The following is a 71,754-nucleotide window of genomic DNA, read 5'->3' on the forward strand; positions in this document are numbered from 1 at the left end:
CTGCTAACCCTGATGTCCTTGCCGTGTCTGAATCCTGGCTCAGGAAGGCCACCAAAAATTCTGAGATTTCCATACCCAACTATAACATTTTCCGTCAAGATAGAACTGCCAAAGGGGGAGGAGTTGCAGTCTACTGCAGAGATAGCCTGCAAAGTAATGTCATACTTTCCAGGTCCATCCCCAAACAGTTCGAACTACTAATTTTAAAAATGACTCTCTCCAGAAATAAGTCTCTCACTGTTGCCGCCTGCTACCGACCCCCCTCAGCTCCCAGCTGTGCCCTGGACACCATTTGTGAATTGATCGCCCCCCATCTAGCTTCAGAGTTTGTTCTGTTAGGTGACCTAAACGGGGATATGCTTAACACCCCGGCAGTCCTACAATCTAAGCTAGATGCCCTCAATCTCACACAAATCATCAAGGAACCCACCAGGTACAACCCTAAATCTGTAAACAAGGGCACCCTCATAGACGTCATCCTGACCAACTGGCCCTCCAAATACACCTCTGCTGTCTTCAACCAGGATCTCAGCGATCACTGCCTCATTGCCTGTATCCGCTACGGAGCCGCAGTCAAACGACCACCCCTCATCACTGTCAAACGCTCCATAAAACACTTCTGTGAGCAGGCCTTTCTAATCGACCTGGCCCGGGTATCCTGGAAGGACATTGACCTCATCCCGTCAGTTGAGGATGCCTGGTCATTCTTTAAAAGTAACTTCCTCACCATTTTAGATAAGCATGCTCCGTTCAAAAAATGCAGAACTAAGAACAGATATAGCCCATGGTTCACTCCAGACCTGACTGCCCTCGACCAGCACAAAAACATCCTGTGGCGGACTGCAATAGCATCAAATAGTCCCAGCGATATGCAACTGTTCAGGGAAGTCAGGAACCAATAAACGCAGTCAGTCAGGAAAGCTAAGGCCAGCTTCTTCAGGCAGAAATTTGCATCCTGTAGCTCCAACTCCAAAAAGTTCTGGGACACTGTGAAGTCCATGGAGAACAAGAGCACCTCCTCCCAGCTGCCCACTGCACTGAGGCTAGGTAACACGGTCACCAACAAGCATTTCTCAACGGCTGTCCATGCCTTCCACCTGGCTACTCCAACCTCGGCCAACAGCTCCGCCCCCCCCCCCCCCCCCCCCCCCCCCCGCAGCTACTCGCCCAAGCCTCTCCGGGTTCTCCTTTACCCAAATCCAGATAGCAGATGTTCTGAAAGAGCTGCAAAACCTGGACCCGTACAAATCAGCTGGGCTTGACAATCTGGACCCTCTATTTCTGAAACTATCCGCCGCCATTGTCGCAACCCCTATTACCAGCCTGTTCAACCTCTCTTTCATATCTTCTGAGATCCCCAAGGATTGGAAAGCTGCCGCAGTCATCCCCCTCTTCAAAGGGGGAGACACCCTGGACCCAAACTGTTACAGACCTATATCCATCCTGCCCTGCCTATCTAAGGTCTTCGAAAGCCAAGTCAACAAACAGGTCACTGACCATCTCAAATCCCACCGTACCTTCTCCGCTGTGCAATCTGGTTTCCGAGCCGGTCACGGGTGCACCTCAGCCACGCTCAAGGTACTAAACAATATCATAACCTCCATCGATAAAAGACAGTACTGTGCAGCCGTCTTAAATTGACCTTGCCAAGGCTTTCGACTCTGTCAATCACCATATTCTTATCGGCAGACTCAGTAGCCTCGGTTTTTCTGATGACTGCCTTGCCTGGTTCACCAACTACTTTGCAGACAGAGTTCAGTGTGTCAAATCGGAGGGCATGCTGTCCGGTCCTCTGGCAGTCTCTATGGGGGTGCCACAGGGTTCAATTCTCGGGCCGACTCTTTTCTCTGTATATATCAATGATGTTGCTCTTGCTGCGGGCGATTCCCTGATCCACCTCTACGCAGACGACACCATTCTATATACTTCCGGCCCGTCCTTGGACACTGTTCTATCTAACCTCCAAACGAGCGTCAATGCCATACAACACTCCTTCCGTGGTCTCCAACTGCTCCTAAACACTAGTAAAACCAAATGCATGCTTTTCAACCGTTCGCTGCCTGCACCCGCACGCCTGACTAGCATCACCACCCTGGATGGTTCCGACCTTGAATATGTGGACATCTATAAGTACCTAGGTGTCTGGCTAGACTGTAAACTCTCCTTCCAGACTCATATCAAACATCTCCAATCGAAAATCAAATCTAGAGTCGGCTTTCTATTCCGCAACAAAGCCTCCTTCACTCACGCCGCCAAACTTACCCTAGTAAAACTGACTATCCTACCGATCCTCGACTTTGGCGATGTCATCTACAAAATTGCTTCCAACACTCTACTCAGCAAACTGGATGCAGTTTATCACAGTGCCATCCGTTTTGTCACTAAAGCACCTTATACCACCCACCACTGCGACCTGTATGCTCTAGTCGGCTGGCCCTCGCTACATATTCGTCGCCAGACCCACTGGCTCCAGGTCATCTACAAGTCCATGCTAGGTAAAGCTCCGCCTTATCTCAGTTCACTGGTCACGATGGCAACACCCACCCGTAACACGCGCTCCAGCAGGTGTATCTCACTGATCATCCCTAAAGCCAACACCTCATTTGGCCGCCTTTCGTTCCAGTTCTCTGCTGCCTGTGACTGGAACGAGTTGCAAAAATCGCTGAAGTTGGAGACTTTTATCTCCCTCACCAACTTCAAACATCTGCTATCTGAGCAGCTAACCGATCGCTGCAGCTGTACATAGTCTATCGGTAAATAGCCCACCCATTTTTACCGACCTCATCCCCATACTGTTTTTATTTATTTACTTTTCTGCTCTTTTGCACACCAATATCTCTACCTGTACATGACCATCTGATCATTTATCACTCCAGTGTTAATCTGCAAAATTGTATTTATTCGCCTACCTCCTCATGCCTTTTGCACACAATGTATATAGACTCTCTTTTTTTTCTACTGTGTTAATTGTTTACTCCATGTGTAACTCTGTGTTGTCTGTTCACACTGCTATGCCTTATCTTGGCCAGGTCGCAGTTGCAAATGAGAACTTGTTCTCAACTAGCCTACCTGGTTAAATAAAGGTGAAATAAATAAATAAAAAATAAAACACTTTTTTTTTTAATTAAAAAAACAATTCATTGTGGCTAAGTAGTAATGGTGTTTCATTGCAACTGCAAGGACGTCTGTGTATGACTGGGAGAAAAGACAAAGACAAAATACAGGTTGACTTATTGGCTACATACACAGTACACATTGAAAAAATAACATCAAAACAGATGTTTTTAATAGTGTCTGTACTGAAACACCTCATCCATTACGTAGTGTGGTAAATTAGTTTACACACATTTGCCGAATTTCTAATTCTGAACTGACTCTTTCTACCCCAGCAAAGATTCTGGTCATTGACTACAATTACTCTTATCATGCAGTACACATTTGATGTGCAAAATCAGGTGCAGTGCACTGTTGTTTATCTGGAACTGGGTATTGAACTAATAAGCCAAGCATCATTGATAACATACAAATACACTGAGTTTACAAAACATTAGCAACACCATCCTAATATTGAGTTGCAGCCTCAATTCGTCAGGGCATGGACTCTAGAAGGTGTCAAAAGCATTCCACAGGGATGCTAGCCCATATTGACTCATATGCTTCCCACAGTTGTGTCAAGTTGGCTGGATGTCCCTTGGGTGGTGGACCATTCTTGACATACACAGGAAACTGTTGAGCGTGAAAAAACCAGCAGCGTTGCAGTTCTTGACACAAATCGGTGCGCCTGGCACTTTCCACCATAAGGCTTAGAAATCCTTCTGTAACCTCTCTTCCTCCTCTTCATCTACACTGATTGAAGTGGATTTAATAAGTTATTTCAATGAGGGATCATAGCTTTCACCTGGACAGTCTCATGGAAAGAGCAGGTGCCCTTAATGTTTTGTATTACTTAGTGTACATGCATTTATTATTTCCAACCTCTGGGGAATTAGACACCTCAGCCCAAGCTCCAGTTAAAGGCCCAGGCCCATCTCCAGCTCTAGGTCCAGCACCACCCCCAGCTGCAAATATATATTCTAAAATGCTCCATCTTTTCCTAATCAGCGGACACATTGGCCCAGAAGAAAAAACAACAAGTGGTGGAGGGCCATATAAAGCAAAGTCCACCGTTGACCTTTTAGTGAGAGCAGTGGCCACAATGGGTATCTGTTTAAAGGGAATGCCCTGGATGTCTAAAGTAATGGGTCAAGTCACTGCCTGTACTGTACATGTCAACGTTGTTCATCTCAATGACGAAGACAAACATTCTGCATTGAAACATTGTAGAGAGCATCATCATCAAATCAAATGTCAGCCCCTGTATCAAGAACTCTGCCTGTGAGTTTTAGTGCTTACATTTCTTAAGCTTGCTGAAAAGCAGTCAGGACTGTTGTTTAATTGTTGAATCACAGATATACAGTACATTTTAAGTTATTTCAAATAAAACGATACATACTATACTTCGTGAATAAGGCTTGTACTCCTTGCACCCTAGCCTTGTCAAACTCTTAAACTTTGACTCTGAAGCTGCAGGTTTGCCTAGATGTAACAGTAAGAGGCGCAGTACTGTATGTGTGTGTGTGTTTAAAGGCATTATAGATGTATAGGATCTTCATTTGAGTCTGTTTTTCTACAACAGGAAAATAATCCTGCAGTAACAGGAAATGTGAATTGTTATGTGGATTATAATACATTGACATTTTTGTCAGGGGTCTAAACATTTTTCGCAAGGGAAAATCAAGTCTGAAATTTCAAAGGGGAATTTAAACTTCAGAAGCCTTTCCAAACCTCAATTTCCTGCATTGCAGAAAAGCTGTTCTGCAACATAGTGATCCAATTAAGATCATACATCTGTATACCTGAGGTTAAGTGTTACCAAAGTAATTTTAAAAATATGTGTACCAGAAATGTGTACAGAAAACTCGGTGATCAGGCCATCAAATTCCTTTCCCTTCCCAGATAAGGGGTCCTCTGGGTTGGGGACAAGGAATGCTGTGTCAACTCACATACCTTCCAACTCGATGACCTAACAAGTATGTACAAATTAGATGTAAAAAATACAATACCTAAAAATGCTTATAGGAAAAGAGTTGTCAAAGACTCAAATCCTTCCATAAGAAAAAATCCTGCTCTCTCTCTCTTACATCTGCATCTCAAATCTAACTCCAACTATCAAATAAAAAAAAGTAAATGTTTCAGAATTTCATGACTTACTATTGTGACCCTATATATATATTGCCACTATTGATTTCAACTAGCTTAAATAATCTGACTATTTAATGGCTTCAGGTTCCCCTTCAACTTCTGACGTGTCTGTAGCTTGTCTGCCTCCTCACTGTAATGGGCTTTTGTGGCAGGTGGTAATGCCTGCCATTTGCCATGTGTACCTGCCATAACTCCAGACATACAACAGAAAACGTGACAATGTCAGTCACATTGTTTTATCTGATCTATTCTATCAAGGCATTACAACAACAAAACGTTTACTGGTTGAAACAAAGTAGAAATGTGTGTCAGATGGAGTCAGTAGACTTTAGAATATGTCGTTGGACCCATACAGTTCTGAAGAGGAACCCCCTCTGATCATTCATCTCAAAATAATAATAATTAACCTACATCAAAGACACACCTATTGAGAAATGCATATAGTCCACAATACTTGAATGCCCGCCTTGTTCTTGTAATTGCAAATCGGTAATTAAAGCCAAACCTGCACAAACCTTTTGCTTTAAGGTGGCCCCTCATTAACAGGTAATTAAAGCCAAACCTGCGCAAACCTTTTGCTTTAAGGTGGCCCCTCATAAACAGGTAATTAAAGCCAAACCTTTTGCTTTAAAGTGGCCCCTCATAATCAGGTAATTAAAGCCAAACCTTTTGCTTTAAAGTGGCCCCTCATAATCAGGTAATTAAAGCCAAACCTTTTGCTTTAAGGTGGCCCCTCATAATCAGGTAATTAAAGCCAAACCTTTTGCTTTAAGGTGGCCCCTCATAATCAGGTAATTAAAGCCAAACCTTTTGCTTTAAGGTGGCCCCTCATAAACAGGTAATTAAAGCCAAACCTTTTGCTTTAAGGTGGCCCCTCATAAACAGGTAATTAAAGCCAAACCTTTTGCTTTAAAGTGGCCCCTCATAATCAGGTAATTAAAGCCAAACCTTTTGCTTTAAGGTGGCCCCTCATAAACAGGTAATTAAAGCCAAACCTTTTGCTTTAAGGTGGCCCCTCATAAACAGGTAATTAAAGCCAAACCTTTTGCTTTAAAGTGGCCCCTCATAAACAGGTAATTAAAGCCAAACCTTTTGCTTTAAAGTGGCCCCTCATAAACAGGTAATTAAAGCCAAACCTTTTGCTTCAAAGTGGCCCCTCATAATCAGGTAATTAAAGCCAAACCTTTTGCTTTAAGGTGGCCCCTCATAAACAGGTAATTAAAGCCAAACCTTTTGCTTTAAGGTGGCCCCTCATAAACAGGTAATTAAAGCCAAACCTTTTGCTTTAAGGTGGCCCCTCATAAACAGGTAATTAAAGCCAAACCTTTTGCTTTAAAGTGGCCCCTCATAATCAGGTAATTAAAGCCAAACCTTTTGCTTTAAGGTGGCCCCTCATAATCAGGTAATTAAAGCCAAACCTTTTGCTTTAAGGTGGCCCCTCATAAACAGGTAATTAAAGCCAAACCTTTTGCTTTAAAGTGGCCCCTCATAAACAGGTAATTAAAGCCAAACCTTTTGCTTTAAAGTGGCCCCTCATAAACAGGTTGTAAGCTGACGCATTACATTTGTAGAGCTTAGCTTTTTTTTTTTTTTTTTGATTGATTGAGTGACAGCTTGACTCTGGGTCAGTTTTTCTTTCATTCCCTAACCAATTCTAGAGGAAACAATAGGAAGACAACACAATAGTAAAAAGACTACAGAATCACATTTTCAAATCAGAGTAATTGCACATAAAAAAGGAGCCTTTATATACTATGAATGATCTGTATTGTGTCACAGCCAGAGGGGAAGTGAGGGGTGTTTTGAATCTGGGTTCTACCTATAGGCAAAAAACACACGGCTACTGGAAAAAGTTGAAATACCATAAGAATCAACATTATTATCACAACAGCAGAGGACGGGATCCAGGATTTGCATGTTACGTTTTTCAGGAATTTGATGGAGGGAATCCAATAGACAACAATTGATGAATGAATACTTAATTGTTCTGTTAGGTTCTAATTTGAAGAGTAAATGACTCCACGGACACTAGGAAAGCCTAACTAAGTTTAATTCTTCCCAAAGGGTGAATACAGCTGCGTTCAGACAACTTTTCTACCACCACAAATATATATACTCCAATGTAGACACTCCTTCTCTCCAATCCTTACATCTGTTATGGTCCGACAGGAAGACAAACCATTTTTTCTCCCTTAAGGGAAACTGACCTGACCTCAACTCCCTTGAGGCCTAAATCCAAAGATCTCCACCTGTCTCCCCCAACACATTCCAAAGCCATCTGGCTCCTACAGATAACCATTAACTTCTGATGTAAAAACCAGTCTCTTTCACTCCTTATTTACTATGCTTCTAAGTATAATAATGTTTCAAGTTTAACCCAGAATCTAACAGTTCCATAGCGGCATTTGTTTGGGAATAATGGCACACATCACAGGACATTCAAAACGTCACTTAAATACAACATATCACAGGACATACTTCACAAGACAAAGTCAGACAGACAAATAGATAGAGGTATACTGTAGGTGGTGGGTTACAGTTTAGTCTTCCTGTATTGCGGAACCTGATGCTGGTTGATATGAAGAACTTGTGTGCCCTGTTTGTTCAACAGAGTGGGGTTATGAACCTTCGACCTGACAGCAGCAGTTAGTACTGGTCACACATGGTGTGTCGTAGTAAAATTGTCTGGATTTATGCATGGTTCTTGATTTGTAGCGTGATAGGATGCTTTGAGACTGCCGAACCATACCACCCAAGGAAGTAGAAGGTTCCTTGGTGGTATGGTACGGGGGTCCTCTTCAAATATAATATTCAACCATGTTTGTGCACATTATACTTTGAGAATTTAACATTTCTATAAAATGATTAAGAACTAGGAATGACAAAAAAAACATTCCACCAGGGGGCACTGAATTTCAGTTTGGTTCATAAAAAAATCTAACTGGAATGGCTTCAAATATCAACTCCTCATCTTTACCACATGCTAACAACGTGCTTTAAAAAATAAATGTTTTTCTGAAACTCGTCAGTCTGTTCATGTTCTGAGAAATGAAGGCTATTCCATGCGAGAAATTGCCAAGAAACTGAAGATCTTGTACAACGCTGTGTACTACTCCCGTCACAGAACAGCACAAACGGACTCTAACCAGAATAGAAAGAGGAGTCGGAGGCCCCGGTGCACAACTGAGTAAGAGGACAAGTACATTAAAGTGTCTAGTTTGAGAAAGATGCCTCACAAGTCCTGTTGACATTGAGCCTCTCATCTCCTCATTGGTTTTTAGGAGCATATACCCTCATGGGTGATTGAAAGATTAACTGAGGTCCCCACTCCAGTCGGTTGTGGTAATGCACCTTAAAGTTGGTTGCCAACTGCCACATAAAGTCCAAAGAAGAAGAAGCCTGAAGGATGAGAGATTAATAGAAACAAACTCTGTTAACCGTTTATATCAACAGCAAGCTATCTAGCTAAATTGCCATAAATGTTGAATGCTTTGCGACCGGCCCCCAAATGTAATATAATTGGTTCAGAGTTCATTTTAATATTTCAACCTGCGTGTCCTGATCGCGTCTGGTGTGGGGTGACAAATCAACAAGAGCGCATGTGGATTTTGTATTCATTTGGGGATAAGTCGAAAAAGCATTCAACATTCATGGCAATTTAGCTAGCCAGCTTGCGGTTGCTATTTCATTTGTCCAGCGATATAAACATTGGGTTGTTATTTTACCTGAAATGCACTTGGTCCTCTACTCCGACAATTAATAAATCAAATAAAACGGTCAACCGGGTTAGTTTCTAGTCATCTCTCTCTCCTCCAGGCTTCTTCTTTGGAATTCGGCATAGACCACTGGGTCACTCGGGTGGCCCCTTTATCAGAAGTTTAAGAGGGAACATTTCAGAGATAAAAAGTTTCCTATGAATTATTCATAATATGTCCTTTTTTGGGTTGTCAGGCCAACAGTCCAGGATAGGGACACATGCCTCTGCAAAACCCACGCCAACAAACTACAGTGTCACAAGGTGAACAGCTGCAGCAACGTTGAGAACCTTATTGAGTCTTTGTGCTGTGAGAACCTGACATAAAAAGTGGTTGTACAGAGAGTGCTCCCTTTGCCAAGCAAAAGAGCGTAAAACATTGCGCTTTGATGCTGGTGAGCAGACATGGTTGAGTGGGAAAACAAAGCTGATGAAAGCGATAAGATAAACAAAAGTGAGAAACTTGGAGAAGTTCACGGTACATTTGACAGGAAAAAGGGAGTGTGTCACATTGCAGATTCTAGTGGACCTCTCCAAAGGATCGAAAGAGAAGTTGGGTAAACATCTGTACAACATTCAACACCAATACTCCAAACAGAGAATTAAAAGAGAATCTGGGGAAAAAGGAGGTAATCGCGCATATTGACTTAGCAGAGTAAAATACACCAGTGAAATCTAGGCAGTTCACTTTGTTGATTCTCACAAGCAGGTGACCCTCCACACTTGTGTTGGATATACCACTAATGATAAGGTTTCACTTTGCTCTTTGACCTCTTCTATGCGGCATGACCCCTCTGGTATCTGGCCCATCTCTCAAAAACACCAGCCTACTTCCTTGAGCTCTCTCCAAAGGCTACTGCTGTACACTTTGTGAGTGATGGGCCTTCAACCCAGTATAGGTCTAAAAAATAATTTCTCTCTCTCTCCACCCTTACCTTCCAGAAAGTCACATGGAATTTCCTAGTAGCCAGACACAGAAAAGGCCCAGCTGATGAGTAGGAGCAGCTGTGAAACAAAGAGCGGCTGGAACTGTGGCACAAGACAAGCACCTCCCAACTGGAATAACTGTATTTGAGGAATTGTCAAAAGATCAGTCAACTATCAAGCTCTTATATATGTCTCAGAGGAGACGGATACTCGGTTGCTTCTGTTACATCACTGCAGCGGTTTCAACCCACAGATTGTGACCCTGGTTGGAAAAAAACAGGCAGACCAAGATGGATTGATTGCAACGTGGTGTAGTGTAATCAGGATGTTTAACCTGGAATCATCCAGACGTGCGTGCAGTGGTGCTCGTGAAAGCCATGAGGGAGGGGGGGGGGGCGATGTGAGACAACATCATATGATACAGACCACAGCATGTGGTTGGACTATTCCCCGAGGCCCATCCAGTGACCAAAGTCACATGGGGCTGGATGCCTTGTTCAAGGAGGAACTTAGCTCTCTTTCTAAGCCTTAGATACTCACTATACAGTACATACAAAGCAGGACATAAAATCAAACATTAAATAGAACATGTGCATCTCTCAATGAACTCTTCCCTCAATATATAGGCGTGACATGAGGTCAGACCCAGCAGCAGAGAACCAGACGAGGAATCGGTGGTATAGGGTAAATACTTTACTAGAAAACGGTTAAAAAGAAGGTACAAATTAACACTGGGGGGGGGGGGAATAAACACCAGGACTTGAAAACGTACTCAGGAGACAAGCGCAAATGAATCAAGCTTCTGCAAAGGGTAACAGAAACACACCTCTTACAAGGGAATCATAATTAGTATTAGAAAACACCTTTGCGTCATCGTCTCTAGGGCTGTCTCTGACACCCTCTGGTGACAAGTGGAAGCATGACAATAGGTGCTAGACGTTCTAGTTGTTGCATCTAAGTGCAGTCAATGACAAAACATGGTTCTCATGTTGAAAAGATGCTAGTTCCAGTGGTTTGAAATCTTTGTCTTATATTAATTAAATGTGTAACATTTCCATCACAACCCATAGGTAAATGAGTATATGATGTATAAATTACATTGATTGATTTGTTTTAGATAGGGAAATCATATGGTTGTTATCATAATCTCACAAGTTTGGTTGGAAATAACATATTTATCATGATAAATATATGTTTTCAGCTGTCACCAATGCAAGTTTATACATTCAGGTGTTGTGCTGAATTATTAATATTAGGAAAACCTTCATCACTTAAAATAATATTTAAAAACGTTAAAGTACAAATGTATAAGAAATGTGTTCAATAAAATTATTTTAAACTAAAATGGATGTTTAATGACGTGATGGAAATGACATTTGTCTTTGGCTGTCCGGGAAAAAATACAAGAATATATACAATCCTGAATCACAGCTATTATCAGATATTGTTCTAGACAAATCAAATACAATTATAATACTGGTAAAATTGTATATCAATACGTTTTAACTTCTGAAAGTGCCCGAAGTTGTAGAATCACCTTTATGACATGAGTAACAATTTGGCGGAAATTAACAAAATAGTTAGTTGAAATTGTTAATGCAGTAATTTTCACTTTACATTTTCACCATCTGCAACTGTAAAATCAGGTCCCAGACAAAATGACTCATACAACATATTATTGACTGAGATTGGGTCATACTATGGTATGTTGGGGAAAGCTAGCCAACTGGATATTGTTGTCAGGGGTGGTACTTGTAGGTGTGGCTGAAATAGACTACTTATCTCTGTGCATCTTAGTTTTTCCATCTATGAATGAGACTGCTTTATTGAAAGAGTCACCATGACAATTCCACTTCTGATGTTTGGTACGTGACCATCCCTTTCAAACTCTGCACATTCGCTAGAATTTGGGTAGAACCTCTAGACTTCTTTTCTTTAACATTTGCTTTTTGATTTTGTACAGTTTTGCTGACTCTACCCTGCTACAATGCTCATGGTAAGTGGAAAGCACTATCTTCTCTTGCGTCTGCTTGTATGATGGAAATGGGGCCAGCTGTTGAGAGGTGTGGGCTACTACTCTGCCTCTCAGATTGATGTGTGTACAGTATACAGCAGAGATAGTATTGTAATGTGGGCTACTACTCTGCCTCTCAGATTGATGTGTGTACAGTATACAGCAGAGATAGTATTGTAATGTGGGCTACTACTCTGCCTCTCAGATTGATGTGTGTACAGTATACAGCAGAGATAGTATTGTAATGTGGGCTACTACTCTGCCTCTCAGATTGATGTGTGTACAGTATACAGCAGAGATAGTATTGTAATGTGGGCTACTACTCTGCCTCTCAGATTGATGTGTGTACAGTATACAGCAGAGATAGTATTGCAACGTGGGCTCCTCTTCGGTTACGATAAGCCACAGTGGAACTTGTGAATTATTGTTTATTGGGGGTGTTGGGCCTGAGAATTTATGCATCATCAGGGACGAATTCATTTCTTCCCGGTACGGGACCTTTTTATGGGCCTAATCATAGAATGACATATAGAATCCCAAGTATTTATGCGTCCGCTCATGGGCGGCGTGTTTCAAGTTTTTCAATGTTCAACGCAATATCAAGTATTCCAACCACCTTTGCGTTTGCAGACGTATGTAAGAGCCTACTACTCTCGATGTGATCAGTTTATATACCGTTGAAGTCGGAAGTTTACATACACTTAGGTTGGAGTCATTAAAAATCGTTTTTCAACCACTCTACAAATTTTGTGTTAACAAACTATAGTTTTGGGAATTTGGTTAGGACATCTACTTTGTGCATGACACAAGTAATATGTCCAACAATTGTTTACAGACACATTATTTCACTTATAATTACGTTTAAATGTATTTGGCTAAGGTGTATGTAAACTTACGACTTCAACTGTATGTATACAGTCTCCTACTGTTCTGTACTTAATTTCCCTGGCCAGGGATGTCTGCTTTTGGGTCTCCAGGAAAGGAGTCAGACAGTGGGTAGCTGTTTTTATTATGCTGTGTGACTTGTGCTTGGCCTCAGTGTCTGACTCTAGGAAGAGGCTGGTTGATTCTGGTTTGGGATTTGAGGAATGTGACTAATGTACAGTTCAACTCAGAAGTTTACATACACCTTAGCCACATACATTTAAACTCAGTTTTTCACAATTCCTGACATTTAATCCTAGTAAAAATTCCCTGTCTTAGGTCAGTTAGGATCACCACTCTATTTTAAGAATGTGAAATGTCAGAATAGTAGTAGAGAGAATGATTTATTTCAGCTTTGATTTCTTTCATCACATTCCCAGTGAGTCAGAGGTTTACATACACTCAATTAGAATTTGTTAGCATTGCCATTAAATTGTTTAACTTGGGTCAAGCATTTTGGGTAGCCTTCCAGAAGCTAACCGACTTGCCAAAACTATTGTTTATTAACAAGAACTTTGTGGAGTGGTTGAAAAACTAGTTTTAATGACACCAACCTAAGTGTATGTAAACGTCTTGACTTCAACTGTGTGTGTGTATGTATGTATATATATACAGTGCCTTGCGAAAGTATTCGGCCCCCTTGAACTTTGCGACCTTTTGCCACATTTCAGGCTTCAAACATAAAGATATAAAACTGTATTTTTTTGTGAAGAATCAACAACAAGTGGGACACAATCATGAAGTGGAACGACATTTATTGGATATTTCAAACTTTTTTAACAAATCAAAAACTGAAAAATTGGGCGTGCAAAATTATTCAGCCCCCTTAAGTTAATACTTTGTAGCGCCACCTTTTGCTGCGATTACAGCTGTAAGTCGCTTGGGGTATGTTTCTATCAGTTTTGCACATCGAGAGACTGACATTTTTTCCCATTCCTCCTTGCAAAACAGCTCGAGCTCAGTGAGGTTGGATGGAGAGCATTTGTGAACAGCAGTTTTCAGTTCTTTCCACAGATTCTCGATTGGATTCAGGTCTGGACTTTGACTTGGCCATTCTAACACCTGGATATGTTTATTTTTGAACCATTCCATTGTAGATTTTGCTTTATGTTTTGGATCATTGTCTTGTTGGAAGACAAATCTCCGTCCCAGGCTCAGGTCTTTTGCAGACTCCATACGGTTTTCTTCCAGAATGGTCCTGTATTTGGCTCCATCCATCTTCCCATCAATTTTAACCATCTTCCCTGTCCCTGCTGAAGAAAAGCAGGCCCAAACCATGATGCTGCCACCACCATGTTTGAGTGGGGATGGTGTGTACAGCTGTGTTGCTTTTACGCCAAACATAACGTTTTGCATTGTTGCCAAAAAGTTCAATTTTGGTTTCATCTGACCAGAGCACCTTCTTCCACATGTTTGGTGTGTCTCCCAGGTGGCTTGTGGCAAACTTTAAACGACACTTTTTATGGATATCTTTAAGAAATGGCTTTCTTCTTGCCACTCTTCCATAAAGGCCAGATTTGTGCAATATACGACTGATTGTTGTCCTATGGACAGAGTCTCCCACCTCAGCTGTAGATCTCTGCAGTTCATCCAGAGTGATCATGGGCCTCTTGGCTGCATCTCTGATCAGTCTTCTCCTTGTATGAGCTGAAAGTTTAGAGGGACGGCCAGGTCTTGGTAGATTTGCAGTGGTCTGATACTCCTTCCATTTCAATATTATCGCTTGCACAGTGCTCCTTGGGATGTTTAAAGCTTGGGAAATCTTTTTGTATCCAAATCCGGCTTTAAACTTCTTCACAACAGTATCTCGGACCTGCCTGGTGTGTTCCTTGTTCTTCATGATGCTCTCGGTGCTTTTAACGGACCTCTGAGACTATCACAGTGCAGGTGCATTTATACGGAGACTTGATTACACACAGGTGGATTGTATTTATCATCATTAGTCATTTAGGTCAACATTGGATCATTCAGAGATCCTCACTGAACTTCTGGAGAGAGTTTGCTGCACTGAAAGTAAAGGGGCTGAATAATTTTGCACGCCCAATTTTTCAGTTTTTGATTTGTTAAAAAAGTTTGAAATATCCAATAAATGTCGTTCCACTTCATGATTGTGTCCCACTTGTTGTTGATTCTTCACAAAAAAATACAGTTTTATATCTTTATGTTTGAAGCCTGAAATGTGGCAAAAGGTCGCAAAGTTCAAGGGGGCCGAATACTTTCGCAAGGCACTGTATATACACTGCTCAAAAAAATAAAGGGAACACTAAAATAACACATCCTAGATCTGAATGAATGAAATATTCTTATTAAATACTTTTTTCTTTACATAGTTGAATGTGCTGACAACAAAATCACACAAAAATTATCAATGGAAATCAAATGTATCAACCCATGGAGGTCTGGATTTGGAGTCACACAAAATTAAAGTGGAAAACCACACTACAGGCTGATCCAACTTTGATGAAATGTCCTTAAAACAAGTCAAAATGAGGCTCAGTAGTGTGTGTGGCCTCCATGTGCCTGTATGACCTCCCTACAACGCCTGGACATGCTCCTGATGAGGTGGCGGATGGTCTCTTGAGGGATCTCCTCCCAGACTAAGGAATCCGCCAACTCCTGGACAGTCTGTGGGGCAACGTGGCGTTGGTGGATGGAGCGAGACATGATGTCCCAGATGTGCTCAATTGGATTCAGGTCTGGGGAACGGGCGGGCCAGTCCATAGCATCAATGCCTTCCTCTTGCAGGAACTGCTGACACACTCCAGCCACATGAGGTCTAGCATTGTCTTGTATTAGGAGGAACCCAGGGCCAACCGCACCAGCATATGGTCTCACAAGGGGTCTGAGGATCTCATCTCGGTACTTAATGGCAGTCAGGCTACCTCTGGCGAGCACATGGAGGCCCCCCAAAGAAATGCCACCCCACACCATGACAGACCCACCGCCAAACCGGTCATGCTGGAGGATGTTGCAGGCAGCAGAACGTTCTCCACGGTGTCTCCAGACTGTCACGTCTGTCACATGTGCTCAATGTGAACCTGCTTTCATCGGTGAAGAGCCTAGGGCGCCAGTGGTGAATTTGCCAATCTTGGTGTTCTCTGGCAAATAAAAAATTATTCCATTTGCACAACAGCATGTGAAATTATTGTCAATCAGTGTTGCTTCCTAAGTGGACAGTTTGATTTCACAGAAGTGTGATTGACTTGGAGTTACATTGTGTTGTTTAAGTGTTCCTTTTATTTTTTTTTGAGCGGTGTATTATTTCTTTGCACAGGAAGAATGCCCTTTTATAAACACATTTCATTCAATTCTACTGCACTTTATATGATTGGAGACAGAATATATTTTGTTAATAGGTCAAAAATTAGAGTAGCCTAATCTGCTGACACGGACAAACAGATCAATAAAATAAAAAAAATCCAATACGCTAACAAATCTCTGTGGCCAAATCATGCTTTCTGGTCTAGAAGCCTATTAGGGATATGTGCAATCTATACTGAACAAAAATATAAACGCAACATGAAATGTTGGTCCCATGTTTCATAAGCTGAAATAAAATACTTCAGAAATGTTCCATACGGATATATGTTCCATATGTTCCATAAGGCTTATTTCTCTAAAACGTGCAATTGGCATGCTGATTGCAGGAATGTCCACCAGAGCTGTTGCCAGATAATTGAATGTTAATTTCACTACCATAAGCCACCTCCAATGTCGTTTTTAAAGAATTTGGCAGTACATCCAACCGGCCTCACAATCACAGACCATGTGTAACCACGCCAGCCCAGGATCTCCACATCCCGCTTCTTCACCTGCGGGATAATTTGAGAAGCCAGCCAGACAGCTGATGAAACTGAGTTTGCACAACTGAAGAATTTCTGTACAAGCTGTCAGAGACAGTCTCAGGGAAACTCATCTGCGTGCTCTTCTTTTTTTTACATTTATCCTTTATCTAGGCAAGAACAAATTCTTATTTACAATGATGGCCTACCCCAACCAAATTCGGACGGCATTGTGCACCGCCCTATGGGACTCCCAATCAAGGCCGGATGTGATACAGCCTGGAATTGAACCAGGGACTGTAGTGACGCCTCTTGCACTGAGATGCAGTGCCTTAGACCCCTGCGCCACTTGGGAACCTCACAGGGCAGATGGCAGACAGCGTGTATGGCATCGTGTGGGTGAACGGTTTGCTAATATCAGCATTGTGGAACAGAGTGCCCATGGTGGTGGGGATATGGTATGGGCAGGCATAAGCTACGAACAACGAACACAGTTGCATTTTATCGATGGCAATTTGAATGCACAGACATTCTGTGACGAGATCCTGAGGCCCATTCATCCACCACCATCCCCTCATGTTTCAGCATGATAATGCACAGCCTCATGTTGCAAGAATCTGTACACAATTCCGTGAAGCAAAAAATGTCCCAGTTCTTCCATGGCCTGCATACTCACCAGACATGTCACCTATTGAGCACAGTTGGGATGCTCTGGATCAACATGTGCGACAGCGTGTTCAAGTTCCCGCCAATATCGAGCAACTTCGCACAGCCGTTGAAGAGGAGTGGGAAAACATTCCACAGGCCACAAACAACAGCGTGATCAATTCTATGCGAAGGAGATATGTTGGGCTGCATGAGGCAAATGGTGGTCACACCAGATACGGACGGGTTTTCTGATCCACGCCCATACCCTTTTTAAAAAAGTAATACCAACAGATGCATGTGTGAAATCCACAGATTAGGGCCTAATTTCTGTATTTGAATTGACTACATTTCCTTATACTAACTATAACTCAGTAAAAATCTTTGAAACTGTTGCATGTTGTGTTTTATATTTTTGTTCAGTGTAGATAAGTCAGTGAAATTAGTTGTCATCATTACTGGATCAGCATAGCCTTCTAGGGCACACTACTGGCTAGAGGTCAATCGAATAAATCGGAATGGCCGATTAATTAGGGACGATTTCAAGTTTTCATAACAATCGGTAATCATTTTTGGACACCGATCATGGCCGATTACATAGCACTCCACAAGGAGACTGCGTGGCAGGCTGACTACCTGTTATGCGAGTGCAGCAAGGAGCCAAGGTAAGGTGCTAGCTAGCATTAAACTTATCTTGTAAAAAACAATCAACCTTAACATAATCACTAGTTAACTACACATGGTTGATGATATTACTCATTTATCTAGCTTGTCCTGCGTTGCATATATATAATTGATGCGGTGCCAAACAGGTGATGATTTAACAAGCGCATTCGCGAAAAAAAGCACTGTCGTTGCACCAATGTGTACCTAACCATAAACATCCATGCCTTTCTTAAAATCAATACATAAGTATATATTTTTAAACCTGCATATTTAGTTAATATTGCCGGCTAACATGAATTTATTTTAACTAGGAAAATTGTGTCACTGCTCTTGCGTTCTGTGCAAGCAGAGTCAGGGTATATGCAGAAGTTTGGGCCGCCTGGCTTGTTGCGAAATGTGTGAAGACCATTTCTTCCTAACAAAGACCGTAATCAATTTGCCAGAATTGTACATAATTATGACATAACATTGAAGGTTGTGCAATGTAACAGCAATATTTAGACTTATGGATGCCACCCGTTAGATAAAATACAGAACGGTTCCGTATTTCACCGAAAGAATAAACGTTTTGTTTTTGAAATTATAGTTCCCATTTTTGACCATATTAATGACCTAAGGCTTGTAATTTCTGTGTGTTATTATATTATAATTAAGTCTATGATTTGATAGAGCAGTCTGACTGAGCGGTGGTAGGCAACAGCAGGCTCATAAGCATTCATTCAAACAGCACTTTCCTGCATTTGCCAGCAGCTCTTCGCTGTGCTTCAAGCATTGCGCTGTTTATGACTTCAAGCCTATCAACTCGCGAGATTAGGCTGGCAATACTAAAGAAACCTATTAGAACATCCAATAGTCAAAAGGTATATGAAATGCAAATGGTATAGAGAGAAAAAGTCCTATAATAACTACAACCTAAAACTTCTTACCTGGGAATATTGAAGACTCTTTGTTAAAAGGAACCACCAGCTTTCACATGTTCTGAGCAAGGAACTTAAACGTTAGCTTTTTTACATGGCACATATTGCACTTTTACTTTCTTCTCCAACACTTTGTTTTTGCATTATTTAAAACAAATTGAACATGTTTCACTATTTATTTGAGACTAAATTGATGTTTGTTGATGTTAAGTTAAAATAAGTGTTGTTGTAATTGTCATTATTACAAATATGCATATATACTTTTTTTATATATATAATTGCCCGATTAATCGGTATCAGCTTTTTTTGGCCCTCCAATAAATCGGTATTGAAAAATCATAATCGGTCGACCTCTACTATTGGCTGTGTAGCTTATAGAGTGATGGGGATATTAAGACTGATTTTAACGTTTTTGAATTCAAATTACTTATATGGAGCTGCAGAGACCTTTAGGAAGTGCTAACTGGAGCTATAGATACCGTTGCTTCCTGACAATACCTTATTCAACTTCAGTCACTGTATCGGCAGTTGTAAAATGCGATTTTAAACAATACATTTTGCATTGCTTTACTTTTTTACTGTAAAGCGATTTACAGTTCCAATATTTTCTTTGCGAGCGTTTTGCAAATACCACACTTAGATTAATAATTATTCCTCATGACCTGAGAGAGAGCTTTTCACAGAATACGTTACCAGTGCTTTGTCTTGATGTTTCACAGGGCAAGTCAATCCTTTAGGAGTTCCAGTCTCTGCCCATGCTGGGAAGTTCTACGACACGTGAGTATAGCAAGTACCCTTATTATCTGTGCTCTGGGTAGAAGCTGCCCTAGGGCTCAAATCTTAAGCGGGGATATGAAAAACTGACCTGATAGTGTTTAGGGGCAAATTCATCCTACCTTTAATTAAGGTGGCAGCATGATGTGACTGTATGTGTGAGCATTGTGACTCCATTCTTTGTCTAGTATATATGCTGCACATAGATATAGAAAATGCACTCTAGACATGAAGATTAAACCCTGCCTTTCAGGTCTCCCAGAGATCACCTCTGCAGCAAGAGGAAATATGACATTCTAGATTACACTTGCTGTGAGAAAGTACTACATGAAGGGGTGGGGTTGTCCTGCTGTGGAAACAGGGCCTTCAACCTCATCCAGGCTTCCTGTTGTAAAGGTGAGAGAGGAGACATGACTTTCTAGCAGTATCCCACTGTATCTATTCACTCAAATCTGGTAACTGGGTTGAAAACATTCTCAGCATCTCCCAAGTTTGAATTGGTATTTTGTGTGTTTATCTGTGATTCAACCGATGCAGGTCAGCTGACTCTTAATGTGAGCCAGCTGGTGTCAGATTGCTGTGGGTGTCAGGCCTATGACCCACTCAACCAACTGTGCTGTGACTCTCAGATCCTAACCAGGACCCAACCCCATTCCAAGTGTTGTGGAAAAGGTCAGTGGTGTCAGGTCTCGAGGCCTTTTCTGTCATCATTGGGAAGAATAACACAACTACATCAAAAGGCATACAAGTAGGTGGTGTCACAGTGTGCATCTTAGACTTGGCTCACCCCATTGAGGTCTGTCTAGTCCGAAAGCTTTTTGGGAGATACTTCCCAATTCTCTCATGCCGAGTCATTGTGACAACCTAATTTCCCACCTGCACCCAGAGCTTGCACCAGGTACTTAAATTTGACACACTGAAATTGAAGTAGGAAAAGCATGAAAAAAAATCTGACATTCTCAAGTTAGTACTTGAAAAGGTAATTTCATTAAAATTAGAAGACAGAATGATCAAATAGGTTGATATGACAAATGTGGTCTTGCAAATTAATTTCCAGACAGACAACCCAGTTTTATTTCCTCACGTGTTCCGTGGTCTGGCAGCTCACAATTGGCCCAACGTCATCCAGGTTTGTCCGCCATTGTAAATAAGAATTTGTTCTTAACTGACTTGCCTAGTTAAATAAAGGTTTAAAAAAAATGGAAAGGAAATACAAAAAGAGAGGAAGCATTGAAGCAAGCGGGGAGAGAGGTTAGTAGTACAGTGGTTCCCAAACTTGGGGTCTCCTAAAATTTAACTAGGGTCCCCTTGAGAGAATCTTTAATCTTAAAACACATTCATTTGTTTCTTCAAATGGGTATAGAAAACATTTTAGAGTCACCTAAGGGTGTGTTACACTGTCAGAATTCACTTTGTCATGTGTTGGGACAGCCTGTGGGACCAAGCATTTTGCTAAAAATAAAGAATTTAAATAGACCATTTTATATCATCATCACGTACACTGAACAAAAATATAAATGCACCATGCAACTTTAAATATTTCTTAGTTACAGTTCATACAAGGAAATCAGTCAACATCCTCATCACTGACTTAGCACTCCTGTGTGTAGTAATGAAGTAGTGAAACACATTGATTAGAACTTGTAAGGTAGTGATGAATAGTAAGTTAGTGGTGATATGTCATCTGGTGGCTACTAGAAACCATTGCATGATAGGAACTATTAAACAGATCATTGAAAAGACATACTAGTGCTCGAAAGTCCTTGAATTTCACTTGCCACCGTCTGTACATCTATGCTCACTTACTCCGCTTCACAATGACAACCTTGAGCACTTGATCAGATTCTGTTTAAAGCACTCAATTGTTATTACCTGTCCCACAGACCTTTATGACGAAGACCACCAGCTTTGCTGTGGAAATGGCCAAGGAAGGAAGGTCCTGGCCAAAATGTCTGGTCACCACCGGTGCTGTGGACACCACCAGTTTGACCAGCGAAGCCACTGCTGCTGCTTCGATTCTGAACCACTCTCTCCAGAGCCTCTCAATGCAAGCTGCTGTGCATCATCAGGGTCGAACGTTTTTCAGCACAGGGCAATTGCGCCGAATCCTCCAAACTGGTAAGGTTGCCTTTTGCCTTGAACCATATACTGAACCTCATGTCTCACTTTCTTTATTCAAGGTAATGAAATGGTTAACAGTCAGGTTTTAAAAATAATAATTTTGATGTCCTACAGCTAAAAGCAACAATGGGTGTGGCATCCGTTGCTTTATTTTCCTTGTGGGTTTATGCTTTTGGCCTAGGCATTGAATGGTCTGCCAACAGACATGGCACCAGGATTCTTGCTCTCTCGGTGTTAAGGGGGAGCTTGACCAATATGCGGGGTGCTAAAAAAAGTTGATTTTCATGACTTCAGAGTTAAGGAAGTTCTCGTGTTTTCAATAAATGCAGATATGACACAGCACATTTTATATAAATGTAGCGGTCTTTATTACCTACCATAGGAGAACCAAGAAATTAAGTGACACCACGGCTGTCTTTTTGGCTTATGTGGATCTGCAATAGTATTGTGAAAAGACAGGACAGGAACACATCAATCTCCAATGCACCATCTGACAAGTTGTTCCATATGTAACCGGTGGTGTACTGCACCGCGTTGTGGGGTTGATTGAGACTATAGACGTGAACTTCAGATCAGGTAGTTTTAATAAGCAGAATTCACTCTGCATCCAAAAGAATGTAAAACATTTGTAGAGCACATGTTCTGCGAATCGTCGCCTCTTTCTACAGCAGATGCACAATACAAGGGACTGGGATCATTCAAGGAGCTAGCCATCGTTCACACACACACACACACACACACACACACACACACAAATACCTTAGCTAGCTATTAACCACATGTGTAATTCAGAATGTTGATATCCTAAAAAGTACAATTACAAGTGGATCTTAACAATACCATCCACTTATGAGTAACCTCTAAATACACAACAATATTCATGAACACACCGACTTTACGCTTAAAAGAATCAAACTTTTCTGAAGACAGAAAAAGCGTGCCTACCTCAGTGCATCAAAGTGATTTGAGCACTAAGGGCAAAACGTAAGTACACATTCCCCTACTCCCAGGCATGCATAATAACAAATCAACATGACAATATATGAAATGCACAGTACTTTAACAACTGTTACATACAGGAGCACGGAGAAAAGGTAAAACACATATCCTGTCTCACATCCCCTATACATTGCTCGGTGCTTTCAGTGTTGACAGTACCAAAATACAACACTGCAAAAAAAAGCTACAAAGTGATATCGTCTGTCCCATTCAGACCTTAATAGGCCCAAAACTACACCTCCCAGAATGCAGCACCAGCTCTGCGTCACAGAAAGGCATGCTAGCTAGCAGGAGCAACACTTTTTAGCACTAAAATATATTAACAATAAAACACTGAAAGTCACGTTTCAATAGTCTCACACTCCCTTATAACAATATCCAAAGCATTAACCTTGGGATGTTTTATTTCACGTTATGGACGCCTAGAAAGGAGGTAACTGTTATGGGTGTAAGATGACACAGTGATGCTATCTGTTGGTAAATGTTCATTACTGCAACTCTTGTGTTTTACCGGGGTGCTTGAGATACCCGGATGCGTTGTCATGTACTGAACAAGACTGGTTACTCGCATCAATGCCTCTGTCTCGTCATTTAACATTCAAACAGTAACTGCAACATACCTTTGTTTTCTCAGGAGGAGAACAGGAGCTACGAGTAGTACCATGGCGTTAGTAGGTGACGCAAGCACCCAGATTAAATGTAATGCATTTTATGAAACAAAACCCGAAGATGTTATCATTCAGCTACTGTAGCTGCCTACCTCCCATCAACGGGTAGCACCAGTAGTGCAACAATAAAAAAATTGACACCAAAAGTAAAGTTCCTGGCGATCATAGCGATCTGACTTCTGTCTGAACTTGGAATATTCCTGTTCGCGGGCTTTAGCCACTGACCCCCAACCTGGTTGTTCTGTTCTGCGTATTATTCGAATAATTTGAAGTTTGATGGAATAAACTTTTTAACTCTCCTACATAAATATATCGTTTCCAATTGAATTTGGCCAAAGAATTTACCAAATAGCTATAAGCCTAATACAAGTGACCACAAGGCAATGACAAACACCTATTTCATGTGCAAAGGCAAGGTCTTTCAGCAATAACAATACATCCAAAATTCGACAACAAGTGCATAATCAAACTGTGCATTGGTAAATGTTTCGGATGAAAGGGTTATCACAACGTCAGAAATTAAATTAATCATTTTCAAAGTGCAGCCACAAAGAGAAGTGCAATGCATTTAGCCTATGCATGTTTTTTTTTACCTTAATTTAACTAGGCAAGTCGGTTAAGAACGCATTCTTATTTGACGGCCTAGGAACAGTTTACCTTGTCAGCTCGGGGATTCGATATGCCTGTTAACTGTGCACACTTGTAAAACGAACTGGCTATCACAATCTTAGTGATTATATTTCTATTTCTTTCGACGATATACACGCATCCTGGTGTGCATTGGTTATAATGTTACGGATTAACATTAAATGTCTATCACATCAGACATGAATGGAATAATATCCACAGTGCAGCCACAATGAGAAGTGCATTTACGCTATGCCTGTCCACACGGTGTAAAACGAGATGGCTGTCACAATCTTAGCGATTAGATTTCAATTGCAAAAATAATTTTAGGCGGAGAATATGCATGCGTCTTCTTGTTCCATCCAGATCAGCGCAATCGAGTCATCAGCACCAGACAGGTGCGCTCTGTCAATAAATAGGCCTTTCAGTTACTCATCAACTGGTGTTCTATAGGACATGAGTGTTGGGGTCCAGTGCAAATTAGACTACCTTCTGGATATCCAGTGCCTTGGTTCTTTCTGCGTGTATGAACAAGCTGGCAAGGTTGCTAAATCAAGGGTTTGCCATTATGTTTCTTAGGTAGGTTTTTACACGCCGCATTCAGGAAAAACTGCGCACACATGTAGAGTTTACTGGTAGTGTGACAGATATACGTAAAATAATCCTCATACCACCTACGATTGATGTAGCGATCCTGCTGTCCAACTTTTGTGGCTGAATAACGCTGAAGAGGGCGCCTTGGTTCTTCAACAGGTGACTGGCTTAAATCAGAGGGGTCGGTGGCTGTGCCAACACTCATCTTATCTCCCATCGGTGACAGGGTCTGGATTGTCATTTACTACCCGTACTCTTCTCGATCAGAAAAAGGTCCATCGCAACGGAGAGATAGTGAGCTAACTTCTAGCTAGTCGATTTACGTACCCCTCTAGGAAGAGTGATCACAACACCCTGCTACAACTCAACTCCCCGTGGAGTGGAAGAGGTATGGGACTGTAGGTGCGAGTAAGGATGACAAAGGCCGAGAATTTACCGTTTACTGGGAATTTATTCCGTCACACGGTAATTTTTGGGAAAAGGGGCTGAACGGAACCAAATGTCAAAGCCCCCTCTCCTACCTTACCATCTTAGCACCACCTGGTGCGCTAACCAAAACACAGGGGGTGGTCTGCCCAGGTCTTACCTAGTGTGTATAGACAGTAAATACCACGGCTTTTGTATGCCCGCAGGCCTCTTGCCTAAGCACTCCCTAGGTGCCTTCCCCTTCCACCCTGAGAACAAATGAAACAGAAGAGTACAAACAAGTTCAATAATCAAAACAGTCCTTTGGACATAAACATTCCTCCGCAGGACCGCTACAAAATACATCACAAAACCAACATAGGACATACTCATCATCTTTCTGAGAAACAACCAACCCAGGATATAACTCTCTACAGCGCAACAGAAGACTGGCTGATATAGCTGGAGAAGGAGTCTAATGGGATACAGGTGTATCCTGACGAGGGGACGGGGTCAGCTCCAATCTGCAATGGGGCTGACCAATCAGCTGCTTAGGGGAATCCAGGAAGCCATTTCCAAAAATACACACATACAAATACACAAACCACATGACAGAAACTGGGGATCATAACACTCACATAATGTAGCCTAACTGCGCGAACACCCCTTACACACACACGTGCACGATGCCAGGGATCGGATTGGGAACAGAATGGCTGGTTATTAACTCTTACATATGTGTTTTTATTTAAAAAATAATAATACTAAAACGCTTAACTGGGGCTATGCAGATTTGTGACGTGGCTATAGCACCCCTTAGCCCCGGTGTAGCTCCGTGCCTGGCCAGCACCCACATTGACACTGTGATTATTAAAGTGGGCACTTTAATTGTAAACCTTTGTCTGTAGAACAAGAGTGGTGGAATAGTTAGAAACATGAGGGTGGATTATGTTTTTTAACATGATTTTTTAAAACTATTATGTAGTTTGGTAAAACTTGTATGTGTATTTGTGTACATTATGTTTGTTTATGTGTCTTTATGTGCATGTGTTTGTATTGCATCTAAGTGTGTGTCTCTCTCTTTCTCTCTCTCTCTCTCTCTCTCGCTCTCCACATGCCTCCAGTATGCCTGGGGAGAAGCCTTATGGTCTAGGTGCATGTTTCAACCCAACAACAGAGCGTTGCTGTGTGAACCCTAGCTCTCACCAGGGTCAAAGCTACTCTCATGACCAGGCCCGCTTTGATGGTACACTCAGCCACACCCCATGTAAGACAGCACAAGGTGCCCTGCTAGTGTCTGTATGTTTGTGTGTTTCAGAGGAGGCTGGTGGGAAGAGCTATAGGAGGACAGGCTCATTGTAATGGCTGGAATGGAATAAATGGAACGGTATCAAACACATCAAACATATACAAAAACCACATGTTTGACTCCGCTCCATCTATTCAATTCCAGCCGATACAATGAGACAGTCCTCCTATAGTTTCTCCCACCAGCCTCCTTTGGTGTGTATGTACACTGAGTGTACAAAACATTAGAAACACTTGCTGTTTCCATGACAGACTGACCAGGCGAAAGCTATATTCCCTTATTGATGTCACTTGTTAAATCCACTTCAGACAGTGTAGATAAAGGGGAGGAGACAGGTTAAAACCTCTGAGATGTCAAGTCCCTCGTTTAGCGTGGTTCTGGTACTGGTTCCGACTGACAGGATGTGAAATCTGAAACCACTTGAAGCTGGGATGTCCCTCCTATCATTTCATTCTGTCTTCAGACTGTCCGTCAACTCCTGTCTAAACCCTACGTCACTGACAAAGCACATGCTGCAATCCTTATATCGTAGCGCAGCAGTAGAGAGTGGTTTCAGAGATTAATTCATATCCATCTGTGGCCTGTATTCATGGATGCCAAGGGAAGCCAGGCTTCCCCAAAATAGTTTACTGGTAAATATTTATCTTTAGGCTCTCTGTGTTTCATAATTTTCCTTAACCCTTATGTTGTCTTAAGGGTCAAAAATAACCCGCCACTATGTTTAACAGCAGAGAAAACCCCCTAAATTAAATTTTTTCAACTTGAAATTGAATGACTTTTCCTAGAGTGACCCTAACAGCAGTTCTCTCTCTGTGGATCTAACCCCAAGAAGTTCTGGAAAACAGTTAAAGACCTGAAGAATAAGCCTTTCTCCTCACAGCTGCCCATGTCCCTTAAAGTTTATGATGTGGTTGTTACTGACAAGAAGCACATGGCTGAGCTCTTTGACTTAGCCATGCCTCATTGCCCGTCCAACATTTCCTCATCTCCCACCCCTTCTAATGCAACTAGCCCTGATGCTCCTCCCTCTTTTTCTCCTGCCCCTCTACAAAGTTTCTCCCTGCAGGCGGTCACTGAGTCCGAATCCTTACCCTTGATTCTAAGCAATGTTGTGCTGCTATTTTTATTGACTTGGCCAAAGCATTTGATATGGTAGACTATTCCATTCTTGTGGGCCGGCTAAGGAGTATTGGTGTCTCTGGGGGGTCTTTGGCCTGGTTTGCTAACTACCTCTCTCAAAGAGTGCAGTGTATAAAGTCAGAACATCTGCTGTCTCAGCCATTGCCTGTCATCAAGGGTGTACCCCAAGGCTCGATCCTAGGCCCCACGCTCTTCTCAATTTACATCAACAACATAGCTCAGGCAGTAGGAAGCTCTCTCATCCATTTATATGTAGATGATACAGTCTTATGCTCAGCAGGCCCCTCCCCAGATTTTGTGTTAAACGCTCTACAACAAAGCTTTCTTAGTGTCCAACAATCTTTCTCTGCCCTCTGACCTTGCTCTGAACACCTCCAAAACAAAGGTCATGTGGTTTGGTAAGAAGAATGCCCCTCTCCCCACAGGTGTGATTACTACCTCTGAGGGTTTAGAGCTTGAGGTACCTCATACAAGTACTTGGGAGTATGGCAAGATGGTACGCTGTCCTTCTCTCAGCACATATCAAAGCTGCAGGCTAAAGTTAAATCTAGAATTGGTTTCCTCTATCGTAATCACTCCTCTTTTACCCCAGCTATCGATGGTAGCCTTGTGCCAAACGAACCCTGATTCAGATGACCAACCTACCCATGCTAGACTATGGAGTAATTTATAGATCGGCAGGTAAGGGTGCTCTCGAGCGGCTAGATGTTCTTTACCATTCGGCCATCAGATTTGCCACCAATGCTCCTCATAGGGCACATCACTGCACTCTATACTCTTCTGTAAACTGGTCATCTCTATATACCCGTCGCAAGACCCACTGGTTGTTGCTTATTTATAAAACCTTCTTAGGCCTCACTCCCCCCTTCTGCGATATCTTCTGCAGCCATCATCCTCCACAAACAACACCCATTCTGCCAGTCACATTCTGTTAAAGGTCCCCAAAGTCCACACATCCCTGGGTCGCTCTTCTTTTCAGTTCGCTGCAGGGAAGACTCAATCATGGACACTCTTACTGACAGTTGTGGCTGCTTTGCATGATGTATTCCTGTCTCTACCTTCTTGCCCCTTGTGCTGTTGTCTGTGCCCAACAATGTTTGTACTCTGTTTTGTGCTGCTACCATGTTGTGCTGCTGCCATGTTGTGTTGCTACCATGCTGTGTTGCCATGTGTTGCTGCCATGCTATGTTGTCATCTTAGGTATCTCTTTATGTAGTGTTGTGTTTCTCTTGTAGTGATCTTGTTTCTCTTGTTTTATTACATTTATTTTTAATCCCAGACCCCATCCCCGCAGGAGGCCTTTTGGTAGGCTGTCATTGTAAATAATAATTTGTTCTTAACTATCTTGCCAAGTTTTTTTTTTTAAAGTTCAATAAAATAAAAAATAAGAAGTAATGATAAGTATTTCAAAAGATATGACTTTAGTTTCACTTGGCCGCTCTCTAAAGTGTTTCTTGTAAAATCTCTAGTCAAGTAATAATTATACTGTGCAACTTAAGGTTACATGCTAAAATCTCCAGAATGGTTGGCTGACCAAAAATGGAAAATGAAACAAACAATTAGTGGAATTTTTCCCATGTATGATTATTTTATTACCAGACCATTACCCATGCATGAATCAGCACCATATTGTCCCTGAAACATCGCTTTATATGAAACTTTGCTGTAGTGTTGGATTTGCGTGGCCCTTTATTACCATAGAAGAAAAAAGGAATCTCAGCAACTCTGGTATGGTCCCAGGGTGATTTAATCAGAGCACAATAAAGATAACATTTTGATCCAAGTTGGATCTTCATCGGGTCATACACCACTGTGAAACGCACCTACCTAAATAATCTAGAGCAGTGGCGGTCGGTGCCATTTAAATTGAGGGAGGATGATACTTTTTAAGAGCTTCGTCTTGTTTCTATTGGAGCATATTAGATTACTGTCATTCATATTCCATTCACCCAGCTCAATGTACCATCGATAGGTTTAGGCTACTGCATGATACTCAAACCTTCCTTGTACCCATCTTGAGGTTGCTACAACCTGGCCTATGAAATAAAATGTACATAGGTGGACAGGTCAAGAGAATTTTGAGTAATCAAATGTGACTTGATTATGCTTGTTTCTGTTTAAGAAATGTTTTTCAACAGAATCGGCGGAATGAATACACCCCTGATCACATGCAAACAGTTCACTTTCATAACAGCCAGATAAAAACACTTTGCGCAACTATCTACTGTATGCGCTCTCCTCCTCCCACCTTTTCTTCGCTTGTGGACTTCACTACACAACACATCAGCTGTCTATGACCAGGCAAAAAAAAAATTGAAGCCAAACCTTCATGTCATGACCACTAACCGCTATACACAGCCTACATCGATGTCACGTCATAGTCACCTAGAACTAATGCGTTACTAAACCGGCTACAGTCATACAGTACAGTCAGAAAGCAGTTTAGCAGTTACACCAGCGTGCCCCGGTGGCAATAAAATAATAAAATCAAAAGCTTACTTTGACTTGGAGTTCCAGTGTTAGATAGCCATAGCTAGCTAACATAGCACCCCTCTCTGTTCTAGCTGGGTGTTTGAGTAGGCTAAACTAGCTAGCTGCATTTTTTTAAAAATACAACCAAATCTCTCTCTCTCTTGCTTCTCCTTAATTTTGGAAGAAATAAATTTTGCTCAAAACTGTTCAACTATGGTCTTTCTCTCTCTTTGAGTCAACTAATCACCACATGTTATGCACTGCAGTGCTAGCTAGCTGTAGCTTAGGCTTTCAGTACTAGATTAATTATCTGAACCTTTGATTGGGTGGACAACATGTCAGTTCATGCTGGAAGAGTTCTGATATGTTGGAGGACGTCCTCCGGAGGTTGTCATAATTACTGTGTAAGTTTATGGGAGGGGGTGAGAACCATGAGTCTCCTAGGTTTTGTATTGTAGTCAATGTACCCAGAGGAGAACAGAAGCTAACTGTCCTCCGGCTAAACCATGGTGCCAACCTACAGAGTGCTGTTGAGACTACTGTAGACCTTCAGTGTATTTTAATCAATTATTTGTTTATGTGAATATAAATCATTCCGTCTCTCACAGTTGAAGTGTACCTATGATAAAAAGTACAGACCTCTACATGCTTTGTAAGTAGGAAACCTGCAAAATTGGCAGTGTACCAAATACTTGTTCTCCCCACTGTATGTACCTAAATGTTTAATATCCATTAATTTTATGATTATTTATTTTAATTGCGCGCCCTCCAATTTCACCAGTTCCAGCATTGGGGTGCTAGGACAGAGAATAACTTGGACTGGCCTAAGCGGGAGATGCTCTCCCGTAGGGTTGGGAGGGTCAAGAGACCAGAGGTGGCAGAACGGAGTCCTCAGGTTGGGGTGTAGGGTTTGAGCATAGCCTGAAGGTAGGGAGGGGCAGTCCCTCTTGCTGTTCCGTAGGCAAGCACCATGGTATTTTAGTGGATGCGAGTGTGCGGCGGACCGGGTTGACATGGGAGAACCTGGGAAGGTTGAAAACCAGGCGGGCTGCAGCGTTCTGGATAAGTTGTAGTGGTTTGATGGCACAAGCAGGGAGCCCAGCCAACAGTGAGTTGCAGTAGTCCAGATGGGAGATGACAAGTGCCTCGATTAGGAGCAGTGCCGCTCCCTGTGTGAGGTGGGGTCTTACTCTACGGATGTTGTAAAGCATGAACCTACAGGAGCGAGTCACTGAGTTGATCTTTGCAGAAAACGACAGGGTCACACAAAGTTCTTTGCACTCTGGCAGGGCGACACTGGAGTTGTCAACCATGATGGAGATGTCTTTGAGCAGACAGGCCTTCTTGTCGAGGTTGAGTTTTAGGTGGTGGGCTGACATCCAAGCTGAGATATCTGTCTGGCACGCAGAGACACGTGTCGCCACCTTGGTGTCAAAAGGGGTGAAGGTGAAGGAGAAGTAGTTGTCACCCGCCAAGCAATGATAAGAGAGACCAGTGAGGATATGACAGAGCTGAGTGACTTGGTGTATAGAGAGAAGAGCAGAGGACCTAGAACCGAGCCCTGGGGGACACCAGGATAAAAGATGACAGGATAAAAGAGAGTTAGTGCGAGAGCGAAGATTGTCAATACCCCCCCAAGGTGGCCTAGAGGCTCTGAGCTTCTTTTTAGAACAATGCCCTATGGACCCTCGGGCCTAGCTCCTCATGTATCAGAGACCTAGCAAAGTTGGTACTCACAAATAGCAGTTTTATGTATAGAAGTAACTTTTTTCTACCAACAATAGGAACTGCTATGGGGAGTACGATGGCCCCCAATTATGCCAATCTTTATGGGACATATAGAACACGATTGTATTCTCAACCCTGAGCAAAATCCCTTTCTATTGAAGATCAAACTATATCGACGTTATATAAATTATGTATTGGTATTATTTAATGGGAGTCTTGAGATGTTACATGAGTTTCTTAATAAGTAAAATGATCATCTTCGTTTCACCACGTACTTTGATTACTCTAGTGTCAGTTTCCTTGACATTCAGATCACCAAAGAAAATTACACTCCTCACCGATCTATACAGCAAGCCCACAGAACGAAACACGCTTCTAAGATGTGGTAGTTTCCACCCTAATCCTCCTAAAGAAAAGCCTCCCGATCAGTCAGTTAAAACATGTCTGTAGAATCTGTAACATTGACGATTTCCGTTTGGAGTCCTTTTGGATACATTCCCTCAACACTCTGTCTCCAAGAGGCCCAAACAAGAAAGTAGACAACCTTTTCTATAAAATGTGTCATGCTCACAGGGGGCTGCCCTTTCAAAACATTCTCCCTATATTATATCAACTTTTTTTCAAAATGATTGACGTATTTGTCTCACCTGTTTTTTATCTATTGCACACGTACAGTGCATTCAGAAAGTATTCAGACCCCTTCACTTTTTCCACATTTTGTTACATTACAGCCTTATTCCTCAGCAATCTACACACAATATCCTATAAGGACGAAGCAAAAACTGAAATATCACATTGACATAATTATTCAGGCCCTTTACTCAGTACTTTCTTGAAGAACCTTTGGCAGCAATTACAGCCTAGGGTCTTCTCGGGTATGACACTACAAGCTTGGCACACCTGTATTTGGGAAGTTTCTCCCATTCTTTTCTGCAGATCCTCTCAAGCTCTGTCAGGTTGGCTGGGGAGCGTTGCTGCACAGCTCTTTTCAAGTCTGTCAAGAGATTTTGTCTCGAAGCCACTACTGCGTTGTCTTGGCTGTATACTTAGGTTCGTTGTCCTGTTGGAAGGTGAACCTTCACCCCAGTCTGTGGTCCTGAGTGCTCTGGACCTCCTTTTCATCAAGGATCTTTCTGTACATTGCTCTGTTCATCTTTCCCTCGATCCTGACGAGTCTCCCAGTCCCTGCCGGTGAAAAACATCCCCACAGCATGATGCTGCCACCAACATGCTTCATTGTAGGGATGGTATAGGCCAGGTGATGAGAGGTGCCTGGTTTCATCCAGACGTGACACTTGGCATTCACGCCAAAGAGTTCAAATCTTGGTTTCATCCAGACGTGACACTTGGCATTCACGCCAAAGAGTTCAAATCTTGGTTTCATCAGACCAGAGAATCTTGTTTCTCGTGGAGAGTCCTTTAGGTGCTGTTTACTGAGGAGTGGCTTCCATCTGGCCACTGTACCATAAAGGCCTGATTGGTGGAGTACTTCAGAGATGGTTGTTCTTCTGGAAGGTTCTCACATCTTCACAGAGCAATTCTGGAGCTCTATCAGAGTGACCATTGGGTCAATTGAATATACCACAGGTACGACTCCAATCAAGTTGTAGAAACATCTCAAGGATGATCATGTCACGAGTCCGACCGAGGGTGGTTTCCCTTCCCGGTCGGGTGGCGCTCGGCAGTCATCGTCACCGGCCTATTAGCTGCCACTGATTGTCTTTCCTCCCCCTCCTTGTATGTTTATTGGTAGCACCTGTTTATGTATAATTAGTTTGTCTTTATTAGACAGCCGGCCCGCCTGGTTGTTGTGCGGGATTATTCATTGTAACCTTCGGCTCTGTAGTAGAGGAACGTGTTAGTTCCTGGTCGTGCATTTTTCAGTAGTCATTTTTCATTCCCTGTGTTTTGGGGCCGTTATTATTGTGAGCACCCTGTGGTGCGTTGGTGCAATTAAAGAGCACAGCATTGTACTCTCTGTCTCCTGCGTTTGACTCCACACCCACGACACCCGGAGTATTACAGATCAATGGGAACAAGATGCACCTGAGCTCAATTTCAGGTATCATAGCAAAGGGTATGAATATTTAAGTAAATAAGGTATTTGTTTTTTATTTTTAATAAGGCTGTAACGTAGAAAAAAGCAAAGGAGTCTGAATACTTTCCATATTAGCCTGGTTGACATGGATTATTTACCATTCTTAATTTGATTTGAAAAAAATACTATCGTATACTATGGTATAAATACTATAGTGTTCACTGTTATGTTTTTGCTGACTTTACTGTAGTATTTACAGATAACTATAGTATATATAATGTAGTAAAATAACTGTAGTGTATATACTATAGTAATTAATGTAGTGTTTTTGCAGACTGTACTCTACTGTAGTATTTAATGTAGTGTTTCTGTGGACTGTACTATACTGTAGTATTCCTGTACTGCTTTTGCATTACTTTAGTATTTACTATAGTGTTTTTATTTTATTGTCTTTGACATAGAAGTGGAGGCTTTCTCCTTGAGGAAACCTACTGAAGAAATACTAAAAGAGCACATTTTCTATAAGGCAGGACTGTGCTCTGGATAGTTCAGTGATTCTGCTCTTTTCTATGACCTGTAAGGAACACAATTTGGTCTATACCTGGCATATTGGTTTGTCACTTATGGGTGGCCCAAATTGGGATATGGTGGAGGGGAATGGGCAGAGTATATATGAACATAAAATACTGTAGTATTTACTATAGTTTAATAAAAATGGGGTGGGGGGGGGGGGTGGACTGTAGTGTTTGTGCGGACATTACTGTATTTTTTACAGTAGTGTTTTTTCAGATAACACTATTATTTACTGTAGTATTCTATACTACAACGTTGTATTGTAAATACTACACATGATTGAGGGATACTATAGTAGGATACTGCAGTTTACTATAGAATTTTCTAGTAATTTCTGTAGTGTTCTATAGTAAACTAGTATTTTTTCCATGTGGGTCACCTCCATCACTATCACTGTCCTCCATCCTTCCCATCTCTCTAACCAGGTGTCTACAAAGGTGCTAGCTGTGTCTGTTACAATCCAGACATCAACATCTGCTGTGCCGGGAAGCTGTCCAGAAGGGTGTTTGGGAAAAACCTGGTAAGTCCATTAGCCCATAGATCTTAGGCCTATAGCTAAAGCTTAGTTCACTGAACCTCCTCCGCTATGTAAAAAATGTGTCCTCATCTCAGTCAAATTGAAGTAAAAAGTCTAAATATCTGAAGACGAGCCTGAATCTATACATTGTCCACAGACCCATTTTCAGTCCTGTCAGAATGTTCATACCTGTAGCCCAATATTTTAGACTGGTGCTTGATCTAAAAGTCTATTAGGGAGAAAATATGTCCCATGTTTTGCTTAGAACCAATTACTATTTCTATTGGTGATTGCTTTACTTGGGCTATATGCTGTACTATGTCATTTCCATCTGCATCGTTAGTTCTGTAAGTCCCAACCCACAACCAGTTAGTGTCTCCTCGTTTGTGTGTGCGTTAGTCAGACAATGGATAACAATAGTTCTCATTGGGTCTCCTTTATCGCTTCACACTCTGTCGGTAGAGGATGTGTTGACTGGTAAGAAAGTTTGACTCTCTTTTCTAGCATGTGGACTTTCTTTTGAGATTGTGTGTGAATTTGCATGCTACCGTTTGTGAGTGTATGAAATTGTCTGTATGTGTGTCTGTTGTACATGCTGTGTGTTTGTGTGTGTGTTGTTACCCTGCTGACTGGTGTGTCTCTCTCCCAGTGCTGCGGTACAACTCCGTATGGTGTAGAGGACCGAGGGGTGCTGTGCTGTAACCAGACCTTGCACCGTGCGGTGGAGGATGGGTACCAGTGCTCCCCAGGTGGCCACTTGTATCTGCTATCCCGTGACATGGTGTGTGGCACACGAGTTCATCTGAACGATCCAGGCAAACACTGCTGTGGGGAGGAGACATACTACCCTTGGAATGAAATCTGCTGCAACGGACACAAGTGAGTAGCTCTGGAAGGCTGGAAATTGTAGGAAGTTTATCCCAAAGACGTGGGGTTATCACTGTCCGCAAGAGCAGTTCAGAGTGCCTAAGGGCAGAACTAAGGCGCTAAGAACAGCTTTGATCTCATTGTCACTAACACCTTGTTTCAGCAGAAGAACAAATATAAAACGCTATGGATGCACCCACGCTCCAAACACTGGCACCGGATCGACTACTGCATAGTGAGACGTTCTGACACTATTGACGTCCTGCTGACACGTGCCATGAGGGGTGCCGAATGCTGGACAGATCACCGTATGATACTGGCTTAACTCCAGGTGAAAATAGGCGCCTGCAGAAGTACCTTTAAGAGGCATCTGCACTGTACCCAGCTTGTGAAGGTTCCTTAGCTCTCTCTCTGAAATGCTGAGGGAGACTGAGCCTCTTCTGAGTGCAGAGGCCCACTCCACTGGCTACAGAGGTAGGAAACATCAAGACTGATTTGATGAGAACTCGGACACCATCGCAACATTACTGGACAATATCCACAAAGCGCACAGGGCTCCACTCAACAGCCCCACATCTGCTACCCTCTGCCAGCAATGGTGTGCATCACGCAAGGCCGTGCAAACAACCTTGCATGCTCTGCAGAACGAATGGTGGACGAATAAGGCACAGGAAATCCAAATTTATGCAGACAAAAACTACATGCAATTCAGCTAAAGCTACCCCTGGCTCTAGAAGTCACTCCATCACCACCCTGAAAACAGCTGATGGTCTCTCTCTTGAAGGACCAAAACAAGATCCTGATCAGGTGGGCTGACCACTTTGAAGCACTGCTCAATCAGCGCTCTCCTACAGATCTCTCCATCCTGGAAGAACTGCCTGTCCGTCTACCCATTCAAGACCGTAACCATCCACCAACCTTCCAAAAGGTGTTATCAGCTCTCCGTTCCCTCAAAAACAATAAGACTCCTGGTGCCTACAGCATCCCGGCAGAGCTACTTAATTAGGGAGGTTACTTCTGCACCAGAAGGTTTGGGACCGGTAGATCGTCCCCCAACAGTGGCGGCCTGCAAACATTGTCACCATATATAAGAACAAGGGTGACAAGTCCATCTGCGGCAACAGCCAGGGATATCCCTTCTGGCTGTTGCCTGCAAGGTCCTGGCCAAGGTGATGCTGCCAGAGTCACAATGCGGCTTCAGAAAGAAGAGGAGTACGTCTGCATGATATTCACGGCACGGCAACTCCAGGAGAAGTGACGTGAACAACAACAGGACCTTTTCATGGCCTTTGTCAACCTCTCCAAGGCCTTTGACACTGTAAGCAGGGAACTACTACTCTACTCAAATTTGTCTGTCCAGACAAATTTGTCAACATCCTTTGCCAGTTCCATGATGGGAGGATGGCTCGGGTGGCCATAGGAGGGCAGGAGTCAGTGCCCTTTGGAGTAAGCAAGCATCTGCTGCCTTCTGGAAACTCAGACACAAGGTCTTCCAAAACAGGGATCTCCACCTCCACACCAAAGTCGCTGTCTATCAAGCCATCTGCATCACCACACTTCTTTACAGCTGTAACGCCTGGGTCACTTACAGTCGCCACAACAAGCAGCTCGAGCGATTCCACATAAGATGCCTGCAGCAATCCTATGAATCACCTGGTGCAACCGTGTGGCGCATACAGAAATACTTGCTAAGACCAACTGCAAGAGTATGGAGGCCATGGTCACCCAACACCAACTGTGCTGGCTTGGGCATGTCATTAGAATGTCTCAGGAGTGCTTGCCATGGAAGATCCTGTATAGCCAGCTACATATTGGCCGGCGTTCTGCAGGGGGGCAGATGAAGCACTACAAGGACCAGCTGAAAACGTTGCTGAAGAAGTGCAACATCGAACCCACAGACCTGGTGGACGCTCTCTGGCAGAGCTGCCGCCAGGTGGAACGGTCGGCAGCTCTGCCAGAGAGGAGCACAAAGAAGACAGCAAAAACTGCTCAGGAGACGTGCAACCATGCTTGCCCCCTCCAACACGGACTGCATAGGCCCCACCTGCAATAAAGTTTGTGTATCTCAGATTGGACTCTACAGTCACCAAATAATTCACCGTTAACTCGGAAGTGGAAGTCGTCATCGGATACGATGGACTAACGTTCCGCGTTTGTACTATAATTAACTGCAGAAACGATTTCCCCACCCACTGTGTGAGACTGGGTGTGCATCTTTGTGTGCGAGAGACATTGATGGATTTAATTGTGACTCAAAAGAACATTCCCACTGTTCCACTCCCTCAGGATGTGGAACAATTCTGTGGGCGGCCAAATGGATGCGCCATGTCATACAGACTACTGTATGTTAGCCTCCCAGACATGGTTCAACAGGGCGTCTACTGCTGCAGCCAAAAGGTCCCCAACTGTTCTGCACTTCACTTCCCTTGTTCCAGTCAGAGGCATTCAGACAGTTAGACAGCCAGACATCTCTTAAGACATGTTGTGTCTGCTTTTTGGTCTCTAAGAAAGGGGTCCGACAATGGGTAGTTGTTTTTTGTACTTCGCCCTGTTGTGTGACTTGTGCTTGACCTTGGTGTCTGACTCTAGGAGGAAACTGGTTGACTCTTGTTTGGCATTTGAGGAATGTTACTAATGTCTGTTCCAAGTAAATGTTGTTAATTATTGACTGAAGTGTGTTTATTTGGAATACAGAAAAGTGTACCATGTATGGGGGCATACCCGACACATATTTGATGTTATATGTACTGCATGTTTTTACACTCTTCAGCGGCTTCACAAGCTGATCTAAAGTCTGTGGAAACGTGGTCGAACACATAATTAACAAACAATGCTCCAATGTTAAAGGCTCTAACCCTGTCATTCAAACTGTGGGTCACGACCTCCTAGTTAGGTCCTCAGGAAGTTGCATGGCAGTCTGAATTTATACCGATGCCATTACTCAATACTTTGGCCATGAAACAAGCAATCAATGGGCTAAAACGAATCATTCTTATTGCTGCTAGACTCTCCAGATTGCATTTCCTTGAGTGCTATATTCATCAAAGTATAATGGGTAAAATCCATTAAATGATAAATAATCTGTACAATATGGCTCTGAGTTCACCCAACATGACAGCTCTCTTTCTATTGGGAGGTCAAATGTTTTCTCTCTGCACAGACACAACAGGTTGGGAAACATGTCCTGCTGTGGAGGGAAGGTGTACAACCCCAGCAGCGGCCAGATGAAGTGCTGTGCAGGGACTCTGTACGACCTGCAGGTTCAGGGCAGGCTCACAGAAAATACCCAGTGCTGTGGGAGTGTTCTGATGGAGGCCGGCTCCACCCAGACCTGCTGTTCTGCCCCAGGGCTAGACCTGCTCTATCCTACCCAGCCAGGGTTCACCTGCTGTGGGCACCGCTACCCCAATGCCTCCCTGTGGTCTTGCTGCGCCGGGGTTCTGCACCCAAGGCCTGAACCACACACCACCACCAAGAACGTGATTCCAGGTCAGTGGGAACAGGATACAATCGATCTGTGATTTATGCCACAGCTTGAGTTGCGTCTGTTTATCTCTGAAAGGTCTCTGAAAGACCAACCTACAAGTCAGACAAGTGATATGAATATTGAATTCGATATCTAGTTCATATAAGATAAAGGAGTCTTCTTCTGATGTCTCTGTCCATTTGATTAAACTGTTGTTCATTATCCTCAGGACCCAGACTTCTACCACTGGGGGATCTGAAGACTGAAGTCCTGTGTCACAGCAGAGGTAAGGCCTCCAGTTTGAAGCAGAAGATGACAGGAAACATTACTCACTACTTTGATCTTTAGTAGGAACAGTGGGAAGCCCTTGAATCTACTCTCATTTTGACACTGATGTACATTGGCTTCACAACGCTGATCTGAAAGTGTGTGTGTGTTTGTCCAGGTCTGCTGGGGACAGTGGAGAGTGTGTCCGTGAAGATGAACGAGCGGTCCATCGGGATGGTAAACGCCTTGTCTTTGCTTGCCTCGCATGGCCATTTCAAAGCCATGGCTTCCCCTCACTACCTCACATTACCCGACCACTGCAGCTCCCCTGAACTAGTGCCGGGCAACACTTACATCTGGGTGAAAAATCCTTTCTCCGACACCATAAGTTTCATCTCTGATCTCAGCGATCATTCCTCCCCTCTTCATTCCATCCTTTCCAGGTGCTCAACCTTTATCCAGCCTAGAAGAAAGAGAAGGCGAACCATCTCAACAGAAAATGAATTCTGGGTTTTGACATAGGCTATTGTACAGAAATCTGTTATGTTATCTGACGATAAGCTTAAAACGAGCATCTTTATGATCTCTAGTGAGCCATATCTCAGGATAAGTTATATTTTGTCTGTCTGGGTAGTGGTTTTCTGTAATATTATCACAAAAGAATGACTACATGATTTGTTGCAATCTGTAATTGGTGCATCCATTTTTGGACTTGTAAATGAATTATATCTACATATTGTTTATTAAAAAATTGTTCAAATGTCGTACATCGTCAGAACCCAAAATAGGCTTGTTTTACTATGTAAACAATGTATACTGAACAAAAATATAAACAACCATTTCAAAGATGTTACATTGCATCAGTTAATTTCATTAAATTATTTAGATCTTTCGTTAGGATTTCACAATACAGGGAATAAAGATATGCATCTGTTGGTCACAGATACCATCATAAAAAAGGTAGGGGCGTGGATCAGAAAAGCAGTCAGTATCTGGTGTGACCACCATTTACCTCATGCAGTGTGACACATCTCCTTTGCATAGAGTTGATCAGGCTGTTGATTGTGGCCTGTGGAAAGTTGTCCCACTCCTCTTGAATGGCTGTGCAAAGTTGCTGGATATTGTCCGGAACTGGAGCACGCTGTCGTACATCTCGATCCAGAGCATCCTACATGTGCTCAATGGGTGACATGTCTGGTGAGTATGCAGGCCATGGAACTACTGGGACATTTTCAGCTTCCCAGGGAATTGTGTACAGATCCTTACAACATGGGGCCGTGCTGCCTTATTATGCTGAAACATGAGGTGATGGGGCCGGATGAATAGCATGACAATGGGCCTCAGGATCTCTTCACGGTATCTATGCATTCAAATTACCATCGATAAAATGCAATTGCGTTTGTTGTCCGTAGCTTATGACTGCCCATACCATAACAACACTGCCACCATGGGGCACTCTGTTCACAACGTTGACATTAGCAAACTGCTCGCCCATATGGCGCCATACACGTGGTCTGTCGTTGTGAGGCTGGTTGGACTTACTGCCAAACTCTCTAAAACGACGTTTGTAGGCGGCTTATGGTAGAGAAATGAACATTCAATTATCTGGCAACAGCTCTGGTGGACATCCCTGCAGTCAGCATGCCAATTCCACACTCCATCAAAACTTGAAACATCTCTGGCATTGTGGTGTGTGACAACTGCACATTTTAGAGTGGCCTTTTATTGTCCCCAGCACAAAGTGCACCTGTGTAATGATAATGCTGTTTAATCAGCTTCTTGATATGCCACACCTGTCAGGTGGATGGACTATATTGGCAAAAGAGATATGCTCACTAATGGGGATTTAGGGATGTGGTCCCATGTAGCTCAGTGCAAGGGTTGTGGGCTGAGCAGGTACATAAAAAAATATTAATGCACTCTCTACTGTAAATGACTGAAATGTGAATGTAAACACATTTGTTTAAAACAATTGAACAAAATACGCTTTTTGTGCATATAGAACATTTCTGGGATCTTTTATTTCAGCTCCCGGAACATGGGACCAACACTTTACAGGTTGTGTTTTAATGGTGCTAGGTTAATGAAAATGTTTTGTCTTAATTAGAGTACCACAGAGATTTACACAGTTATCAAATAATCAAAGCTTGAGGATTAGTTGAATATTTGAATCAGCTGTGAAGTGCAAGGGCAAAAATCAAGGGCCAAGTTTGGGAAACACTGCTTTATGTTATCCCTCATACATTGTGTACAAAACATTGAAAACCTGCTCTTTCTATGATAGATTGACTAGGTAAACCCAGGTGATGTCATTTTTAAAATCATTTTCAATCAGCGTAGATGAAGGGGAAGAGACATGTCTCGTGTCTGAGCCCTTGAATTGAAACTCCACTTTGTCCCTATACCGACATTTTGCTTGTTTGATTGCCTTCCGGAGGGAATAACTACACATTCCCCGATATCTTTCCATGGTTGAGTGCTGTGCTTCGCGCTTTCAGTTTTGCGTGAATGCCGCCATCTATCCACGGTTTTTGGTTAGGGTATAATAACTTGACCAAGAAACTGAAGTTGAAATTGTGTCTCTATTTCAGGAACAAATCTTGCTTTTCAAAGTTAGTCAGAAAAGTTATTGTTCAAGGCACTTTTTTTATATCAGTGCTGGATTATGGTGATATTGTCTATATGCCTCAGCAAGTACCTTAAACACTGGATTATGGTGGATTACAGTGTATTATGGTGCTTTAAAATGCATTTCAAACGCTAGATCACTTACCCATCACTGTGATTTGTATGCTATGGTGCAATGGAACTCTCTCTCCACCAGGAGGCTAAAGCTCTGGTACACTTTTGAGTACAAAGCATTTGTATCGCTGTTCTTTACTGACCAGATCAGTCACTCAATATAGTCTTAATTCACAATCGCTGCTGTCCTTGTCTGTTCCTAAGGCTAGAACTGAAATGGGGAAAACATATTTTCCCCATAATGCCCCGTCATCTTGGAACATGCTTCAGAAGATTTTAAAGTTAAAGGAGTTAGTGCCCTTGTCTGTTTTTAAGACTCTGATCGACAACACTGTTTGTGAAGACTGCAGTTGTTTCTAATCTTCAATTGTATCTTTAACTTGTGACACTTTGTATTTTGTGTGTATTCCTTATTTGTCTGTGTTTTATGGACACCTTGCCATTTCCCTGTTTTGCCTTCTTGCAAGGTCGCCCTCACAAATAGGTTTTTAGCCTCAATGGGTTTGACCTGTTTAAGTAAAGGTTAAATAAAAAAACTATTACTTGTTTTGCCTACGTTTACTGACACCGACCATATTCAGTAGGTGTTGCGTTCGTAAATGCATCAGTTGTTCTGCGCTCTGGCACACTCAAAAGAGACTGCTCTGAAATCAAAGTAACTTAGATTGCTAGAGTGAATTTGCAAACGCAAGAGATATGCTAACTGTATAACAGTCATTCAAGTTCTTGTTAGCTAACCAAATGACACGTGCATCTCTAGCTGTGTGTAGCCACCGAAAATGATATGAGGGGAAAATGTCAGTCACTCACCCACTCCTCCAATGTCATGACATGACATCCTCCTAGCAGCTAGCTAGCTGGCTATCTAGCTAGCTAACGTTAAGCTCCGTGTTTTTAGCTTTCTACATAAATAGATACGCTAGTCTATTAGCCACGTTATGATTGATTTGTGATTATTGCCCTTGCTAGTTTGTATTGACATTCCCAGCCTTAGTTACATTTGTCCAGATTATTGAGTCATTGAAACTGAAACAGTTTAATGTTCAAAAAACAGTTCAAAATAATGTACCAGGCCAGCTGTGATTTTACAACGCGATAGCAATATTTTTTGGACTACCAAGAAATGTATTGGTGAATTATATTAATAATGCATTGAACTGCATCCATCTATTCTGCCAACTGTTGGATTCGGAATTTTGAACATTGAGATATTAAAGACATGATAGATCAGACGCATAGTATATTAAGGAGTGAGATCTGTAAAAATACTGAGTGGCTGTGGAATGTGCTGGGTGGACGGGAGGAGCTCAAAGGATTGCTATAGGGAGACAGATGGACATCTGTGGACTAGGCGAAGGAGGGGTTGAGGTCAGGAGGTGAGGTCAGATCCCCTGAAGGGAGTAATAAAGGTTTACTACCCTCTTCCTGTGGCACCATAAGATGTAAGGATTGGAGAGAAGGAGGAGTGTCTTAAGTGAGATATATATATATATATATATCAGTGATGGAGAGAAATGTTTGGATGTCTGAATTACAGCTGTACAGACCCTTCGGGCAGAATTAAACTTGGTTAAAGCTTCTCTAGAGTCCGTGAGTTATTTATTCTGAAAAATAAGAACCTAACACAACAATGCCTTAGTGTACATCATGGAACGTTGAGTCAAATATATAACCTATTTTTAAAACCTTTTTAAAGTTGGTTTTGTAGCATAAACTTGGAATTTGATATTTTTACTGATATTATGATTGTCTGTTTGTTTTATACCTGCAAAGTATTTAAAATGCTGTCAGTTCCTCTTTAAACTGCAGGTCACCGGTTACTTTGTGTGCTAAACGTGAAATATTTTTTGCAATTGTAAGTAATAGTTGTACATTTCGATATGGGAAATGCTTAATGGTAGTGTTTTTGTATTCTTATGATTGGGCCCTACTGTCAGATTATGGACTGCTTATCCTTTAACATCATGCTGTGTGTGACTACTGTCTTTCCATCGGCCCTATGCAGTGGTGTAGTGGTGTCTGGAGAAGTGTATACTCTAATTTATACTCAATACTCAAATGACCCACCCAGCTAAGGAAACCCTGTGTGAAAAATCCTGTTTTCCTATGGGGGTTTTAATGAGATTTTAATTTTTCAGATTTTCACACTCAAAATCACACTTAATTTTTTTTTTTTTGATGGTCTAAGTCCACAACAATGCTTAAACCATTTTAATCTGATTGGGTGGGCCTGAGGGCCTAGTTCCCCAGTGGGTGGGCCTCTGTCCACCCAGGCCCATCCATGTCTACGCCCCTGATGCAAACTGCGAATGGTGGCAATGTCGCATTAATGCAATTACACAAAAGACAAAACATACGGGGCAGCAGATTGTCAAAAATAAAATGCCAAGTTATCCAAACAGGTTGTTGCATGGAAGCCTTTAGCCTAGCATATTTACTTCACACAAAGTCTCCATAATTTCTAAGCACACGCATAATTGACACTGCCGGACTGCACACGAGACCTGAGACCCAAATGCAGTTTAGAGTTCTCCTCAGAACTGAAAATTAGATCCCTATCCTACTCAAGCCCGGTGAGCTGAAGCCTGAGCCCTGGCCTGGTCCGACATCACAGAATTTAAATGAGACTGAACCCGGGAAAAAACCCAGATTTCTAGAAAACAGTTAGCTATATTGATTTAAACTATTGTTGAATAACACGGCGGAGGCGGGTGGCAACTGTGTGAGGCAACACAATCTCACACTCAATTCGTGCAAATATGAATTAGTATTTCAGCAGATTTTATGCATTTACGGTGTGTTTTTGTGTCGCTTAATTCGTGTGAAAAGACACATTTTGTTCGACTTAATTTTAAGGAAAATACATTTCTGTGTGAATTAATCCATCGGAAAATACATTTTTGGGAGGCAGACTTTGGAACAAACTTTTGAAGTTATTAGAGCAATGCATGATGGGCAATGGTGCCTTTTTTGCTATATATATGTGTGTGTATTAACAACCCAATATTCTTCATCAACCAGTTTGTCACCGAAATAATTATAATATAATTGTAGCCTTACGTCGTTGTTTAAAAAAAATTAACACCAATATTGTTTTCTATGCTTGTTTTCACTTAATACTTTGGGATACTGATGCATGTAGTCAGAATGGCCCTTTTTTCATGTAGGCAACAGTACACAATTTTATTCATAACGCATTTTGTGGAGCCTACATTACACCATTTTCTTCATAATGCATTTAATACAAGGCTACAATTGTTTGTGTACATTACACCATTTATTTCTTAATGCATTTTATACAAGGCTATGTCAAATTTTCTGAGGGTTGCCAGACTGAAGCCATACAGCTATGGGTTTCACAGCCCTATAATAATGATACTGGCAAGGCTCAGGAGAAGACCCACTTGCAGGCAGTTTCAAAGTAACATAAGTTTATTACAAAAACAGGGGGGCAGGCAAACGACAAATCACTTTGTTGACTTGACTTTGTTGTCCTTAAGCCATTTGCCCCAACTTTGGAAGTATGCTTGGGGTCATTGTCCATTTGGAAGACCCATTTGCGACCAAGCTTTAACTTCCTGACTGATGTCTTGAGATGTTGCTTCAATATATCCACATAATTCTTCTTCCTCATGTTGCCATCTATTTTGTGAAGTGCACCAGACCCTCCTGCAGCAAAGCACCCCAACAACATGATTCTGACACTTTTGTGCTTCACAGCTGGGATGGTGTTCTTCGGCTTGCAAGCCTCCTCCTTTTTTCTCCAAACATAACGATGGTCATTATGATCAAACAGTTCTATTTTTGTTTCATCACACCAGAGGACATTTCTCCAAAAAGTATGATCTTTGACCCCATGTGCAGTTGCAAACTGTAGTCTGGCTTTTTTATGGCGGTTTTGGAGCAGTGGCTTCTTCCTTGCTGAGCGGCATTTCAGGTTATGTCGACATAGGACTCGTTTTACTGTGGATATAGATACTTTTGTACCTGTTTCCTCCAGCATCTTCACAAGGTCCTTTGCTGTTGTTCTGGGATTGATTTGCACTTTTCACACCAAAGTACGTTCATCTCTAGGAGACAGAACGCGTCTCCTTCCTGAGCGGTATGACGGCTGCGTGGTCCCATGGTGTTTATACTTGCATACAATTGTTTGTACAGATGAATGTGGTACCTTCAGGCGTTTGGAAATTGCTCCCAAGGGTGAACCAAACTTGTGGAGGTCTACAATTTTTTTCTGAGGTCTTGGCTGATTTCTTTTGATTTTCCCATGATATCAAGCAATGAGACACTGAGTTTGAAGGTAGGCCTTGAAATACATACACAGGTACACCCCAATTGACTCACATTATGTCAATTAACCTATCAGAAGCTTCAAAAGCCATGACATAATTTTCTAGAATTTTCCAAGCTGTTTAAAGGCACAGTCAATTTAGTGTATGTAAATGTCTGACCCACTGGAATTGTGATACAGTGAATTATGAGTGAAATAATCTGTCTATAAACAATTGTTGGAAAAATTACTTGTCATGCACAAAGTAGATGCCCTGACAGAATTGCCAAAACTATAGATTAACAAGAACTTTGTGTAGTGGTTGAAAAATGAGTTTTAATGACTCCAACCTAAGTGTATGTAAACTTCCAACTTCAACTGTATGTTCTTTCTTAGTGTGCACTGGATTATAAAAATAACTGTATGCCTATGGATGTGTAGCTAGCCAACTAGCCGATCTGTGTATGGACCCAAACATTTGGTATACATATTAGTTCAGAACCTAGCTATGATCCTCAGCTATCATAGCCAGTTGTATCAACTTCAAAACACTCTAAATGACATTAATGAAGCCTATGGATTGAGTAGAATATAATATATTTTTGTACCAAGGATGAAAGTCGTATATACATGTAGTTATTACCAAGCATGAGATCCCCACATTGTAGCCTGTACATTTAATATATTCACTGATCACGTACTCTGCCTTTTAGATCATTATCCAGTCATATCCAATACCAGGAGTATCAAATTCCAGTCTTTGAATGACACTGTGTCTGCATGTATGTATTACAATTATACACTTCTACAGTGTTTACCAATCTTGGTCCTGTGGCATCAATGGTTACACATTGTAACTAATAGACTAGAAACAGGATTTAACTAGTTAAATGCTGATTTGTAATTCATATATAATTCATACAGAAATATAATTTAAGAAACAGTACACTACACTTCCTAGGCATCATGTAAATACTCTAAAACCGGTTCATCTCGATATCTAATGCCCTTCATCTGCATTGATCTGATGAACACAGGATAGGTGTAGTATTTCATCAAATGAGAGATTTAATTTCAACCAGTAGAGAATGTGACACTATATTGAAAGAAGTTAATTATCCAAGTGTTATAAATACATGCATAAATATATTTGTAATATTATAAATGCAAGTTCAATCTGTACTTCAATGTACATCTGTTGTACATTATAAAACAGAGGAAGAAAGAGGTGGTGAGAGGTGTAAAAGACAAAGGGAAAGAGGTAAGATTAATGAATCATTGCTACCCAAATATTCTCTCAGTTCATCACAATTGCATAAGTGTCTCTAGTCGGCCCGAAGGTTATCTTAAGAGCGGATGAGGTGGTGATGATGGGACTGGGAGTTGGCATCCTCTCTCACATCAAAACATATCTGCAGACGAGAGAGAGAGCATGTTTAATCCTTGTTTTTATTTTTTATACTAACATTGTTAGTCTTCATAATCATCAGGTTAAATGCAAAACTGACCTTGGATCATTAACTCTGGGACAACTACATCTCTATCTGTATCTCAATGTAAAACATCTCTTTAATAATACTTCTTGTTGACCTGACCAAGTGCCCTCTATGTAGCCAGTTCAGATGCGGGAGGTGTTCACCGACACAGCTGATATAACCTAGAGGATTTAGGGAGAAGAGGAGAGAGCGATGAAGTGAAGGAGAGAGACTATTTATTGAGAAAATAAGGTAGTTAAAGTGACAGTCTTCAACAGGAATCTGTGTGTGTGGCCTCACCTGGTGTCCACACCACACTAAGTGGCTGGAGAGTACTTTATGCTGAAACACATGAACGGAAACACAAGAACAAACAATATAGCGTAGTTATAGAAATAATTAAGTGTCTTATTATTCTCCATAGTTGGCACTCTTGCCTATTCTTTGAAGGTGGAAGGAGCCACAGTTATACACCTGAGCCTTCTTACTGCACAACATAATCCATCAATCAGATTGATACATGAGTGTGTAGGTGTGGGTTATAGGGTGTCTAATTGTTCTACATTTTTTCAATATGGGTGATTTAAAATAGCCTGTTTTGTTTTTGTACAAACATCACACCCTTACCTAAACAGCATCCTCACCTGAGAAGTAGAAATCAAAGGGAGAGAAACTGGGAATTGAATAACTGCAGTTGACATAGCTAAGTAAATGGAAGAATACTCTTATTGCAATGTGAATGGCTCTTAAAAGAGCCTTTGGTTGTGCATAGTGTAGTCTATGGTGTTGCCAGGGAACAGCACCCTCTTCGAAAGAAGTAGGAGGTGAAGATCTCCCGCACACAGATTGCCTCTCTTGCTGTATTGTTGGACCCCATCCTTAAAACATCCTGCAGAGCAGCAGACTTTTCCTCTGGCACACGGCGGGGAGCTGCAGATCCCCTCCTGGTCCTTGTGTATATCCTCATGAAGTTATGCAGGACACAGGTAGCCTTCACACACCTGAATTGCTCCTTCACACACCTGAATTCCTCCAGCAGGCAGTCCCAGATGGCCCTAGTCACCCAACCTTGCTGTGCCCTACACATTAACTGTAGGCAATCGTTTTGAAGGAATCTCCAGTTACAAGGTATCTGTAGGAATATGGAAGATAATGTCATTATTAGACTTTTACATCACCAGGTCATTGTGGATTACTAAAGTATAATATCCCTGATACCAAATCATGATAACATTGGATTGAAAGATGCATGGGCACACATATATGCATGTGTAGCATATAACAATAACAGGATCATTTCAAGGATAGCATCACAAACGAATACATGAATACCATTTAAAGCTTGATGATGAGTTGATCATTTGAATCAGCTGTGCAGTGCTAAGGCAAAAACAAAAATGTGCCCCGCTTTGAGTCCCCAAGGACTGAGAACCACTGCTCTTCATTTGGGACCTCGTCATATGTAGACAGGCTTTCATAGCTCTCTTTACCCGAGGACAGAAAACCTCACAAGAAACAAACTTCATTGTAGTCAAATTACACCACACTGAATATTACGTTGCTATTATATCCATCCTCACTTATAGGGACAGGAACTACACAAAAGTACATGTCCTATTCAGAATAGCCTAACGTTACTTTCACTGACAGTTGGGGCTGCTATCCTTTCACCGTCCTCCATGGCTGTTAGCTAGCTACCTACGAATGCATTTTGAGTTTTTTTTTTACAGCGATAAATACATCAAGATAGCTAGCTAATATGACGTTAGGTAGATGGTGATATTTCATTCACTTAGCTAGCTTTCTATACAGTATGTGAAGATGGCTAGGTAGCTAACCGACTGGCTAGCTCATTTGAGTTAGCCTGCACTGTAGAAAATTAGCTAATAATACATAGTTATTTTCGAAATGTATTTACTTACTTACTTGAATAGGTTCTCCCAGCCATGTGGACGATTGGAAACAGGGCAGCAGAGTTTGTTTGTCACCGGAGCGTTTTAGAGGATATTACTATTGAACTATCTACCCCTTTAGTAGCAGCCATATGTCAAAGTTTAAAACAGGTTTTTAGAAATGTTTGCAAATGTATTAGATAAAAACAATAATCCCACTCGAGACATTGCACTGGCGGCTATTGTGCTACAGTAGTTTGCTAAATATAGGTGATGGAATGAGCCGTTATTTGACGTTTGTACATGGCTACAGCCAGCACAACACTGCCCCTGGGGGGTTTCCCCAACTGGTGATGTAAGGGGATTTCCACCCAGACGTCGCATGCTTCTTAAAAACGAAAGGCCAATTGAAGCAAATCGGAGAGCGATTTTTGGATCGCTGTAGCCTACGGTTGCCACGAAATGATTGGTCTGGGGAAATAGGACAGAATTGTGTTTGTGTCTGGGTTTTTTAAACTACTCGAACAAGCTTTCCACCTCCAGGACAAACGTCGTAACGTGCCATGAGAAACATGAGTGTTCAAAATGGCACTTCAAGTAAGTGACTTTTCTTTTACTACTAAATCGGAGTTATGCATCTACGGTGTCTGATGTGTGTTGTCCCACGACATTCACATTGGCATGGACAGTAGTATAATTTTCATACATATTTTATACAGATATACAGAATAGTGTAAAGGAAACGCATTGTCATGGGTCTGTGTCAAAAAGCGGACTTACTGCAGGCGCCCAGACAAGTGAACCTACAGTTTAAACGGCACACTGCCATGCTATTCAATTGGCAGTTTGTGTTGTCATTCTGTCTTCCCAAGCGTGACTGACAGTTGAGTAGAGGGGCCAACACCCACTTCTGAGATATCACACTAGTCTTGGGCACGAGTCTTAGGCTACCTGTTAAACATATACGATTACATTGTAATACATATACATACTTACCTGTTATACTATTACAGTCATTGTCATACATGTAGTTAGTCTAGCCTGTTACACCTATAGTATAACATTGTCACAAAGTAATTATTCATGAGTTAACTCACCTTTCTTCTCCTGCTTTGTACACCAGCAATCGACTTGGGTGAGTAGGCTATTTATTATTAATGTACAGTTTGAAATACTTTTTTTTAAATATATATATATCTAGTAGGCCTATAGTCTACATACATAGGGCCTTTTTGGCCTATGCATCATGCTCGTGGTTTGATGTAGCTGCTACTGCACACAAACAGACATAGATCACACTCAGATGGCCTTCACACCAGCTCCCTTTGCAGGCTCCTCATCCCACTCCCTCTACTTTTAGACATCATTCAGGAGGTGATCTCTGCAGACCGGGGGTTTCCCTGTCATGTCCAGTCTGGTTTCTGCCTCCCTGGACCTCCTCATCCCCCCGTAGACTCTGACCTCCAGGCCCAGAACCACAGGGTCATGCCCAGGCAGACACCCTCCTCAACGCCCCCAGTACTGGTGCCAAGGGGCACGACCTCCAGGGTGAGTACCAAGCCTTTCGGGATCTAATGCAAAAATATATTCAGCCACTCTTGAAGGAAAATATGTACAATAAATTGTCGTTTTTGTTAGGCCATTGATTCATAGAGTTCAATAGGTAAAACCGAGAGGTCGACTTGTAGTGGTTAGTTAGTGATTTGATTTGTTTCTGCAGCCTCTCAGGTACTCTTTATGGTCGCATCAGTTCACACTGTTAATGTTTGGTATCTCAGTTTGTTGTAATAGCTGGGAGATAAAGTCAAGAAAACAGCTAATGGGTTGATCTGAAGTATAGTCTTATCAGGGATGTGTGCTATCGCTTTTTCCAAGGCAGACAGACACACCTCGGGGCTAAGTGAAACTCAACTACTGACAGTTTCCATGGATAAGGAATGTGCACAACGGCACATAGCGTGGTGCCTCGATTCACTGGTGCTTGACGTCTAAAGGCGTCCTTGAGCACCTTGTTGTTATGCCTTGGGTTGCTGTTCTCAAATAGTCTGGAACTCACAGTGAGACAATTGTGGTCTGTGTGTGTTTGTGTGTCAAAGTGGTGCCTTGGAATAGACTGTGAGCTGAGTTGACACACCCCCGTCTGCATGTTGTTTCCTCTCATGGGGGAGGTGGCAGAAAAGGAGAGAAAGAGTGTCATCTGATTCCAACTTTCGTTTTTGAGTTCCCTTCCTTCCGGGGGCCAACCCTTTCAGGGTGGAAGTTCACATTCTGAGGCTTTTCTGCTTTTCTAATTGGTCGATCTGCTGTAGATTATGTCAACTTCCTGTTTCCTGAGCATGCTGCTCCTGGCTCGATTGGCTCGATCCAAGCTGCTTTTGTGTAGAGGCTTTAAGGCATGCCCATAATATCACTCTTACACACACACACACAAACCGCCTGTAGACGCTACTTTGAAGTGGAGCATATTGATCACACACACCTCTTTTTGTTCATACAGCCTTATCCACTTCTGGTGGTTTGTTTAGACAGACTTGAGTTGTAGGACGGCTTGTAATAACAAAGAGTTTAAGGCGATCCCTTAAGTCGGTCAGCTTGTTTTTCTTTGTTCCGGTTTGTTTTTGGCGAATCGCTTTTCCTGTTGCTAGTCTCTAGGGATTCTTCAAACGGGCTGTTAATTAGAAGGTATGTGGTTGAACTTGGAGAGTTAAGGGCAAAGTGTGTGTGAGAGAGATTGCTTCTGTCTATAATGACCACAGGCCGTTTTTTTACTGATATAAGTATACCACTTTGACGTATAAGAGAAACCAGGAGAAATGGGCAGACCGAGAGAGAGAGCAAGAGAGAGGGAGGCATGAAGGATGAAAAACAGTCGCCTGAGAGGACGGAAGTATAGAGGGGTTAACCAAAAACGGAAGAGAGATGCTCTCTAGTTTAACGGTTGAGAGGGGGGCATGGCAACAGAATGTGTCAAATGAGGACATAGAAAGTGGTGTACTGAGAGGGAGTATGTAGATAAACGATAACAATGCAGGTTATCTTTGAAAACGCCCTCAACCGTTTTATTCTCAGTACCGTCATGATGATGTTTTGGATACAAAGTTAACTGTTTGTTGTCAGGCTGTGTTCTTTACATGGATTTTTAAACATGGCCATTGTCTTTAAATTATGTCTCTCCGCAGGCACCCTGCTTCTTCCCTCAGCCCCAGCACCCCTCTAGCACCAGAGATATGGCAGCACCTCACCCCACTCGTGGGGTCTCTCATTCGGGCTCAAACCGACGAGGACGGGGATCCTCTGGTTCAGGGACTTCCAGGGGGCCAGCGGGTCCCTCTCGACAGGCCCAGACAGACACTGATCTGCTGGAGCAGATCCTGGAGAGGCCCACCCTGGCTGTGGTGGAGCAGCCCAAGGAGAGAGGCATGAGGTTCCGCTATGAGTGTGAGGGCCGCTCGGCCGGGAGCATCCTAGGGGCCTCCAGTGGGGACTCCAACAAGACCCTGCCTGCTATAGAGGTACCCAATAGATCCATATTGTATTTGGCTGTATTTTAATTTACAACAATTTAGCAGTTGCAGTTAACACCCTTACTCTTGTGATAAGTTACATCTTCGTGACCCCTCAGTCAGAACCTTGCTATAACGTCTTATTAGAATAGAACCTAGTCCTTATATTTGTTTACTGCAAATTGTGTTCCCAATGTCATCCCTAACATGAACTGGATGTGTATGTCTGTGTGGGAAGTGGAAGGGTTAACGGAATGTACCATCTATCCCAGAATTCCCCCCTTGTTGGTTTGGCTGCCCTCAACACATAGAGCCTTTCAAGTATAAGGATCAGGGGCAGAGGGAGAGGAATTGATTGTAACTGAAATAGAAAGTACCCCACAAATCCACATCTTTGTCTGATTTAAACACTGTTGATCCCCACCCACATACTACAATTCAGACTGCATCTCTCTAAGACTATCAGACAAGTGCGAAGTTTGACGCTTGACATTTGAAAGGGAGAGGCACTGAATCCGTTTTGGTTGTTCACCTTACATTTACCCTGTTTTAATCATGCTCTCACTTGTGTCGGAGGAAGAAAGACGGTTTGATTGATGCATATCTCGCTTTGATTGATGCATACAGTATCTCTCTCCTCCTCCTCTTTCTTTGTCCCTCTCCCCATTTCTTTCTCTTCTTCACACTCTTCCCCCTTTCTCCTCCCTCTTTCAGCTCCAGGGTCCCATTCAGAACATAAAAAAAGTGATGGTCACTGTTTCCCTGGTGACCAAAGACTACCCGTACCGCCCACACCCCCACTGCCTTGTGGGTAAAGACTGTGCGGATGGTACCGGAATCTGTGTCGTCTGCTTTAACCCCCACAGCAACCGACGTCACAGGTACCCCTCTCTTTCTCTCCTCTATTCATCACTCTCTTTTCTTAAGTTTCTCCCTTTGTCCACCAGAGGCCCATATCCTCCTCCTTTCTCATTCCTCCTTCACCGTTTTTGGGGTGCTTTGCTAGGAAAGTGCACTGGGTTAGTGTAAACATGTCTGTTTTTAAGGGTTGGTAACCAACCATGTTTTCTGTGCACCTTGCAGTTTCGCTAACCTGGGCATCCAGTGTGTCAGGCGGAAGGAGCTGGATGCCTCTCTAGAGAAGAGACGGAATCAGAAGATCGACCCCTTTAAAAGTGAGCAGAGCCCTGACACGCACATTAAGCACATCGCAAGCACACGCAGAATGTATCCAATTATACACATCCAATATTATTGTACAATAAAGTTGTATTGTCCTCCCAGCGGGCCACTCTAAAAGCATCGAGGACATGGACATGAACGTGGTGCGGCTGTGTTTCCAGTGTGAGCTGGAGTGGGTGGATGGAAAGAGGGACTTTCTGAACCCCATAGTGTCCAACCCCGTCTATGACAAGAGTAAGATCCCCTCCCAAACATCCTCCTGACACTGACACAACCACCTACACATGACTGCCTTTACATAGTCCTCTAACGGGATGCGACACAGCACTGTAAGACCACAGCTATGTAAATGTACTTCCTGAACGATCCAGCAGGTGTTCAGTGTGCGTATGTGTGCGTGTTCACAGAGGCGACCACCACATCTGAGTTGAGGATCAACCGTCTGAACATTGTTAAAGGGCCATGCACCGGCAAGACTGAGATCTACATGCTCTGCGACAAAGTCCAGAAAGGTGAGATGCAGCCAGACTCCCAAGTTGTAATATACAACGGGGAAGTAAACTCCTGTTAAAACAACTAAATGGAAGTGACACATGACGTGTGATGACACATCTCAGGAAATACACTGTTGAAGTCAAACAGCTTGGAGAACGATACAAGCTGATTGGTTGGTGTGTGTGTGTGTGTGTGTGTGTGTGTGTGCGTGCGTGCGTGCGTGCGTGTGTGTGCGTGCTGCCCGCTCAGACGACATAGAGATCATCTTCAAGAGGGGGTCTTGGGAGGCCAAGGCGGAGTTTGCCCAGACGGACGTCCACCGGCAGATCGCTATCGTGTTCAAGACCCCGTCCTACCGGGAACAGGATGTGGGGGAGGAAGTGGAAGTAAAAGTCTTCCTGCGCCGTCTCTCTGACCACATGGACAGTGACCCTGTCACGTTTACCTACCAGCCCAACAACACAGGTTGATACAACTTATGATGTTATATATGATATCATAAATGCTGTGTTATAACATGTTAGGTGATTTATTTTTCTTCTTCTGTTCTGTTTTGATGCCGTGTTCAGATCCCTATGAGGTGAAGCGGAAGAGAAAGATAAAGACGGACATCAGCTTCACAGAGAGATCCTGTGTGGCAGGTGAGGATTGGCCTCGGCTCTCTCTCTCTCTCTTTCCAGCTTCAATTTCTGCGACCTATTTCAGGACAGAAAGTAAAAAGGAAAGTGAAAGAGAGAACAATGAAGGCTGCTTACACAGCAGCCTCACAAAAACAAATGACTGCACAGCTGAGTGTCAGTAAGGTGTTCTAACACAAGTCCTTTCTACCGCCCACAGCACAGAGTGTGGCTGCAGCAGAATCGCAGCCACCCGAGCCATTCACCTTCACCCCAGCAGATAACTGGCTGGTCCCAGAGGAGTTGCATCCTCCTACCCAGTCTGGGACCTCCACCATGGGGGAGATCCACTACAGTGACACCCAGGAGGACAGCTTCTTGAACGAGTGCATAAGCCCAGAGGACATCAGTGTTCTCTCTCTACTTCTGGAGCCTCTGTTCCATGACCCTGCCCTCCTTGGCTTTGGCCAGGGGGTCAACTCCCTCTTTGTCCCAGGTGGCATGGACATGAACTTTAACCCCAACCAGTGTGAGTCTGGGCAGGACTTGGGCTACTATAACGACCAGCAGTTCAACCAGCTAGTCAACGAGAATCAGGCCTCTCTGATGCAGCCCTTCCCACTGTCACTCCCTGGCTCCGCCCCTCAGGGTCAGTGTGATAACGAGGGGTGTGATTTGGTCCAGGTGAAGACAGAGGGGGACCTATGAGAGCAAAACATACCCCCATAAGACTGAATGTGGTAACCCCTGAACTTTTAATTTTTTTTGTTGTTGTGTTGCTCCTCAAACTAGAAGTTTAGGGTGTGTAGGGACCTAACTCTGTACCCTGTGACAGTCCTCTCACCCAAACATAGTACGGTATGAGAGTTTGGACACACACTGGCAATAGCAGTAGCTGAGGCACCTTGTACCCTAATGGTGTGGTTACCCCTTTCCCCCAAAGGCCTTGCTGGACGAGGCTATAATCCAGACCCCTGTCTCTCCTTCCCACACACGACCACTACCAGACCCTAAAATAATACATTTCAAAAAGTCTGTCCAGACCCAAGCCTTTGAGTGTAATGTGTTGCCTTCACCATGCTGCTAACGTTAGCCTAAGGCTAATAGCCGTGATCAGCACAGCACTCACAGATGACATGTAGCTTTAGCGCCTCCGGGGGGACCAGAGTGATACTGGTGGAGGCGAGTTGCCCTTCCAATAGGCTAGCCATGGATGTTAAAAATGGTTCCTACCTACCCATTGTCAATACTACCTGTGGTGATTAGAGGACCATCCAGTACTCTGACCAAATACAAAATGGACACTTAAACTCAACTCTTGTCTGCCTTGTCAGTTTTCCTTGTCAGGCTCCGTCTGTGTATATATTGTGGTTGAGGCAGACTTCGACAAGGACCTGCAGGAAATCCCTGAATTGAGGATTCAACTAAAGGAAAGCATAACTAAGGGCTCGATTCAATCCATATCGCGGATGTTCAGCGCTATAGCGTGATTGAACATGAAAGGTAATTTCCAATTGAGCCGACATATGCACCGTTTACCATGAATACAGTCTCTGCGAATGTGCCATCATTGCCTTTAAATGTATGTTGTGCTGTAGCGTGGATCTTCAGCACGACAGATTGAATCGAGCCCTAAGCATTTAACTGTCGGTGCAAGACAACCTGAAAACGACCCCTCTGTGGAGAAATTGTTAAGTAAAAGGGACCATCTATCAAAGGCTGTTTATTTTTCACTTTCCATATGTGATATATTCTTTATTGTGTAGTCAGTCATTGTCTGTTATCTGTCGTTTTTTGAACGTTGACATCAGTTTTAACCTCTGGTTCACCTGTTGACTCTGTTTGTTGTAATAACCAATATTCATGTACAGTAGAAACGACCATAGTCCAATGCGCTGTCCTTCCTAGTGTCTACCTCTGTCGTGTTGCTGTAAGTCCTATTCAGTTAAACATGTTCAGTGTATGTTCAGATTCTTAACAGATCCACAGCTTCTTTGTATACTGTATGCCAGACTCCTCCCTGCACACTAGCGTTTTGATTGTTGTCATTAGTATTTCAAAAATAAAATGATTGCAAGTCTTCATCTTAAACTCTGGTCACTTCAAGTGCGTTTTGTTGTTGGTTGTATAGGCTATTTCATATTTAATATAATTGACATGTTAGGTTTTTACTAAATGTAAAAAGCAAACTGTCCAATAACAGAAAGGAGAGTGAAAAAGAAAGGGGACTGAATGAAAGACACAACGGCTGTGGGAGAACGAGTGTGTCCCCTCCTGGGTCCGTTGTTGTGTTCAGGCTCGGCTGCTTTTAATGCAATCCTATTTTTAGCAGCCAGCTTTTCTTGCCCGGTCAGAGTCCATCCCCCTCACATTCCTAATGCCTCACTCACATTTACTCCAAAAACAACGTGACTTCCCCTAACCTCACCCACACAACCTGCCCAGTCGTGTACATGGGACCTGACTTGACTGTTGTGACTTGACAATTATTGTAATACACAGAAATATATTATTTGAATTGTTTGTAACTGGGTGTTTTACCCAATGAAAAAGCAGAAATGCTCTTATGTTAGCTCATCAGTTTCTTGGGAAGCGCTTTGATGAGGCGCTTCACTGAGTCAACAATGACTCATTCTCCCATACAGCTTGTGTGTTGTACCGCTGAAACTTGTTCTGGTTTATCTTGAAGCATTTCTATTTGGATGTATTTATTAAACCGTCATAGTTTAATCCCCCGTGTTCAGTTTTTTGCTGAGTCAGAGGACCATTATGGGAAGTTCTAAGTCCACTGTAAAATCCCAATCTTGGCAGCAGTTCAAGCTTTCACCCAGGTTCTGTTTATTAGGCACAAACAGTAACAACGTCTTCAAATGTTTTTACAGGAGAGAAGCTTTTTTTATGCCTACTGAACGCAACCCAGTGAAAGAGAGGCACAATTCACACCGCCCTTATCTGCTGAACGGCACAAGCCTCAATGAATCTCTCTTTACAGGTCCACGGGGAACAATATGACAACGTACATTTGTTTAATAAGCTCAATAATAACATAGAAGCTGGATTTCCCAGTTAAATGGTCTCTTTACTCCTCCCATAGACGTACAGGCCCAGTCTGAGCAGGTGTATCTCAAAATGTGCTTTTCACTGTTGACCAACACTGGAAAAAGCGTGGCATGAAGCCACAGGGAAACCCCACACTGGGCTCACAGCCAAAAGTTTCATTCCCGCATGTACACACAGTTAGTCACACCCTGATGAGTATTACTAGAGGTAAAATCAATACACATTTCAAACTTGACTATAGTACATTTCATACTTGACTAAAGTATACACACTCACATGAATGGTTTTTATTTCTTTAGGCCTACTGTACATGCTCAAGTTTATCCTGCTTTGGTCTGAATTCACTTTAAAACTAGCTCAGCAGCTTTAGGAGAATTTGCATACTTGGCCAGAAATTAACTTAGGGATTTTGTAACGTAAAATTTCTACAGATTCATGCTGAAGAGCTTTTCAAGTATTTCGGTTAGTCATAAGAAAGCATAGACATGAGGTTACCTTGTAGAGAGTCACCTGCAGCTACCCTCTCAGTGTGGTTATTCCCTGTAATATAAGGACAATGGTGGGAAGTGAGTGAGCGAGTACAAAGCATTGGCAGCTAGTTAGGGGCTTGGATATTGAAAGTTCCCATCTATAAAAATGCTGATTGAGGTAGTTGAAATGTCCTGTGTGGCCATACAACAATCCCCATATCTCCTCGTCTTACTCACACATCACTTACTGTATGTCCTGCAAATGTGTTTGAATGCAAATGAGAATGTGTGACATAACAAAGTCAACGTTTAACCTTTCCTCTCTCCACCTTTTCTAGTGTTAAAATGTAACCTGTGTGTGTGAGACAATTTGAATCTTTGTGACATATTATAGAATTAATTTAAACTAGATTGTCCTAAATGTGGAATGATTAAATCATGTTGAAGGATGAAACTTAATTACCGTATAACAGAATTATAGGAGTGGAGTTTGCTATAAGGATGAGCCATGATTAAGCCTGGAAGTGGTAAAACTTGACAGTTTCCTTTGCACTCCATTTTAGCAGACTCTCTACTGCCTCCTATTGGTTTCAGACAGGGTTGGGGAGAAACTGATTGCATGTGATCCATTAAATGTAATCTGATTACAAACAACTAACTGTAATCTGTCAGGTTATCAGAAAAAATATTGTAATCAGATTACATATACTTTTAAAAAACTAGACTACTTCATGGATGACTTCTACATTCCGATAGGATGTTTGCGAAAAAAATACATGGACGCCTTTCTTTTTTTCTCAATGACATTCAATTCAACATTGAAAAAAGGCCCAACTTTGTTCCACCTGAGCAAGTCTGACCACAAGTCAAAGACCACTATGATGGGTCCTTTTTGTCTTCTTCTAATGCCTCTTAAAGGGAAAGTAATCCAAAAGTAACTGAAAGTAATCAGATTACGTTGCTGAGTTTAGGTAATCCAAAAGTGACGTAACTGATTACAATTTTGGACAGGTAACTGGTCAAACAGATTACATTTATAGGTACCTTACCCAACCTTGGTTTGGGATCACTGAATGTTGATGGCCCTACACAATGGGACTTAGCAGCTGTAATTGATCATGGGCCACATGAACACAACCAGTCACAAAGGCTGCATCTACACAGGTTGCCCAATTATTGCCAAATTAACAATCTGATTGTTCAAAAGACCAATTAGTGGCAAAATATCAGAATTGGGCTGGCTGTATAAATGCAGTCTATGGTGTTGTTGTGGTTTAGAGATGGCCTACATAGCTGTTTCTCTGGGGGATTCAGGGGGATTTTGGCCTGGTAGGCTGACTGGCTGATCGTTGTGTGGAAAAAATTAGCAAACAAGATGCTATCTTCTGAATTTAGCTGATAGTGTTGTCTCCCCCTGGTAACAATGGTAACAATAGGGGAAACGTGTGAATGCAAAATGACTCAACCTTCATAATGAACAGTCCCTCAGTCTAGAGCATGTTAACCAAACATTGGGAACACCTTCCTAATATAGATTTTATTTTCCTTTAGAACAGCCTCAACTTTTCGGGGAGTGGACTCTGCAAGGTGTCGAAAGCAATCCACAGTAATGCTGGCCCATTTTCACTCCAATGCTTCCCACAGTTGTGTCAAGTTGCCTGGATGTCCTTTGGGTGGTAGACCATTCTTGATACACGCATGAAAGTGTTGAGTGTGAGCAGTGTTGCAGTTCTTGACACAAACCAGTGCGCCTGGAACCTACTACCATACCCGTTCAAAGGCACTTAAATATTTTGTCTTCCCGATTCACCCTCTGAATGGCACACATACACAATCCATGTCTCAATTGTCTCAAAGCTTAAAAATCCTTCTTTAACCTGTCTCCCCTTCATCTACACCGATTGACGTGGATTTAACAAGTGATCATAGCTTTCACCTGGATTCACCTGGTCAGTCTATGTCATGGAAAGAGCAGGTGTCCTTAGTGTTTAGTATACTCAATGTATGTCATCACCTGTTGACTGTTTGATTACAATTTATTTTAGGTCTATCAAGTAAAACTAGAAATCTATAAACCGACTCACCGACCCAATTGTCAGTCAATGACATAATGGAAACACATAATGAAAAAGTTTGAGGTCACTTAGAAATGTCCTTGTTTTTGAAAGAAAATAACTTTTTTTTTTTGTCCATTAAAATAACATTAAATTGATCAGAAATACAGTGTAGACATTGTTAATGTTGTAAATGACTATTGTAGTTGGAAACGGCAGATTTTTTATGGACTATCTACAGAGGCCCGTTATCAGCAAGCATCACTCCTGTGTTCCAATGGCACAGTGTTAGCTAATCCAAGTTTATAATTTTAAAAGGCTAATTGATCATTAGAAAACCCTTTTACAATTATGTTAGCACAGATGAAAACTGTTGATCTCATTAAAGTAGCAATAAAACTGGCCTTCTTTAGACTAGTTGAGAATCTGGAGCATCAGTATTTGTGGGTTTGATTACAGGCTAAAAACGGACAAACAAAGAACTTTCTTCTGAAACTCGCCAGTCTATTCTTGTTCTGAGAAATGAAGGCTATTCCATGTGAGAAATTGCCAAGAAACTGAAGATCTCGTACAATGCTCCCTTCACAGAACAAACTAGCTATAAGTAGAATAGTAGTTTTGAACAGTAGCGTATGCATATAATCATAAGGGAATGGAACAAAGCACTCAATTCTCACATCTCGTCAAGTTCAAAGTAGTTGAGAAGCTCTCAAGTCACATGTCCATATTCAAATCTATAGTATACTACACTGTCATTCCATTCACTAGCTCTACAATCAAATCAAATAACTAAAGACACTGAACGATGGATGATTCCCTGAACGATGCTCCACACATAGTATATTTCACTGTTTATTGCTTAGTTTGCATACTGTGCATTCACATCGTAGACTCTGCCTGTGTAATGGCATAAAGACAGGTTTTTTTTAAAAGTATGGGCCTATGGGGAAAACAAGTGCTATCATACATTAGATTTACAGTAAGGGTAATTTAAGTCTTTGGCATACAACATCGCCTATCCTTATAAGGTAAGGATGAACCTGTAGACAGATAATTGTTGCGAACTCCTACTTTGTTGCTAGGTAACTCCACCCACGGGAGTCCCCCAACTAACAGGGACTCCCCGCCCTACAAGTGTCTTAACCACACACCATTTTGTAATGGAAACCGTTACAGCGGACCTGTGCAGGCACACTGAAGGAGTCGAAAGCGAAAGCCACAAAAGAAACTGTGTTTACTGAAGACCCAAGCAGCTTATTTTTCAATAATATCATTGGTTCCATATAAGGGAATTCATAGACAAGGGTGTATGTGGTCTATCTGCCATTTAAGTGAGTTAAGGGGTGTGTGGTGTAAATAAGACGAAGTCCAAAAAAGCACAAACAGACAGAAAGTGGGACAAAACACAAATTGTTATCTACAAATTGTAATGAGAAAAATGAGCTTATTTGTTTAAGACTCAATTACTGTAGGCCTGTTGTTGTGTTTAGATTAATGACATGGGGCCTCATTTATCAGCCGTGAGTACATTTCGTACTAAAATCTGGCATAGGTGGAGATTGTAGGATTTGTGTGCGCAACAAATGATTGGGATTTATCAAACTGTGGCATGGAACATACAGGGCCTTCAGAAAGTATTCATACCTCTTGACTTATTTCCGCATTTTGTTGCCTTACAACCTGAATTCAAAATGGAAAGACTTGAAAATTGTTCTGTTCACAAACTGTTCACCACAGCTCCCCATCTAACTTAACAAGAGTTAGAGAAAATCTTTACCGGCCCTTCTGGACAAATCAGTTAAAATTACACTTACTTACGGCCCATGACGATCACATCAGATCCGACCCAGACGTGTGACATTACTTCAATTCTGGATCCGGGCCCGCTCACGTCCCGGTTCGGGTCTCAGGTATTCGGTACAGGTTTATCAGTTAAGACCTCTACTGCATATGCATGTTTTTATAGATAAATTAGAGCCATACTACACTGAACAAAAATATAAACGCAACGTGCCACAATTTCAAAGATTTTACTGACTTACAGTTCATATAAGGAAATCAGTCAAATAAAGTCATTAGGCTCTAACCTATTCACATGACTGGGAATACAGATATGCTACTGTTGGTCACAGATACCTTGACAAAAGGTAAGGGCATAGAGTTGATCAGGCTTTTGATTGTGGAATGTTGTCCCACTCCTCTTCAATGGCTGTGCGAAGTTGCTGGATATTGGTGGGAACTGGAACACGCTGATCCAGAACATCCCAAACATGCTCAATGGGTGAAATGTCGGGTAAGTATGCAGTCCATGGAAGAACTGGTACATTTTCAGCTTCCAGGAATTGTGTACAGATCCTTGCAACATGGATCTCATGCTGAAACATGAGGTGATGGCGGCGGATAAATGGCACGACAACGGGCCTAAGGATCTCGTCACAGTATCTCTGTGCATTCAAATTGCCATGGATAAAATACAATTGTGTTCGTTGTCCGTAGCTTATGCCTGCCCATACCATAACCCCACCATGGGGCACTCTGTTCACAACGTTGACCTCAGCAAACCGCTCTCCCACACAACGCCATACATGCTGTCTGCCGGTACAGTTGAAACTGGGATTCTTCTCCAGTGTGCCAGTGGCGATCGAAGGTGAGAATTTGCCCACTGAAGTTGTCTACGACGCTGAACTGCAGTCAGGTCAAGACCCTGGTGAGGACGATGAGCACACAAATGAAATTTCCTGAGATGCTTTTTGATAGTTTGTGCAGAAATTATTCGCTTGTGCAAACCCACAGTTTCATCAGCTGTCCGGGTGACTGGTCACAGACGATCCCACAGTTTCATCAGCTGTCCGGGTGACTGGTCTCAGACGATCCCACAGTTGAAGCAGCCATATACGGAGCTCCAGGGCTGGAGTGCTTACGAGTGGTCTGCGGTCGTGAAGCCGGTTGGACGTACTACCAAATTCTCTAAAATGGCTTATGGTAAAGAAATTAATATTCCATTTTTTCAATTATCTGTCAACAGCTCTGGTGGACATTCCTGCAGTCAGCATGCCAATTGCACACTCCCTCAAAACTTGAAACATCTGGGGCATTGTGTTGTGTGATAAAACTGCACATTTTAGTGGCATTTTATTGACCCCAGCACAAGGTACACCTGTGTAATGCTGTTTAATCAGCTTTTTGTTATGCCTCACTTGTCAGGTGGATGGATTATTTTGGCAAAGGAGAAATGCTCACTAAAAAGGATGTAAACAAATTTGAGCACAACATTGAGAAATAAGCTTTTTGTTCATATGGAACATTTCAGGGATCTTTTATTTCAGCTCATGAAACATGGGACCAACACTTTACATGTTGCATTCCTATTTTTGTTCAGTGTATATTTGTGCTCTTGTGAATGAGGATTACAACTCCACCTGGAACACGCAAGTGGTTAAATATAAAAACATTACTAGGTGCCAAATAAAGTAACACGGTTGATGATTTGGAACCTTGTGTGCAACAGGGAGTGGCAATTGAATCCAAGCTTCACAAAAATGTTGTATGCTCGACCCGCTCACTTTTCCAACACAAAATTGCCAAAAAGACTAGAACCAGCTCACCTGCTTTTACACTATGATTTGACTAATAGATATTCAATGTTTCTTTTGAAATAAATATTTTAAAAGAATAGTTTCATCATATTAAAAAGTGAGTTCAGTTAACGCAACAGGGTTGACCTTAAAATGAGGGAGAGACGTAAATTAATAACTAAATAATTATCTTCAGAAATGAATTTGCCAAAGCAACAAAATATCTAGGGCTTTACAATGACGGAGGGACGGAGGGATTGACGGTGGGACACTAGCAAGCTTTTATTCAGATGTATTGACTTCTCCATGCGGTCTATATTAAAAGGGCACTTCATTTAATAACAGGCTTTTAAAATTCAATATTGGTGCACAATTTCCACTTCAAATATCAAAGGGATGCAAAAAGGCACCCTTTTCGTGGAACTACCTATTTGTTGTGTAGCAGGAATAAACCAGTCATGGTTGAAAAGGAGAGACACGTCCTGCAACATGACAATAATTTAGGCCTATAAAAAAAAATGTTTAAAGCAAAAGAAACATATTAGGATTCCTGCTGCTATCTGATCTCCTGATGTATCCGTTTTACAATTAGACCTACATGTTTTTATTAGCCTACCATTATTACAATACACATGAATCAAACACCTCCACTTCCTCCAAAAATAACAATATTTGCTTGCAATACAATTGGTCAACCACTAGAAAATGTGAATCTTCTGCATATGGTATGAACTGTACCTGCAATACGCACACTTCCCCATTAAGTTCAACATTTATCAATACGGGAAAACTGCCACAAGCACGGTTTAGAGTATTTTTCCGTGCGCAAGCACCTTTGATAAAAGAGGCTCCTGGCTGTCTTCTATCATTCTTAAATTCTGATACTGAAAAACACTTCCATCTAGAGGATAAACTGGAGTATGACAGTCTAGATTAGGCATCATATTGTCAATAAAAACAAATCAAGAAATGTGAATATTTTATTCCTCAGACAAATGAGATATCACTGATCAAGGAAAGTCTCACTATCAAACAGGAATGGGGAATATTTACATCGTAACAACCCAGATGGAGATATGTCCAAATGTGCTGCTGAAAAATAGAACCTGAATAAATAAGTGTCTTTCAATGGGACGAAGTGTCACTGTCAACAGGAAGTGACCTTAGTGCTCCTCAGAAAATGACCCTTACTTCTTCTCCACCAGCTGTGGTTCAGAGAGTTTCTGGATGGCCAGCTCCTTCACCAGGTTCTCCACACAGCTCTTGAACAGAGGCTCCGGCTCCTGGGACACAAAACAGAGTCCAGTGAGAGAGAGTATGGGACAGAGTAGATACAATCTAAAAAATGTGTCGATATCGACCGTGTATGTTTACCCTGGCAGGGTGATTACTGAGTGACACCTGTTCTTATTGACTGAAACGATGCAGTTACCTTGTGCTCCAGTTGTCTCTGTTTCTCCACAGCCTCATCCACACTCAGGCCAACCCACTCAGCCTCCTCTGCAGGGATCTCAAACTGCTGCTGGGGGCAAGGGAAGAGGGGCGAGGACAGAATAGGAGGGAGAGATAATGTAATGAGATCTTTTAACTACAAACTGACTTTATGAACTCCTGCATCATCTCCTATAGCAACTTGATGAACGGTCAAAACAAAAAAAAGTCTGTTGATACTTCAAACTGTCATGGTCCAAAACATAACGAACCCACTTTGTACTTGGTGTAGATGTTCTCCCTCTTGGCAGGGTCCTCTGGGTAGAGCTGGGTGTCTTTAAAGGCCAGCCTCAGGAGCATGGCCCGCCTCAGGTCCATTCCTAGCTTGGAGTTCAGGTCCTCCTTTGGTGTCTGGAAGAGAATCAAATCAAGTCACTGGATGATGAAACCCATGTTAAGTGTCATCTTCTCAAAACACTGCACGTTGGGGGATTTACATATATTCACACACAATAGCTAAAGATGACAACATGCAGCCTCCTCTCTCTCACCCTCAGGATGTAGTAGTCAAAGCCGTAGGCAGCATCAATGAGGTCTAGTGCGCGAGCCGTTACGGTGATGGTGAACTTGTGGTTGAGGATCTCACTGTACAACTCTCTGGTGAACAGCTGTGGCTTCCAGACTCTTTCCAGCCTGGTGGAGAGCTGAAGAAAGAGACATTGTTATGATACACACTTTATTCTATATCTGAGCATGTATGTGAATACAGGGAACAAAACAAATGTTAATTAACGCCCTGCATAGTACTCACTTTGTCATTGTTGGCATATCTGAAGCCTGATATCCATCCCTCACCTCCCCATAGGCCATCCTGGGACTCTGGGGGGTAGTAGATGGGGATGGGGACGTCTTGTACCCGCTCCTTGTGCCCTGTTTTGGGGTTGGCCCTGTACTTGATTCCCAGGGCCTTCCAGTGGACCGGGGTGGGCTGCGTGGTCTCCTCCAGAGAGCGGAGGTAGTGTTTGGGGAGGCGGGCATAGATCCCCTGCTTCAGTTTCATGGCTTCCCAGATTTTTGGGGGGTACTTGTGGAGAGGCATGGTCACTGAGCTGGTGTTGACACACGCCTAGTTAGGGAAACATAAAAATATCATAGGGCAAAGATTAGTCTTATTTACAGTCTTATTTCGTTAAAGGAATATCGTTGCATTTAAATGTGCTTGTGTTAAACTCGTTGTTAGACAACATCAAGGTAAGGTCGGTGTAGCTATCTAATTTAGCTATATATGTTGCTGCTGGATTATCCGGCAGTCAACGGCGAACAATACCACACGTTGCTAGCTAGCTAGATAGGACAGCAATGAAGCCATTTATAATAGAATTCCAAAATTGTTGCCAAATACTAGTTTCTACTCAGCTCAAATAGCAATTTACCTTTTAATTGGATAAGCGACAAATTACACCATCAAATGAAGCTTATTCCTCTCCACGTTACTTCATAATCAAGGACATGCACACATTTCCGTAAAAGATGGTTCCGCCCACTCACCCTAACAAGAACATCGATTGGTTAAGAAAAAATACGTTGAAGTGGTGATTGGTTTACTGGGCTTGCCAGTCATTATGTACATCCGGTCTGGTTCGTTGAAGGATGCAAACCACATGGGCCGCGGCGCGCGCAGCACCTGACTTTTGATTGACAGGTCATCTTTTCATCTCCTTTTAGTCATTTAGCAGAAGCAGTCAAGTGCTTTGATCAAGGGTCGAGGATTCGAACCCACGGCCTTTCAGTAACTGACCGAAAGCTCTAATGTGACAGCTAGGCTACCTTTCATCAAGACTGTATGACTATGTTGAAATAAAACCTTCCAACGAAACAACTGTAGCCATTTAATTTCAAGAGCTCTACAAGGAACGGATTTTTGTTGTTGCGTAGAATTCTCTATCAGCGAACTGCGATGAATATTATAAGTGGGGGGGGGTCAAAGACAACACAATTTCGCGGTCAGAAGTCACGCCCGAAAGGTGGAATTGAACCACTCTGCCGCTAAGCAGCTACAGGTTTGAAGCCTGCACCTCGGACCACCGAGGCTCATCCGGGCATTTAAAAGGGAGTTTCCAGTGACAATTTATACCTGACAGTCTACATAAGTGTTTCAGTCTCGGTTTCCAAATTTTGTGTCGAAAGCAACCATACTGTTTAGTATAAGGAAATGTAAGGATTTGCTCAATTGAAAATAACAAGCGTTTTGCTGACTCTATAATGAAAGAAATACAAATATTAAACGAAGTTTGTTGTTAAAGGAGGATTTTTCGAAATAATGCAAAATAGCTCAGATTTTATTGGCTGGTTGATAACAAAAGGGGTGGAGTTTCTATAGTCTGAATCCAGGGTCACCGTCAAATAATGTCTGATCCCTGGCTCTGACCCAACTCCCCAAGGGTGTCTCATGTGTAAAATAGGACCAATGTAAGCACCCACCTAATTATCTTACTTTATTATCTCTGTAGTGAGGTATCTTATGGAAAAATACTGTAAATGTAAGCCTATTACTGTATATGGTTGGCAGGACACTGAAGGTAGAATTGCCCATCATAAAGAGACATTTTGACAAAATGCACAAGTGGTTGCAGCAGTCTAGGGCACTGCATCTCAGTGTTAGAGGTGTCACTACAGTCCCTGGTTTGAATCCAGGCTGTATCACATCCGGCTGTGATTGGGAGTTCCATAAGGCGCCGCACAATTGGCCAAGTGTCGTCCATGTTTGGCCGGGGTAGGCCGTCATTGTAAATAAGAATTTGTCCTTAACTTTTGTTCTTAACTGACTTATAAAATAAAAAATAAAAATACATTAGGCTGTGTAATCAGTGTCTCTAACGTAGGAAGAACATGAAATTGGTTTTCTCATTTGTGGGTTCATTCATTTCAGACATGTTTTGCGCACAAAGGAAGCAGAATGTCTTTGGTTAAAATGATTTTATTCCAGCGCCTTTGGTGAAGATAGGCACACAACCTTATAAAAGCAATCCATATGATATTTCAGGATCATGTATGTCTATTTGTATATACTAAACAGGGGTTCCCAAACTGTTTTGGCCCGCCAACACCCAATTTTGATATCTGAAAAATCTTGTGACCCCAACAATGTGAAAGAAATGATGTAGCCTAATTAACAACCAATTTTTACTCTTTTATTTGGGGCTATGGCAGTCAATTGAAAAACATTTTAACATTATTTCTGATTGCCTTCTCATCTCACCATCACAGACTTTTTAATGTGGGGCTATGATAGTCAATTGCAATTTAGTCTGACATACTATCTCTTATCTCACCACCACCAATGAGATGAGTATGTCGCGTTGGAGCATCTTATGCCGCGTTCAAACCTACTGGGAACTCGGAACTGGGAATTAAGAAACATTGTTGTTATCGCTTTAGTACTATTTTCACAAGTATGTGGTACAATTTCACAACTCTTAACTCTCAACTCAAAACTTTAAGCATATTTACGATTGAATAAGTACACCAACACAAAATCACAGGGTAACTTTTTTCACCAAACCTAATCAGTGTTTCATCTAGAAATAACTTTCATACAAAGTATATTCCTTTCACAATGCAATGCTCACAATACTTTTCATATGATTCTCTTCTCATGTTTAAATACATTTGATCATCACTGCACTTGATGGTTAACCACTTAACCGTTTTGTAAACCTATAGATTTTAAACTGGTTTGTCTACTATATATGGCTTTTGAGAACTACAGAAATAAAACGTGTGTTTGTAAAGTATAAACATCTAAATGACATGTATGATACATGATAACCATACATAATGATTACTCGTTATTGCTAATTGATTTCAACATGGAGCAGGATAGACAGCAAGGGAGAGGAAGAAATCAAAGAGTTTGCGGACATGGGGCTGTCAGAGAGGTGGGCATGGGCCCCATCAAAGAGGTCAAAGAGGTGGGCATGGGCCCTGTCAAAGAGGTGGGCATGGGCCTTGTCAAAGAGGTGGGCATGGGCCCCATCAAAGAGGTCAAAGAGGTGGGCATGGGCCCCATCAAAGAGGTGGGCATGGGTCCTGTCAAAGAGGTGGACATCAGAGAGAGGGAGGCAGATGGCAGGGAAGTGTTGTGTCTAATGAAGTCCGGGCCACTGTCATTGACCATGTGGTAAACAGAGGCCTTACCATGGCAGAGGCTGCAGATTAGTTCAGCCCAATCTGAAAAGATCAACTGTCAATTCGATCATGAGAACATTTTGCCAAGAAAACCGTAAAGTCTGCAGGATATGCACTATGCTTTACTATTACATGTACAGTCAATTTCATATTGTAATGCATGTAAATTCACACAACATGTTACAGTATTCTTCCCAGTGGAGACTCCTCAGAGGAGGAGGGGGAGAACCATCCTCCTCAGTGAGTTTCATAAAAATGAAAACATTTTAACATTTCAAAAGTTATCCTTTATACTATTCTAAATATAATCATGTCACCAAATAATTTATTAAAACACACTATTTTGCAATTAAGGTCTACAGTAGCATCAACAGCACTCTATAGGGTAGCACCATGGTATAGCCGGAGGAAAGCTAGCTTCCGTCCTCCTCTGGGTGCATTGACTTCAGTACAAAACCTAGGAGGCTCGTGGTTCTCACCCCCTTCCAAAGTCTTACACAGTAGTTATGACAATTTCCAGAGAACGTCTTCCAACCTATCAGAGCTCTTGCAGCATGAACTGACATGTCCACCAAATCAAAGGATCAGATTATTAATCTAGTACTGAATGCATAAACTACAGCTAGCTAGCATTGCAGTGCATAACATGCGGCGAGTAGCTGACTCAAAGAGAGAAAGACAATAGTTTAACAGTTTTTAACAAATTAATTTCTTACAAAATGAAGGACAATCAAAAGAGTGATAGAGAGAGAGAATTCGTAATTATGACTTGTTTCAGGAAACTAGGCATATGTCGGGGTCACTACTCCACAGGAGAGCCATTTGAACATAAACAGTTTTTTTTTAAATCAAAACGCATTTTTTTGGGCAGAAATGCCTTCTGAAACATGTGAACTTTAATGTGCCTTAATAACAAACTTGTATGTAAATATGAATAAAATTGTTAAATTATGAGCCTAATTGGTTTAGCCACAGAAAAGGCAGCATCCTTCCCGCTATCCATGTTTAGCTGAGATAATGAGTCGACATGTCGAAATATGAGTTTGGATTGGTCTGCCATAAAGCACGCTTCTGTCTATTTGAGCTGGTCAGTATGTGTCTAATTCAGCTTTAAAAATATATATATATATCTCGTAGTAGAACTGCATAAGTGTTGCTCTCCACTTTTCTGGAGGACAGTTTTGAAATCAGTGGAATTAGAGTACGATAGCTGAGGAGATGGAGAAAACACCTGTCTCTGGATTACATCTTCAAACTCAAGGCAACCATGGCATCCGTGACAGGGAGAAGCATCCATCCATGATATATAAGGTCTAGTCTAGCTAGCTACATTTTCAGATATGACACATTTCTAATTTTGACAGA

At 42.2% G+C, this 71,754-nt stretch overlaps 3 protein-coding genes, 1 long non-coding RNA gene and 1 other non-coding gene across 9 annotated transcripts; 2 read left to right on the plus strand and 3 right to left on the minus strand.

The window, feature by feature from the left end:
• Positions 1-11,730: 11,730 nt before the first annotated feature.
• LOC110507416 lies at positions 11,731-40,373 on the plus strand. Its single transcript, XM_021587399.2, has 12 exons — positions 11,731-11,787; positions 11,886-11,918; positions 19,590-19,647; positions 19,898-20,040; positions 20,182-20,316; positions 21,528-21,762; positions 26,183-26,325; positions 34,744-34,838; positions 35,485-35,714; positions 38,863-39,191; positions 39,398-39,454; positions 39,614-40,373. Exons 1-12 carry the CDS (start codon positions 11,763-11,765, stop codon positions 39,955-39,957), a joined length of 1,827 nt encoding a protein of 608 aa, XP_021443074.2. The 5' UTR covers positions 11,731-11,762; the 3' UTR covers positions 39,958-40,373.
• Positions 40,374-47,169: 6,796 nt separating this feature from the next.
• On the minus strand, positions 47,170-50,170 carry LOC110507423. Of its 3 annotated transcripts, none has more exons than XR_005039967.1 (4): positions 49,845-50,170; positions 48,223-49,054; positions 47,956-48,104; positions 47,170-47,859 (listed from the first exon to the last, which is right to left on the minus strand). It is a non-coding gene; the product is annotated as an uncharacterized LOC110507423 (long non-coding RNA). The 3 variants fall into 3 exon arrangements; XR_002471124.2 differs by having other exon boundaries at positions 48,038-48,104; positions 49,849-50,163; XR_002471123.2 differs by having other exon boundaries at positions 49,849-50,163.
• Positions 50,171-50,224: 54 nt separating this feature from the next.
• On the plus strand, positions 50,225-57,702 carry LOC110507414 (transcription factor RelB). 2 transcript variants are annotated; one of them, XM_021587397.2, is made up of 11 exons: positions 50,225-50,411; positions 50,938-50,949; positions 51,175-51,362; positions 52,994-53,326; positions 54,032-54,198; positions 54,401-54,492; positions 54,602-54,733; positions 54,907-55,011; positions 55,244-55,459; positions 55,564-55,635; positions 55,832-57,702. In XM_021587397.2, exons 1-11 carry the CDS (start codon positions 50,378-50,380, stop codon positions 56,317-56,319), a joined length of 1,839 nt encoding a protein of 612 aa, XP_021443072.1. In that variant the 5' UTR covers positions 50,225-50,377; the 3' UTR covers positions 56,320-57,702. The 2 variants fall into 2 exon arrangements, with proteins under 2 accessions (XP_021443072.1, XP_021443073.1); XM_021587398.2 differs by lacking the exons at positions 50,225-50,411; positions 50,938-50,949; positions 51,175-51,362 and adding an exon at positions 52,165-52,496.
• A 7,334-nt stretch (positions 57,703-65,036) lies between these two features.
• LOC110507420 (39S ribosomal protein L28, mitochondrial) lies at positions 65,037-67,792 on the minus strand. Of its 2 annotated transcripts, none has more exons than XM_021587405.2 (6): positions 67,635-67,792; positions 67,013-67,327; positions 66,753-66,905; positions 66,478-66,612; positions 66,203-66,292; positions 65,037-66,053 (listed from the first exon to the last, which is right to left on the minus strand). In XM_021587405.2, exons 2-6 carry the CDS (start codon positions 67,298-67,300, stop codon positions 65,958-65,960), a joined length of 762 nt encoding a protein of 253 aa, XP_021443080.1. In that variant the 5' UTR covers positions 67,301-67,327; positions 67,635-67,792; the 3' UTR covers positions 65,037-65,957. The 2 variants fall into 2 exon arrangements, with proteins under 2 accessions (XP_021443080.1, XP_021443081.1); XM_021587406.2 differs by having other exon boundaries at positions 66,203-66,289; positions 67,635-67,791.
• A 423-nt stretch (positions 67,793-68,215) lies between these two features.
• Positions 68,216-68,302, minus strand: trnastop-uca. The gene has a single exon. It is a non-coding gene; the product is annotated as a tRNA-Sec (tRNA).
• Positions 68,303-71,754: the final 3,452 nt, after the last annotated feature.

The sequence above is a fragment of the Oncorhynchus mykiss genome, chromosome 27 (assembly GCF_013265735.2).
Source record: "Oncorhynchus mykiss isolate Arlee chromosome 27, USDA_OmykA_1.1, whole genome shotgun sequence".
NCBI classification, from domain to species: Eukaryota; Metazoa; Chordata; class Actinopteri; order Salmoniformes; family Salmonidae; genus Oncorhynchus; species Oncorhynchus mykiss.

Coding starts and splice junctions, on each gene's coding strand:
- LOC110507416 (XM_021587399.2), top strand. CDS start 11,763: ATGACAATTCCACTTCTGATGTTTG. Junction 11,919..19,589: donor ACCCTGCTACAATGCTCATG/GTAAGTGGAAAG, acceptor GATGTTTCACAG/GGCAAGTCAATCCTTTAGGA. Junction 39,455..39,613: donor AGTCCTGTGTCACAGCAGAG/GTAAGGCCTCCA, acceptor GTGTTTGTCCAG/GTCTGCTGGGGACAGTGGAG.
- LOC110507414 (XM_021587397.2), top strand. CDS start 50,378: ATGAGAAACATGAGTGTTCAAAATGGCACTTCAA. Junction 54,493..54,601: donor GAAGATCGACCCCTTTAAAA/GTGAGCAGAGCC, acceptor TTGTCCTCCCAG/CGGGCCACTCTAAAAGCATC. Junction 55,460..55,563: donor CTACCAGCCCAACAACACAG/GTTGATACAACT, acceptor TGCCGTGTTCAG/ATCCCTATGAGGTGAAGCGG.
- LOC110507420 (XM_021587405.2), bottom strand. CDS start 67,300: ATGCCTCTCCACAAGTACCCCCCAAAAATCTGGGAAGCCATGAAACTG. Junction 66,613..66,752: donor TTGACTACTACATCCTGAGG/GTGAGAGAGAGG, acceptor ATTCTCTTCCAG/ACACCAAAGGAGGACCTGAA. Junction 66,293..66,477: donor ACATCTACACCAAGTACAAA/GTGGGTTCGTTA, acceptor CCTTGCCCCCAG/CAGCAGTTTGAGATCCCTGC.